This window comes from Helianthus annuus, chromosome 8 (genome assembly GCF_002127325.2).
Source record: "Helianthus annuus cultivar XRQ/B chromosome 8, HanXRQr2.0-SUNRISE, whole genome shotgun sequence".
NCBI classification, from domain to species: Eukaryota; Viridiplantae; Streptophyta; class Magnoliopsida; order Asterales; family Asteraceae; genus Helianthus; species Helianthus annuus.
In genome coordinates, this window is record NC_035440.2 from 13,673,331 (window position 1) to 13,745,419 (window position 72,089).

Below are 72,089 nucleotides of genomic sequence, written 5' to 3' on the forward strand. Positions count from 1 at the left end.
CTGTAATTATAACTTTGAAAATAATTTGGAGTTTTGTAAAATAGTTGATAAAAAGAGAATGACTCACATTGTAGATTTACGAGCAGAGTATAAGCCTACTGATTAGCCCTGATTAACCTAATTTGATTCACAATACACACAAACGGGGTTAGTAACTAATACAACAGTTACGTCAATTCACGAGATTAAACCCTCACAACGATTAACAAAGTGCAATACTTAACAATTCAGCGGATTCACAACGAATGACAGAGTATAGTCCGAGTTCAGACAGCACTCAAACATTCAAGTCGAAATCACGATGAATAACAAAGTATAAACTCAAATTGAGCGGCACTCAAATAATCGTTGGATAGTTTCAATCAATCGGACGTTGAATCGTAATAGCGATCGAGTTATTACCCTGATTGCGGCAGCGTTTCGAGATTAGTGTGTGTTGTGTAGTAATTGAACTATAACTCAGCGTATATTGTGAGTTTTTCCGTCGAACTACCAGCAAAATTCAAGTGCCACTGCCCCCTATTTATAGCTGGAAAATGCTCCCCTTCGTGCCACGCGAAGGATTTCTTTGTGCCCGGCGCGTGGCGCGACGGGTCTATTTTCTAGCCTAGGGTGTTTCGTGTCCCAGATAGCCTAGATGAGTAATTTGCACGAACAAATTTCAATTCTACAGCAAATTTAGAAGATAAATGTCCACTAGGGTTTAAGCCCCCTGAGTTTTAGGGGTCCTGATCCTGATTCCGATTGTTTTGAAAATTTTAGGGTTTATGCGGAATTACTTGGGTTTCTCAATTAGGGTTTTCTTAATAGATAATTAATCTACTAAGTATTAATTTTAGTGAGAGTTGTTACATCAAGTCTCGATGAGGACTTTGATCAGATAGATCAAGACGAAATGGAAGAACTTGATCTACAACTCAATATGGCACTGTTAGTCCGTAGAGCGAAGAAGTTTCTGTTGAAGACGGGTAGGAAGTTCATAGGAGGTCAGAAAAAGACTCGAATGGGAGTCGACATGTCCAAAGTAAAATGTTACAACTGCGGTATCTACGGGCATTTCGCACGTGATTGTCGAAAGCCGAAAATGGAAAGATCTGATAGAGACAACAACTCTCGAGGAAATAATTCAAGACCTCACAACAATGCATCAGCTGTTACCTCTAATTCAAGTGCTCGTTAAAGTGGGTCTGAAAATCTTACATCTTCGACAAACAATGCTATGGTGGCTCAACCTCTACAGAGTGTGACTGAGCCGTATGACTGGGGTTGTGCTTTGGAAGACATCTCAGGAGCTATTGTGTCACAAGCATTTATAGCTGAAATTGTGAACGAAGAAGTGTATGAAGAGGTTGTCGAAGAGACTAGTATTGAGGAGCTTGCGGTTGTAGCTGAGGTTTTTGGGGAAGAGTTGGATTCGGGGAATGTTGCTGAGAATGAAGATTCCTCGATTGAAGAGACCGTTGAAAAGTCTAACAAGACAGAAGATGGACAACAGGGAGAACGTTTTGAATTCAACATCTCCACAGCTGAAATGCAGCAATTTGCGGATGCAGAAGCTAAAAGGTTGGAAGAAAACTCCGTTGAAAACAAGGCTTGTGCATTCATGGCTGGCATTGAGGTAAAATCATCTTCTGTAGATAAGCGATGTGCTAGATGTGTTGAGTTTGTGACTAAGATTGATAGATATGCACTTCATAACACAAACTTAATTGCAGATTTAGAAAAATCCAGAGCACTCATTGTTGTTTTGTCTAATTCGGATAAAGAACGCCGAATTAAGATAAAAACGCTGAAAAATGATATCTCTGAATTTGAGAGACTTGTGGCTCAGGGAAATCTTAAAAATCAGGAATTAAAATCTGAACTTGAAATGAATCAAAATTGTGTTTTGGAAAAGAACAAAATCATTTTGGAAAAAGATAATCTGATTTTAGATTTGCAACGAAAGATTGAAAAGTTCAAGGATTCATCCGAAGTGATGAATTTCTGTATTAACAGCCAACGTCTCAAAGAATCTGAGGAAGAAATGTTCGGCATTGGTTATAGTAAGGTGCCTCCACCGGTAAACCATAACTATACTTCAATGCCAAGCATTGATCCTGAATTGGCAAATTTTGTGCCAAAGACCCCTCTGACGGTTGAACCGCAAAGTGAGTCAGAATCTGAGCCAGATGAAGTTACTGACTCAGATCAGTCGAAGATGAGTGGAGTTTCAAAGAAAAATGAAGTAAATCTTGAAAACATTGAAAATTTGATAAGCAATAAGATTTTGGAAATGTTTAATCAAGTTCAAAATGTGAAGTCAAGACCAAAGTCACGTGGGAAATCTAAAAAGGCTTTGAAAAATATCCCTAAAACTGAGTTTGTTAAAGGGGAGGATTTTATCAAAGAAGAAGTAAAGATCGAAACTGGTTCCAACTCTCAGTTTGTGAACCAAATTTTGAAAAATTCCACCAACGCCTTATCATCTTCGACCGATCATGAGGAACGTCCAAAGAATGCTGCAAAAATTCGCAAATGCTATAATTGTCGTGGGAAAGGACACTTAGCAGCAGACTGTCCTGATGACAAGGGTAAATCTCTTGTTGATCCTGATCAAAAGAAACCTTTTGTTGAAAAACCACAAAATGAAACAGTTAATGTTGAAAAGAAAAATGGTAAAAATCAGAAGGTTGAGAAAAAGAAAGTGATTAAACAAGAAGTAAAACCAGTTGTCAAACCAAATGTTAAATCACAACGAAATCAGGATCAAGAGGAGAAACCCGTTGTTATTAACCGTGGGGACAGATCGGAAAATGCATCTCAAAGACATGATACTCGTGAGAAAACCCCTCACAGACGACAAAATCATGTTACTTTCCAAGTAGTTGAGAATGACCAACGCTCTGGAGGTCCGAACAACAACTATGTTAGACCTCATGCACAGAACAGATTCGTGAATGATCGAAATGCGTCACCCCCCCTGATTTCCAAATCAAAGACCGCATTCGGATAATCATCCACGATCATTCTCAAGACATGAAGATGCTCCTAGATTTGGTAGGAATTTTGAGCCACCCAGGAATCAAAATTACAGTTACCAAGACTATGGAAGCTGAGGGTATGGAAACTCTGGTTATACCAACAGATCGTCAACTCCGTATAATCCACGATTTGCGGGGACTCATTCCAACAATTTCCGAAATGGAAATGGTGGACACAGAGGCGATGATGGTTATTTCAAAGAGTTTTCTTATGTTGACGAATCAGGACGACCCAAGACCATCATGGCTTGGGTCCCACACTCTAACTAAATTTTTGTTGGGGAGTGTAGGAGCAGCTGAAGAGGGCTATCTATATTTGGTATATCGATAGTGGCTGTTCCAGACACATGACAGGAAATAAAGAGTTATTGAACAATTTTAAACAAATTCGTGGTGGTTACGTGAACTTTGCCGGTGAAAAGGGTGGATACATCACCGGTGAAGGCTCTGTGTCAAATGGAAAAATCACGCTGCATAAAGTGAACTACGTTGAAGAACTGAAGCATAACTTGATGTCGGTTTCTCAAATCTGTGATAACAAGTACACGATGCTTTTCACTGATAAAGCTTGCTTCGTTTTGCGTCCGGAATTTGTTGTTCCTGAAGATTGGATCGTTATGAGGGCTCCAAGGGTGAATAACACATATGTCATGGACATGCGCCCGTTGGTTAACTCGTCTGCTCCAGCGACTTGTCTACTTTCAAAGGCGACTGAAGATCAATCGTATTTCTGGCATAGGAGAATGGGCCACGTGCATCTGCGAAAGATGAACCACTTAGTGAAAAACAACTTAGTGTTGGGGGTTCCTTTACATAGTTTCAATATGCACAACAAATGTGAATCGTGTGAAAAAGGAAAAATCAAACGAAAGCCTCATAAACCGAAAACAGTTAACTCAATGTAAAAACCACTTGAATTGCTTCACATGGATCTTTTCGGCCCGATCCATGTTGCTAGCATTGGTGGGATGTCTTATTGCTTAGTTGTCACTGAAGACTTCTCACGTTACTCATGGGTATTTTTCTTAAAAACAAAGGATCAAACTGCTAGTATTTTAAGAGACTTATTCAAACAACTTGAGAAAAATTATTCACTTCCTATTAAGAAAATCCGAAGTGACAACGACACTGAGTTTAAAAATCATAATATGGATGAGTTATGTCGGGAAATGGGAATAGTTCATCAGTTCAGCGCTCCATATGTTCCTCAACAGAACGGAGTTGCAGAACGGAAGAATCGTACCCTGATTGAGGCGGCCCGCACTATGCTTTCTGAATCAAAATTGCCAATTTTCTTCTGGGCCGAGGCGGTAAACACTGCATGTTATGTGTTAAATCATGTGCTTACTGTCAAAAGAGAAGATAAAACTTGTTATGAATTGCTTGAAAACAGGAAACCGAACTTATCTGGTTTTCAACCTTTTGGGATTAAGTGTGTTATCAAACGCACCAAAGATACTCCGAAAATGGGGGAAGTTGGTGAAGTTGGGTTCTTTTTGGGATATGCCAATGGAACTCCAAATAAACACGTTTATAACATCAAGAAGCGAACAATGGAGATCGTGTTTGACATAACTCCTTTGAGTTTCGATCCTCCACCGTCCGAATTCGGTCCAAAAAGCGGTTATGATTATGATAAATTATTTGATTCATTTGATCTTCCTGATGTTTCAGAAGAAGATTCGGAGGTTGTATACACACATCTTGTGAATAAAGATGAAGTGGATGCGAGCTGGAGAGCAAGTATTCCTACTAATGTGTCTTCGAATGTTCCAGTCGCTGATTCTTCGACCGTAAATGATGTTGTTGCTGAGCAGATCCCCACTGCAGCTGCTCAAACTACAAGTGGAGATCTATACGATGACTTTTCAGCATATCCAAATGTTGATGCGTCTTCTGGTAATGATCAAGCTTCCAGTAGTAATGCAAATGCTGAGGGGGAGATTCAATCGAATTTGGGAAACAATCTTCAAGCTCCGGCAATCCCAGTTCCAAGAACAAATATTCATCATCCTGTTGATAATATTATTGGGAATCCAAATGCGGGAGTGCAAACGCGAAGGAGTATTTCAGAAATGCAATGTCTGTTCTCTGCTATCAAGAAAGAAGAAATCTACAATCTTAGCCTGCATGAATGTTTTATCTCTCAGATAGAGCCGAAGAACTATCAAATGGCTCTGAAGGATAATTCTTGGTGTGAGGCGATGCAAGAAGAGTTAGCTTAGTTCGACAAGTTAAAGGTGTGGAATTTGGTCGATCTTCCAAAGGGCCAACATGCAATCAACACGAAATGGGTTTTCAAGTGCAAGAAAGACGATAAGGGTGTTGTTGTCAGAAACAAAACACGGTTGGTTGTTCAAGGCTTCAATCAGGAGGAAGGGATTGATTATACCGAAGTTTATGCACCGGTGGCAAGACTGGAAGCTATTCGTTTGTTTCTAGCCTTTGCTGCACATATGCGTATCAAAGTCTATCAGTTGGATGTGAAAAGCGCCTTCCTTTACGGGAAATTGCATGAAACTGTGTATGTGTCCCAACCACCGGGTTTCGAAGCTCCAGGGTTAGACAACAAGGTCTATTTGTTGGACAAGGCTCTATACGGTCTCCATCAGGCCCCTCGAGCATGGTACGAGACGTTGTCAAAGCATCTATTGGAGCATGGGTTCTCGCGTGGTGCGATTGACTCCACACTGTTCATTTTGAAGAAAGGGGGAGATTTTCTGATCGTGAAAATTCACGTTGATGACATAATTTTTGGTTCTTCAAATGAAGAATTGTGTCGTGAGTTTGAGGCGGTGATGAAGTCAAAATTTGAAATGAGCGCGATGGGCGAGTTATCATTCTTTTTAGGTCTTCAAGTGAGTCAAGAAAATTGGGACGTACGTGCATCAGACTAAGTATGTCCACGAGATTCTCAAAAGATTTGGATTGGAAGATAGCTTACCCTATGACACGCCTCTCCCGACAAATCTCAAGCTTTCACCCGATAATGTGAAAGATCCTGAAGTGGATCCGACTCTATATTGAGCAATGATAGGTTCATTGATGTATCTTACTGCTTCACGACCAGATATTATGTTCTCGGTTTGTTTGTGTGCTAGGTACCAATCAACTCCGAAGGAGTCTCACTTGAAAGCAGTCAAGCGTATTTTCAGATATCTAAAAGGGACGCCTAAGCTTGGATTGTGGTATCCAGCTGAAGGTGGTCTGGATTTGATGGCGTATGCTGACGCAGATTTCGGAGGGTGCCGGATGAACAGAAAGTCAACCTCTGGCGGCGCACAACTTCTTGGAAATCGTCTTGTCTCTTGGCAATGCAAAAAGCAAGTTGCCGTTTCTCTATCCACGTGCGAGGCCGAGTACATTGCTGCTTCAAGCTGTTGTGCTCAGGTTTTGTGGATTCAGCAGCAAATGAGGGACTACGGTTTGAATTTTACTCGAACTCCTATCCTTGTCGATAACAACTCTGCCATTTCCATAACAAACAATCCAGTTAATCACTCACGCACTAAGCACATAGATGTTAGGCATCATTTTATTCGCGACTGTGCTGAGAAGGGTTTAATAGAAGTGGTTAGGGTAGACACCTTGGATAATCTTGCCGACCTGTTTACGAAAACATTTGATCGGGCTAGATTTGAAAATCTGGTCCGAATGATTGGCATGATCAACCCAGAGTAAAATGCTTTCTAAAATCGCATAGAAACTTTATTTTATCTTTTCTGTACAGTTCTTACCGCTTTCGAAAAATTGAAAAACTCCAAAAATATTTTACTTAGTTGTAGGATAAATTTTAGAAAAATACAAAAACATTTGAAAAATTTAAAATGAAGTCGTGTTGAGATATAAGGGAAATGATAGTACATCGGTTAGTCGTATCTGGTGCAGGACTATGGTTATACGCATAAAATTAACCGTTAACTACGACAGCTTCATTATACGTTGCTTCGGTAGGTTTTACGCGTAAATAAGAACCTGTCTTTGGTATATAAACATAATGAACTGCGTAACTTGTGTGGCACATCTCTCGGATATATTGTCTTGGTACCGTAATTACGTTTGATAGATTGCCGAGGTTCTGAGATACGTGGTCTTTATGCTGTTTATCATCTGGGTATCATGGTTGCTTCTTTTACCGAAAAATAACGGGGACGCAAGTCTAGATCTTCCATGATACCATACATACGTGTAAATATCCTTAATTCATGATGCATTCGACCCAAATAAGTGATAAACAATCACATGTCCCACAACATTATGCGGGAGTCAAGTTCGTCTCTTTGTCTGTACGATGGTACTAACCTGTTCACGGACTTGCTCCTGTGCCATTTGCATCTGAAATTCAAGTTCCTCTTCAATAAGTGATTCTATCACAAAGGACTTGTTTTCAATTCCAAATAAGTGAGTATCTCACATTAGCTTATACGTCAAAAACAGATGATAAACGGTATACTCACCAGTAAGATGATCTCTCGTGCATACCTTGATACGGGAGTATATTCTGAGGTGGGTAAACATAGTTACTGTCAGCTATTAATACACTTAATTCCATATCTCGAAAACAGTGTTCGAAAGCGTGCTAAAACTTAAGTGGACCACAATATCGTTGAACGTCTTGAACTGTCAATATCATTCTAAAAGATTAAAGCTAAAATGCTATGGTTCTTGTGTTGGGTACTGACAGTAAAACCGATATGATTCCTTTGCTCCGATTTCACAAAAAGATAATTAGTGTAAATACGATCTAGGTTTAATTTCCATTTCAGTCAAAAATAGAAAAACCACAAAAAGATTTTGCTTTCTTGTTTCTATGTGCGAGTTATCTTATTAAAAATACTCTAAGGGTTGTGAACATTTTTTTAATAAGGTGTTAAACATCAATTTCGGTAACTTAAAATAAGTCTTTCACATGAAAATCAGTCGAGCAAGATACATCTAAGTGTGTGTAGGTATTTTCGTCATTTTAAGGTGGTTCGATAAAATTTGGTTCCAAGGTGTGATATTTTTCCAAAAGTATAAGTTTTGAAGTAACTTGTTCTAAATGATTGTGTTTTGAAATACAAATTATTAAATGTTGGCTGTTTAAAATTTAAATTGTTGATTCTGGGGTATTGGAATTTATTTTTGGGATCCAGGTTTGGGCCGATGTCTCCGGGGTTAAGATTCTTAATCCGGTGTTAAGTGTTTCAGGTCTGGATCGTTCATCACAAGATGGAAGATTTGAAGAAGCTGTGTGCATCTGTTTCGTTCATCTCAAGATGGAAGATTTGAAGAAGCTTCGTCGCCTACCTCTAAAATACCTTGAAGAAGATCGTGTGCTAGCTGATCAGTTCATCAAGGTAGTTCAATTCTGTGTGACGAGCAAGGTATGGGCAGGAAGCGAGTTCTCAATGAAAGGATGAAGATCTCAAGACCAATGAAGACCATGAACTGATCAAGGGGGAGTTTGTTAATGCACTTTAGGTGATAAGTGCATGTCTCCCATGTTACCAATGAAAGGATGAAGATCTCAAGACCAATGAAGACCATGCACTGATCAAGGGGGAGTTTGTTAATACACTTTAGGTGATAAGTGCATGTCTCCCATTTTGTAGGGTCTTTATTGTACATTCATTGAAAGATAGTCCCAACTTTATCCTTGGACATTTTGTCCAAGTTTTAGGCAAGCTTATTGTCTGAGTTTTGTATAGGACAATAGTCAGAGTTTTGTTTGTGTAGCCTTTTGTCTGAGTTTTGTTTAGGTCAAAAGGTCTGAGCTTTGTGTAGTATGTTTTGTCAGGGCTTTCTAGTTTGTCTTGAAAGTCCGGGTTTTGCCTTGTATTTATACCTTTATGTGGAATAGACAAGGCGGCAATTCTGTGTGAAATTATGTGCACCTAACCCTAATCATTGTGTGTGTTTTGTCTGGCGGCTGTTTTGTGTGAGTGACGTCATTCATCTTCATCATCAAGAATACTCAGTGTATTCTTGATTTCTCTCACAAATCTTTGCATACCAGTCTTTCATCTGCAGTGGTTAATCATCAGGTGGATTCCGCACACCTGTTGGTGGCTTTAGCTGAGTGAGATCTTGGATTAGGAGGCCTTACATGAATATGACCGTTTTTGACTAACCACTTAAGTCCATTTAATTAGAGATTAAAGTCATATTCATTATCTTGTTTATTACAAGATTAATATTATAGTTATGACAAGATTAATGTCTATTTATATTACTAGTTTTAATGAGGTTATAACTATGGGTGTATACATATGAACTTGGTGGTACATACTAGGGACACCAATAAAAATAGACATTCTCTTTACTCTCGTTTTTCCTTTGAGAGGAGGACTCTCAAATTTACACAACTCCATCTTTTCGTAATTTTATAAACACTAAATTGGTTGACTTATCAATCTGTTTTTTTAGCCAAAACATGTGGTTCATAACTTCAATCCACTAATCCGTTTACTTCCTGGGTCATCAGATCACAGCTCAATTAAAATCCACCTACTTATTTATGACTCGTCTACAGCTTCTATATAACACATCAACCGAGGGGTTATATGGTCTTAGAGTATTCACATCGTGGTGACTTTGAACGGGTCTGAAGTTCGGGATTTCAAACTTGGGGTGACATCCAGTTGTCCCAAGTCCAGGATTTCAAACTTGATCTGAACGTTGGATTGGGGCCCGCAATGCCGTTTGAAGTTAAAATAAAAATTATTATTCCCCTACCCAATGGCTGTGTGTAAAATAAAATTGTTTTAAATTTAAAAGAGAAAAACGTCCGGATAGTACTTGTGGTTTGCCCTTTTTATCTTTAGTCCATAACTTTCTAAAATTACAGCTATAGTCCCCAGCTTTTGCAATTTCATTCCCGGATAGTCCCTAGGCCTAATATCAGTTACTTTTCTCAGTTAAGAAGGTGTGAAATGACAAAAATACTCTTAATAATAAATAAATAACCTAAGTCTTTTACCCACCTACCCATCCCTCTCCCCTTTTCTTCTCTCTTTCTGGTTCTGCTCTACACAACAAAACCACCATCACCACCTTCACACCTCCACACCATCACCCCCAAATTCCAGCCGCCATAACACCCAACCCCTTTTCTTTCTCTATTTCGTTCTCGTTCTTCTCTGCCGGAAAAACGAACCACTGGTGGAGGACTGAAGGAGTACTTTTTTTTACATCACGGTTGACGATCCATTGTACATATGCGTCTTTTCTATGACATTTTATTAAATTTTGCAAGTTTTTTTACGGGGCGTGAACACAATTTTTGACGCTATACTAATTTTAGATCACTTTTCGAATTTTACAATCCCTACCAAACAATTCACAGACTTCTTGATTTTGATATCCATATGATGTTTGCATATTGATAAAGAGTGTGCCAGTGTTCTTGTTGGAACAAGAATGGGAGGTCTAACACTATTTTCCGATGGAGTTCAGTCTCTAATAGAAAAAGGTTACAGAAAAATCACACCTTTCTTTATCGCATACGCAATAACAAACATGGCGTCTGCACTATTAGCTATTGATTTGGGCTTTATGGGCCCCAACTACTCAATTTCAACCGCTTGTGCTACCTCAAACTATTGCCTTCATGCTGCTGCAAATCACATCCGTAGAGGTGAAGTTGATATGATGATTGTTGGCGGTACGAAAGCTGCCATTATTCCATCCTCCGCCAGTGGTTCGTTTTCCCGCAGACAAGAACGAGAACAAAATAGAGAAAGAAAAGGGGTTGGGTGTTATAGCGGTTGGGATTTGGGGGTGATGGTGTGGAGGTGTGAAGGTGGTGATGGTGGTTTGGTTGTGTAGAGCAGAACCAGAAAGAGAGAAGAAAAGAGGAGAGGGGTGGGTAGGTGGGTAAAAGACTTCGGTTATTATTTATTATTAAGGGCATTTTAGTAAGGGTATTTTTGTCATGTCACACTCTCTTAACTGAGAAAAATAACTGATGTTAGGCCTAGGGACTATCCGAGAACAAAATTGCAAAAGTTGGAGACTATAGCTTTAATTTTAGAAAGTTAGGGACTAAAAGTGAAAAAAAAATGGCAAACCACAGGGACTATCTATGCATTTTCTCAATTTAAAACTATATAAACTACATACTCTCAACTCAAACCATATCACTCTCATCTCAACTCAGCCAATTTATCTCTCTTTTTTTATATATAAAAACCATGGTTATAAAACAAGGTTTCCAAGGCCGAGTACTCCCCGAGTAGTCGCTACAAGGTAGACTGCCGAGGCGACTTCCTCTAAATCCGCCTAATTACTCGGAATCGATCAAATGTGGTCAACCTCGGCCAAAATCGGATCTAGTATGTCAATTTGGGCCGAGTTTGACTTAAAAAATAATAAAACATAATTTATATGACTATCATATTAAATAATATCATTTTCACGGATTTTGTTATAAATATATTTAATTTCCGACAACTAATTTCTTTATAATTTAACATGTCCGAGTACTCCCCGAGTACTCTCCGCCTATGCCGAGTACTCTCAATTCCCCGATCGACCGACTAGGGAGCGCCTAGCGACTTTTACAACCATGATAAAAACCATCTCTATCTTCCAACTCTTTTAGATTTTTTTTTTTTTAAATATGGACTAAAATTGTAATTAATGATATTTTCCCAACTCCGAAACCGCGTCAAGAAGATGTATTTGAAACCGGCAGCGGTGTCGAAGAGGAAAGACACCGGTGGTCACTGAGGAAAAACGCACCGATGGTCCAACCGGACAACAGTCCAGTGGTCGAACCGGACAACTCACCGTATGATGTGATCAAGTCTATGAGGACGAGATGCCAAATATTGAGCTACCTGATTCGGATTGGTCAAATGATATTAGCCGTTGGACGTAATCAGCTCGTTTTTATTTTGTATTATTTCATGTCTTTTTTTTTTAAATTTAGTAGATATATGTTTTTTATATTTATTTTATAAATACTATAAAAGTAAGGAGGGCGAGGTGGAGTTTGTGGATTTGGCGTTGTGGGAAAATTGGGGTTTGTAAGAGAGGTTTGAAACCGATGTGACATAATGAGGTAGACGATTGTGGAGGTTTATAATAACTAGCGCTGTGGATGCTCTTAAGGTATGTCCAGGTTAGGATTAATATGCCTAACACAAATACATTTATGCATTGTGTCTGCTTAATCAATTTCAACCTAAACCCTCCGCCAGTTACTGTAGCTTATCCCTAGGATCCCGTCAATCGCTCTGTCCGACTAAATTCGGGACTTTACCTTCGGTCATGTGTGGACCACTGTAGTCCAAACTTCATTTTGTCTTGTATTGCTGGACTTGGTTGTTTTGTGATGTTAAATCTTCGATCAACAACTCATCCTTTATTTTATTCATTAATATCTAGCCATATATATATATATAAACTATGAAGTCTTCAATTAAAATTGTACGTATTTCATTAGAGACAATCAGACAAAACGTACCTAATACGTGTATGTAAGTAACTGTATTGCAAGTCAGTGTAGCCAAGAATAACTTATATGTATGCATATCAGCATAGGGGACCGTTAAAATGAAAACCATCTCTAGTTGTAAGAACCATGAGAACTACACCGTACGGGGCGAGTTGGACCAAAATTTTTTTTCATAAACGTAGATGCGTGTGTTATAAGCACATTTGTAAAAAAAAATTCAAAAAAAAATGTCGTGTGGTTTTGAGCACCACAAGTTTGTGTTTACGGGCACCGTAAATTTAAATTTTTTTAAAATTTACGGTGCCCGTAAACACAAACTTGTGGTGCTCAAAACTACACACACGACATTTTTTTTTATTACGGTGCCCGTAAACACAAACTTGTGGTGCTCAAAACCACACACACGACATTTTTTTTTTGAATTTTTTTAAAAATGTGTTTATAATACACGCATCTACGTTTATGAAAAAAATTTTGGTCCAACTCGCCCCGGATCAAAAAGTTCTCATAGTTCTTACAACTGGAGGTGGTTTTCATTTTAGCGGTCCCCTATCAGCATATGGCATCATATGCTCTACAGGAATAAATACACGACCCTCCAGGTACTTTTATATACGTCTAGGTTAGAGTTGATATATATTACATAAATAAAAATACGAGTTGTGTTTAGGTTCATTAGTTTCAACCATTGGCGCAGCATAGTGGGGGCGGGAAGGGGCGGCCGACCCCTCGAACTTTTCGCTCAGAAGTGGAGAGTATGCAGTTTTTGTATAGAAACTTTTTGGGTATATACGTTTTCGACCCCCCAGTTTTATAGAAACTTTTGGGTATATACATTTTCGATCCTCCGATCAGAAATCTCAAGTTTCGCCATTAGTTTCAATGCGAACTCACCAACACGGTTTTAAACGAGTCCAGGTTATTATACTTTTAAGGAAACTCATCGACTATTTAGGATCTAAAGGCTTAATTTTGTCACACATATCATCAATTACATGATTTGTAATATTAATTTATCGTTGTTCACTTTGAGAATTTAAATAACAAAATAGCATACTGAAAGTAGTTTTTTGTTGGCTTCTTCTTTAACTTGCGCCCTACTTGTTACGTCACGACTTGACTGACTACAAGTATTATGCAAAGACTCATAAATAAATTGAAAAAAAAAGAATAAAATCTGGTAGGGTATCATTTACTCGAAGAGGTTTCATAACTATATATATATTGCTAATCGAGTAATTTGAGGTGAAAGAAAGATCTCGACATGGGAAACAAGGTTGTTCTTATGTTGATTTTGTTCCTCTTAATCATCTCATTCTCAAGTAAGTACAAATATCCATAAATACATACATACATACATTCTCTTACTAGTCTTTATTTCATTCACGCATATATACATACATTATGTTACTAATCTTTATTTCATTCATGCATGTAAAATAATGGTCTTAGACAGCGATGCATCGCCATTTTTTCGAGGAGCATTTGGAACCCAATCGAAACTTCCACCGAAGAACACGGGTTCACACGCACCAGTAACACCTGACGGCCCGTCTACTGGAAAAACGTCTGCCACCAATAATACATGGTCTAAAAATTTTCAAGCAAAGATGAACAGGTTCCGAGAAAAAATGAAAAGGATGCGAGCAAATATGAGAGGGGTACCAGCTGAACAACCACCGCCATATCCAGCTCCTAGTACACCCGAAGATGAGAATGTACCAGACTACGAGACTGGCGGTTACGCAACTGAACAACCACCACCACCACCACCTGGGATATACCGTTAAGCGATAAGCATAGACCGTGTTTAATTACCTTTAAGTATAGGGACTGATATATCAGTCTCATATGTTTCTCAATTTATATTTTCACATGTATCTGTATCTATATGCAGACCAAATATGTTTCTCCATTTATATTTCCACATGTATCTGTATGTATATACAGACCAAATTAACATGTTTCTCAATCTAATATATAATTATGTCGCGTTAGATAATGCGACAAGATAAAATCATATCTATGTAGATTGTGACGTTTACAAGATTGATTGATTAAAATGGCTGATTTTTCCAGACAATTTTTAACATGAAATCTGATGCAAGGTGACGTCTTGGAGATGCTCTTGCTCCTCTGCTATAAGATCAGACTAGTGGGTATGGTTCGGCTCATCCCCACGGGGATGAGCCTCCACGTAGGCGCCACGTAGACGGCCCGTGGAGGATGAGCCAAATGAGGGATGGAGGGGGATGGAGGATGGGGCCCCACCTCATTATTTTATAATTTTCTATTGTTTAATTTAATTACCAAGATAATAAAAACTTTATAAAATTTAAAAAACACCACATCAAACAACATAAATAATTTCATTCCATAAAAAAAAAAATTACATTCCCTAAAAAAAAAGAAACCGAAAATAAAAAAAAAATTACATTTCCTAAAAAATAAAAAGAAACCGAAAATAAAAAATAAAAAAAATTACGTTTCCTAAAACCTACGACGTCCATTTTTTTTTCACCTCTTCCTTCATCCTCCGATAAACCTCACGTTCATCCTCCGGAACCGATTCGAGATCCAACCGCATAATCCTAAAATCTTCCGCTCGAGCATAGTCGGACGACACGGTTTTCTTGTGACTATACTTTTCGGTCGCGAACTCTTTGAACGAACGGAATTCGTTTATCAAGTCGTCCATTTTTGACGACGCCTTCTCGCCTCTACCTCCACTCGAGCCGCCACCTCCACTCGAGCCGGACACTTTACGCTTTCCGGCCGCTTCTTTTTTTGCTTTGTCCCTCCCGGTGGGACGTTCCGACTCGTGAATGGGCAACGCATCCTCGTCATCTTCCGGGTCGTCGTTTATGTCAATTTGACATCGAGCGGTGGAGCCTCCCGCACTATAGCTTCCGGACTCGGAAGTTTTAGTGCGTTTGGCCGTTGCGACCTCATTTGGAACCGGCTTCCATTTTTGTTCTTTCCTTACAACCCTCCATGCTCGGAAGTGCGGAAAAGGCGTTGGATTTTGGGAGTCCCACTTGGCGATAGCAAGGTTAAGAATATCTTCCTCGTTACTCCCGCTTGGAGGATTAAGGTAAATTTGGTTATAAATCGCGTTAAAGTTGTTGATGACCTTGCTCATTTTACGCCACTTGCCCGAGACGGATTCGACATCACGAGCCTCCCCATGCTCCATAATCGCGTTAAACCTATCCGTTGCCTTCTTCCAAAAACTACCACCCGTTTGGTTGTTTCCTAAAATTTTAAAAATAGTGCATTAGTAAAAAAAAATTAAATTTTATAAAAAAAATAGAAACCGAAAATAAAAAAAAAAATATACCGACTATCGGGCAATTAGAGGCCTTAGTATACGCCATAGCTAGCGCCTCCTCTTCTACTTTCGTCCATTGCCTCCCCTTTGCTCTCGGTTTTTGCGCGGTTTCGGGTTCAACCATCTTTCCCTTCCCTTTCTTTTTTTTGCGCGTGAGCTCTTGCGGTGGTGATTCGGGGACGACTTCTTCATCATCATCTTCAAGTTGAACCGGGGGTTGCGATTGGGATTGTAGTTGTTCAAACGTGTTGCGTTGCATGATTTGTTGGAGCGCTTGATATTGTTGAACTTGTTGTAGTTGAGACATTTGTGAGAAGGCGTTGGGTGTTTGTTGGAAACCCGAAAACGGAAATTGCGAAGCCCCCCACGAAGGATCCATAGTCGGAGTGTAAGCGGGACTAGAAAAAAAATTAGGTTGGTTCGGATTGGGATTATTCGGGTTGGGGTTGTTCGGGTTGGGGTTGTTTGGGTTGAATGGATTCATGTTTGGGAGAGAATGGTATAAAAAATATAGAGTTTTTTTATAAAAAAGGATGAGAAATGGAGAAGAATGGGAGTAGAATGAGAGAAATTGGTTTAAAAAAGGATTGGGATTGTGGTATTTATTTAAAAGGAAATTGATTTTTTTTTTTAATAAACTAGCCGTTTTTTAACGGTCGGATTTTTGAATGAGGCTCGGCCCACCCGGCTGTGGGTGGCCGATGTTGATGGAAGCCGGGCCAGGGGGCGGTGTGGGGGTCCGGCGCCGGGCCAAGCCGGGCCAAGCCGGCCCCCATACCCACTAGTCTAAGATCATATTGTAAATTGTTCTTTTCGAAAGGGTTTAAAAAAAGAATGAGTAAATCAATCATTGTGTCTTTAGAAAAGGTTTAAAAAAAGAATGGGTAATGGTGGTAACCCTTCATCTAAACCATTGTATCTTTATCCAAACCATTGTGTCCTAAGAAGTGTGTATATGTATTATTTAAGGGGTGTGTATATTGGGACATGTTGGTTTGGGAGGTATTATTTAAGGGGTGTGTATATTGAGACATGTTGGTTTGCGTTGGCACTTGGCATAACATGTGTTTAATATATGGTATGTGTTTATTAAGGCAATGGTATTATTTAAAGGTGTGATGTGAAGAGACACAACTATTGAGTTAGTCTAAGGTACCCTAAGTTACTTTTTGTAGGGTTATATAATATTTGCTCAGTGGTATCCTAATATTTGTTTAGTGGCTGTTTGGCGATATTTGAATCAATAAGTGTTGAATGAATAAGATGTCTGAATGGGTAAGAGGCTCTCAACCAGTAAGTGTTGAATCACTAAAGTGCTGTTTGGTTGCACCTATGAATGACCGTGTAAAATGACATTTTTACCCCTAATTACACACAACATAATCTGTACATCAAACTTTTACAACATCACAACATTATATCACTAAACAATTACAAACAAAAAATCTGCCACAAACCATATTTCTGATTATGCTCATTCCATTTGACTGCTAATCACAAATGGCTTGCAATTTCACAACAAGATACATAATGAACAATTGCAATAAAATCAACATACCAATATAACCAAACAATTTACAATCTGCTTGTAATCATATATATATATATATAGTGGAGGGTTCAAAGGAGAAGAAATTTTTTGTAAGAAGAAAAAAGAAAAAATTTCAACCAATAGAAATGCTTCATTAGACTTCATTTAATATTTGTACTTAATGTAACTATAAGGGTATATTAGTAAACTTACATACATCATTAATTGGTAGTTTCATCTTTAATAATTAACTATATTAAATTTGTAACTTATTTTTAAGATATATATTTTTCACAAAAAATAAAAATAAAATTTCATTTATAGTGTAGGATAAATACGAGGCGTGTAGGATAAATTACGAGTTGTGTATGATAAATTTCAATGTGTGTAGGATAAATTTCGAAATGTGTAAGATAACTTTTGATGTGTGTAGGCAAAAATATTTAGTGTGGAGGATTATAGTCTTAATGACTAATTAATTAGTCAAACATAATAATAAATGAGATGAGAAAAAAAACTATTTAATGTTTTACAATTATACCCTTTTATTCTTTTTCTTCTCAATAAAATTTTCTTCTCAAATGAACCTTCCCCTATATATATATATATATATATATATATATATATATATATATATATATATATATTTCATATTACCATATCACCAACTTGAAATTGAATAATTGCACATTATATGCGTCCATCTTTATCGTCCAGAATGGCAATTTCCTTTGCTTTGACTTCCAACAGATCATAACACCGCTCATTGTAGATCTCATAGTATGAAACTTCCACACTTTTCCCACCCATCTTCTCCCACATGGACAAAATCCTTGCTGTCGCCATTGGCATAACACCTGCCACCTCATCATTTCCCTACATCACCCATAGCTCTTCTTAAAAACAATTGATGACCAAGCTGATCATTTTATGATTTTATCTATTTGTTTTTTTACAACAACACCGGCTGCGGAGGAGAGACAACGAGAACGGCGACGGCTGTGGAGGAGACACGAGGTAGAACACGGTTGTGGAGGAGAGACAAGGCAGAACGGCGGCGCTTAGGAGGAAGGCCGATGGATGAAGGAGGCTGTGGAGATGGAGCTCAATGTTGAAGGTGATGGGAGCGCAAATTATCTTTTAGGGCAAAGGGTATGTGTGTCAATATTTCCATTCAGATGTCAAAAGTAGCTCAACCATTCAGATCTGAATGGTTTCATTAAGAGGTGGTGTTTTGATGAACCAAACGCCCATACTTCTGACCAATTCAGAGGCTTGACTCTTAATGGAGCCAATAAGAGGTAAACAAACAAACCATAAGAGTATCATTTACATAAAACGTTGAAAAAAAATTATTTTCCACTTCGCATACAAAGTTGAGGGATAGCCCGGGCACACTCTGGCTTGGGTATAAATCCACCCCTTCACTGAAGTTTGGTACCGTTGTTGATCTGGTTGCCGAAGGTATAAATCTGACTCGATTCTCCCTTTTCCACCATGAAACCACAGTCTACTGTCGCATAAACAGTTGGATCTGTGGGGTTTCCCCACTGGTTTTCTAAAAAACCCCTTGCAACAACCGTTTTTTATAGAATTTCAAGAGATTTTTTGGAGTGGATTTTTTTTTTCGTATTAATTTGTTACCCATACTGTATTGCTACTCCTTCCGATTTTACCTATTTGATACCCGTACTGTATATTGATTCCAGTACCGATTTTATTCTATATTGTACCCATTTCATAGCTCAAAAGTTGAAAAAAACAAAATCGTGCCAAAGTGGGTACCGTACCGAAATAGCGGTACTGATCCATATGGCACAACTATAATTGTTTAAAGTACAACATATAATTCATATGTTAAAACTTTGGGAAATATGTCCTTTTTACAATTTTCAAACTTTTGGGTTTATTTGCAAATAAGAGGAAAAGTACACCAAAAATATGTAAAAACAAGTTTTAATTTGAATCAAACACCAAAATACATGATTTTCATCCACTTTATGATGAAGATCATCAAGAACATGAAGAACATTCAAACTTTTTTTTGACTAATTTTTATTAAAAGAACCCGAAATTAATGGTTTTAGTGATATTTAAAAAGGTTTTAATCATATCTAACAACCCAAAAACATAAGAATGAACATTAGATCCGATAATTATATAAAAGTTCTATGAAAACCGAAAAGTTTATAGAAGTTCATAAAGATATTTTTTTAAGTGGTTTTTCATCAAAACTTTTTGTTTCTTAATAAAAACGAATTGATTAGTCAACATATGCGCTCTGATATCACATGTTGATCAATTCTTTAGATTAAATGTAATTTAAACAAAATTTTAGAACTTATATACCGAATTAGGCTAGTGAACCATATATATGAAGATTGGGATGTTTCTCCATAGATTGGGTTCCCCTTTTAGTGTATGATTATGATCGTGGTTAGTGATCTTGAAGATCATGATATTTAGAGAGAGAGGGAGGTGAATAATGGGGGTGTTGTAAAAGGTGGAGACTAACCTAAACCCTCTCTAATAAGCTCTATATATACACACAAGGGGAAATCCTATTCTCAAGTAAGGGTAGATACGTCCATAAATATTTACCATTTAATGAATAATTAAATTGGATCGTTGCAGAACTATCCTATCTGTTACTAAATCGATAGAAAACATTACAAAAAAAGAGTAAAAAAATACAGATGGGAGTGGCAGGTTGTATAGTTGGTATGTAGACGGGTTGTGTGTTTAGATTGTGAAATGTAGTATAAAGCAAACGTGATAACCACTACACCACAGCAGCCTTTTGTTGATCTATGACTTTTTAAATCTAGAGTTAAGCTCGCGTACAAATACATTTAATGTACAAAACGTACGGAAGGCATGAAAAAGTAAAAAAATGCGGTGACATTTTCTTAATTAATTTATTCGTAGGGTAATTATCAAAATTATTCTACAAGTGTATCAAAATTACTCTACAAATTTATCAAACAACATATACACAATTCAAAATTACCTTACAAGATCATTTGTAGAGTAATTATGATACTCTACAAAATTACCTACAAGATTATTTGTAGAGTAATTTTGATAATTACTCTACGAGTAAAATAATTACGAAAATGTCACCGCGTTTTTCAGGAAACCTTTGGTTCGAACGTTTTGTACGTGAAAGGTGTTTGTATTTGATCTTTTGTCTTTAAATCTAATGTCTTTATTTCATGTGTTATTTACTAAATAAACTCGTTTTATTTTATTTTATTTTTTGAACGATAATTTTTTTAATCTATGTCGTCTGTGAGACTTGAACCCAAGACCCCCCTCCTCCTAAACCCAGGTGTTTAACGTTTTGAATCACTTAAATCAGTTACAAAATGTCCAAAATTATTTTTAAAAACATTCTACAATCATTATTTGAGATCAAATACAACTAGATTGATTTCCTACTTCCCGCGTGAGTTTTGCCACTTTTTTTGCACAAAGGTAGAGGAAAATGTTACAAAGACACCTATAAAAAAAAGAAAAAAAATTTGTCGACCCGGTAGTTATACCTAATATAATTTTTTTTTCGGAACGATGACATCACCAATAAATTTTTTTTACATTGATGTAAATTTTATGCAACCTACATTTTTTTGTTGGAACAGGTGGTTTTTTTAAAGATCATTGAGAAATTTGTTTTTTGTAAGACCTAGTATTAAGCCCCTGCGTTGCAGCGGTTGTCATAAAACTGTGTTAAGTAGTAGCAATACTATACCATTATGATAGAAATTGCATACTTAATAGTATATTGTAATTGTGAATGGGGGGTTAGTGTAATTACTACTTCTATAAATAAGGCATTAGTCATTATAGAAAGAGAGGAGAGAATTTGGTTAGTTTGTTAGGCTCAAGCTTATGCATTGAGAAGGGCATAGCCCTGGGACCACTAGGTGGTTATTTTTCTTTTCTTGTAGATCCTTTTGGATCATCATCATCATTTCCACTATAATATTCAGATTTCCACCATTGTTATATGCTTTAAGCTTCGATTGGTATCATTTCCTATCATTGGTCCGACCTGCCTTCCTTCTGCTCTCCCTTCGTTTCAATTTCGTGATTTTCCGGTTCGATTCCGCCTTAGCATTCGATTAGATTTCAGGTCTGGACATAATTGTAATTTTCGTTTGACTCTCAGATTCAATTTCCAATTCTGTCATCTTCACTACGTCGCTGTTTTCAATTTCACTTTTCGGTTTCTGATCCAATTTCATTTGCGTTTCCTGCTTCCGTTTTCCGATTCAATTTCTGCTCTATTTTCTGATTCAACTGTCGCTTCAATTTTCGATTCAATTATGGTGAATCATAATGCTCGTCTGGATGCTCATGATCAACATATTCAGCAATTACAAGCCGACGTTACCGAAATTAAGGCCTCCTTGAAGGTTTTGGAAGAGGAACATTTGAAATCAACGGAATTCCATAAGGCTGTGCTCGGATGGATGAACCAACACCAGAAACAACCGGTGGACGAGTCTTCGGGTTCTGGTATGGCTACGAGCGGAGTGTTTACCTCTTTCGGTATCGGCTTGGGATCATCGGGGTCTTCCTCTGCTCTTCCGTGGGTTATGAAGAAGGTCATGCTGCCTGAATTCAGCGGTTTTGACCCGCACGGATGGATTCAAAAGGCCAATATCTATTTTAGCTTCACCAACACAGCCGAAGTGGATCGATTACGCTTGGCTCAGTTGAGCATGATTGGTGCTGCTCAACATTGGTTCACAATCATCACTCGGGTTCATCTGTCCTTGACTTGGCTACTATTAAGCAATCGGATTCCATCTTTGATTATATTAATGATTTCGAGTATGTGTTATCCTTGATCCCTCATTTACCGGAGTCTCAAACTCTTGGCTATTTCATTGCGGGTTTGAAAGAGGATGTCAAACAACAGGTCCGTTTACATCGCCCCACTACTTGTATGGATGCTATGTATTTAGCTAAAGATGTGGAGTTGATGCTTCGGCCATCGAAATCCAGTTCGTTGGTATCTCGTTTTCGTTATTTTTCACATACCGGTCTGCCTTCTATGGATTCTGGGATCGACCATCGTGTGTGGGGTACCACGGGCTCTAAAATTGTTGGCAATTATGGGGCGGCAAATGCGCAAGTGGGTATCCATGATCGAGGCATTCGTTCCTTATCTCGTGCTGAGTGGGAGGATCGGAAGAAGAAGGGATTGTGTTTTAAGTGTGGACAAGTTTACAGTCCTAGCCACAAGTGTCCGGCGGGTAGTCTTCATGTCTTATTACTTGGGGATGATGAATGGGATGAAAGGGACGAGCTGACTATACATTCGGATGAGGGTGTTCAAACAGTTGTGAGATCTATTCACAAGCCTTGAGGACAAGTCTTGACTTATGGAAGGAGTATTGATAGAAATTGCATACTTAATAGTATATTGTAATTGTGAAAGGGGGTTAGTGTAATTACTACTTCTATAAATAAGGCATTAGTCATTATAGAAAGAGAGGAGAGGATTTGGTTAGTTTGTTAGGCTCATGCTTATGCATTGAGAAGGGCATAGCCCTGGGACCACTAGGTGGTTATTTTTCTTTTCTTGTAGATCCTTAGGGATCATCATCATCATTTCCACTATAATATTCAGATTTCCACCATTGTTATATGTTTTAAGCTTCGATTAGTATCGTTTCCTATCACATTATCAGCGACCACCAACACCGGAAAAGCTCGTAAAAACAAAATAAATAAAAACGGGAAAAAATAACGTCGAGCGAAAAGCAGACGTAAAATCTTTGAATCACGCACGCTCGTTGCTGAGAAATTAAAACGAAACGTAAAACATAGAAAAAAATAACTAAGTCCATCCAAGACCCGCGTGTTGGACGAACTTGTCAAACACAGAAAAATAGATGTGATGCGACGGGCCAGTCAAACGGGAAAAAATATACGAAAAAATGTTGAACCCCACACGCACGTTGCGGTACGTTAACTCACAAAATTTAGAACGAAACGAAAAACTTGGGAAATATGAAAAGTATGGTGGACCAAAATTGAAAATAAAAAAAAAAGAGTTGGGATTAAATTGCAAAAAATAAAAACTTTGGGTTAAAAATAAAAAAACAAAGGGTCTAAATTATAAATTTGAAGTTACTTATTAATTTTAGATAAAGATAAGAATAAAAATAAGTGATATCTATATATTGGTTAGTAATTAATATTAATATTAAAAGAAATTTATTAAATAAATATAAATAAAATTTATGAGATTGAAGGAGAGAATGTCATGTGGCATTATTTGTAGTCTTTTATTATAAGTTAGATTCAAATTATCTGTGTCAGTTAAAGAGTACCGGGGTTTTCTTAAATTTGAATAGATTGTTAGCCTATGTTGTCGAGTCCTAGTCATGTGGTAATTTGTTACGCTATTTTTGTTTCGCTTTTTGAGTATTTATACCCCGGTCATTCACTTGGTTATGTACGCTTTTCTTTTCGGTTGGTTATTGAAAAGTTGATCCTTTCGTTCCTTTGAGCCTATCTTGATTACATCTTTTGATTGTTTGCATGCTCTTTTATCAACATAAATTAATTATTTGGGTGATGATATCTAGACATCACCAAAAATTTGTGTACATCCCTTAATATAAAGTGTATAGCTTAATACGCTTCTTATAGGGTTTAAACGCATTAAATGCGACTCCAATAGGAATCGTATAGGACAATATGTTTCCTATTGGTACGATGTATCTACTCACTGACATGCAGATAGCTCAGAACTGAAAATGTCTGAAAAGTGACCCCAATAGGAAGCGTATGAGGCAATATGATTCCCATAGGTCTGAGAGTCGTATAGGAAGCGTATATGGCAATACGGTTCCTATGGTCCCAAAATCTGTTACCGAACTTATCCCTATATACATATACACCTATCCACAAGGATACATAGACACAAATGTAAGAATATATACATCTGATGTGCACAAAGTGGTCTAATTAAACTAACTAATTTTAACGCTAAACTAAATACTCTAAGTTTTAAATTTATAACTAAGACTTTTATAAAACCTAGACCACACAACCGGCAAGTCTACTGATCAATATAGTACAGCCTAAAAAGTTCGAGTATCGAACCCGCGAGACTCCTAAGAAGCCTTTGGTACATCACCCGCTTTTAGAGGCTGAGGAGGTTTAGATGCCAGATAGCTGAGCAGGAAGGCGGACATGATGATGTTGAGGTTCCACCTCAGCATGAACAGGGGGATCATCAGCATCCACTAGGCGTGGCCCGTACTTTACAGAGGAGGAGCTCGCTGAGTCTGACGATGATTGATGACGATAGTGGTTTATGTTATTTTTATATGATGCAGTACTGTACGAACAATTGAATTTAATTTTCAGTTTTTGTAATATTTGTTTAATTTAGATATGTTTGTTTTGATAAGTTAGAAAGTATGGATATGTGTAGTTTGTTTGGATCGCTTAATTTCACTACGTCTTTTATAAAATCTATAACAAAAAAACCAACATCATTTTATAACATAAAAAACCAACTTAATTACTTAAAAAAAATAAAGTTAAAAAAGATACTAAGAACAATATGTTGCTCTTGAAAAAAAAAATTCTCCATGGGAACGTATGTCCCTTTATGATTCCCCTGGTCTCTTGAAAAAAATTCTCCAGGGAGCGTATGACCCTATATGATTCCTCTGATCCCCTAATCATTGGCTGACCACCGTGTGAAAAGTTTGTACTTATAGGAAGCGTATAGCTAAACACGCTTGGACCCAGAGGAACCATATTGCCCTATGCGATTCCTATAGGGTTCTAGGAATGTGCAAATAAAATGAGGGGATGTGTGAATAACCAAAGCCAATATAAAACTTGACCATCGAATGTCTTCTTCTTCGTAGCAAATTACTGTATTTTGTTTGGGTCAAACTATCTGCACACCTTGGTTGGCTATCTACACACTTAGGGTTTACCTACGCTACGTATATGTCTATACGTAACGTAGGTAAGGGGTAGGTACATGACCAGACAGTCAAAACTAGTACCATGTCAAATCAGTCTGACATACGTTGCGTATAGGTCTATACGTAGCGTATGTATATAAAGTAAGACGTTGCGTATAGACCTATACGCAACGTATGTCAGACTGATTTAACACTGATACGATGTTGTCTAGGCACGTGAATAAAGCTATACGCAGAGTATAGAGCTATACGAGGCGTATGATTGTAAGTTTGTTCAATTGTTATTGTTCTGTATATCTTCATTTCCTCTGTATCAAACACAATATTGTTAAAATGTCATCATTTTGGGACGAGAATTACTTCTGTAATCGCTATTCTAACGATGCATGGGGAGTAAATGATGCTAATAAGGAGGAGGAGGAGGTTGTGTCTGGAGTCCCTGTTGATCAAAAAACACAGTTGCCAGACTTGAACGAGACTCCGACTCCACCTGTTGATGAACCAAATTACCTGGCGCATCAAGTGTATCCGGATTACGGATACGGGTATGAATCTCCGTACGTGCAACAAAGTGGATACGGTGCTGAGAATGCACCTGTTGATGAACCATATTACCCGACGCAGCAATCGTATCCGGGTTACGGGTACGGGGGTGAAGGTGGATACGGAGGATACGGTGGATACGGGGGTGAAGGTGGATACGGTGGATACGGGGGTGAAGGTGGATACAGTGGATACGGGGAGAAGGTGGATACGGTGGATATGGAGGCTACGGTAGATACGGTTATGAGCCTCGTAACACACCACTGTATGATGATTATGAACCATCCACCCCGGGCAATCCGTTTCAAATACAGGAGGTATCACGTTAATATTTGTATTATTCTTATAATAATTATCATTATTGTTAAAATTATATTGTTATTGTTACTATTAATATTATTGTTAAAATTATATTTTTATGGTTGTTATTAATATTCGTATTTTTGTTATAATTCTTAATATTATAATAATTATTATTGTTGTTAAAATTATTATAATTATTATTATTGTTAAAATTATATAACTATTGTCAACATTATAATTATTATTATTGTTAAAATTATAATAATAATAATTATTATTATTATTGTTATTATTATTATTGTTGTTGTTGTTGTTATTGTTGTTATTATTATTATTAGTATTATTATTGTTATTATTATTATTATTATACTATTATTATTGTTACATATATTATAATTATTATTGTTAAAATTATTATAATTTTTATTATTATTATCATTATTGTTAAAATATTTATAATTATTATTATTGTTAAAATTATATAACTATTGTCAACATTATTATTATTAGTATTGTTATTATTGTTGTTATTATTATTATTATTATAATTGTTATTTTTATTGTTATTATTATTAACGTAACTTTTTTTAGCGTTTCATGTCTCTAATTGATTTGAAGAATTGGGTACAAGCAACGGGAAAGAAGAATGGTTACGTAATTGTTACCCGCCGATCGAAAAATATTGGTGGTACTACGGGGATGGTATGGCTTGTGTGCGACCGTAGGGGTGAGCACCGTAGTAAAGCAACAGTTAGGAAAACTGGTAGTAAAAAAATTGGTTGCCCATTTTCTTTACTTGCTATCCGGGACGTGACGAATGACACGTGGGAGTTAAAAGTGGACAACGCGAACCATAACCACGAACCTATGACGAGTCTGTTGGGCCATGCTTTTGTGCGAAGATTTACTGAAGCCGAATACAAGCTAGTGGAGCAGCTAACTGCTCAAAACATGGAGCCACGTAACATATTTCAAACCCTGAGAAAGTAGTTTCCCGACAGCCTGCATGTTCAGAAAGACGTGCAAAATGCGGTACAAAAAATTAGAGCTTCACTGATGGATGGAAAGACTCCTATGCAGGCACTGGAATGCGTGTTGCATGACAACCGATTCATTTACAACACCCGACAGGAACCCAAAACAGATGTCGTACAAAGCTTTTCTTTGTTTATCCTCTTTCAATCACTATGTGGCGTGCATTCCCGCACGTGATGTTGTTCGACGCGACCTACAAAACAAACATCTACAACATGCCAGTTTTCCAAGTTGTGGGTTTGACGTCGACCAACAAGTCTTTTTGTGTCGCACATGCCGTTATTTGCAAAGAACGAAGGGATAACTTCGTGTGGGTGCTTGAGCGGATCAAGTCAATGTTGCAAGAATGTATGATGTTGTGTATGATAGTCACAGATAGAGAGCTAGCCCTAATTAACGTGTGTGCTAAAGTATTCCCGAACACGTCTAGGTTTCTATGCCGGTTGCACATCAAACAAAATATATGCAAACATTGCAAGCAAGGGTTCAATAAATTAGATTGGGAGAAATTTAAGTCGTACTAGCGGAGAGTGTGCGAGTCTGCTTTAGAGCCCATGTACAAGTACAACTTGGAGAAACTGTATAACCGACTCATGGTTGCCAACCGAGAAAGTAAGTGTTCCTTCAACAAACGACTCACCCAATCTATTATATTTTACACACGCTTTTACATTTCATTATTTTATTTTTGCAGGGGTCTTTAATTATGTCTACAACTTTGGTCAGCACACCACCAACAGAGTTGAGAGCCAGCACGCAAATTTAAAATAATGTGTTACGCGCGGGAGTTCATTGGAGCGAATAGCAAGATGCGTCATTGATATCGTTGAAACTCAGTATGGGGAAATACAAAAAAGTTTCACCGACAGCATCGAAAAAACGATGAACCACCACAGAAACCCACTGTTGGACAATCTACGTGGAAAGGTTTCCCATACAGCACTTGATTTGCTGGAAGGAGAGCTAACGAGGAAGCTGGAGGTGTTGCGGAAACTTAACGCATCATGTGGTTGCCATATGTGGCTTAGTTGTGGGTTGTCGTGTGCTTGTAGGCTGGAAAACTACAAACGTACAGGTAAAAAATATTAAACCTACAAACCTTTTGTTATTTAATAGAATTTAGCTGTTTCTCACACCGTATTGACTTAACTGTGCAGAGCGTAAGATACAACTCGACGACGTAGATGTATTCTGGTGTAAGCTTGACTTACTACCGTGTAAACTGGTAGACGAGGAAGTCGATATTGTAGCAGAGCTCAGTAATGTGCGGCAACAATTAGAATCACACTCCCCTGATTAGAAAAAAAGTTTGCTTTCAAAGATAAAAGCGGTCTTAACCCCGAAATCGTCAACTAAGAAACCACCGATCGTGCAGCAAAATACTCGCGGTCGGCCTCAAAGAAAGTACAACAAAGGCTAGATGAAGCTGCGAGGTTAGACGAAGCTGCGAGAAACAGCTCCTATGGCGAGGACAGCAACGTATATACCGCTTCCCCAAAACATAGGTACGATTTACCCCGACACAGCTCATACGTACCGTCAGAGGGCTCTCGTGGAGCTGGTTCGGTTGTAAAGTATGAAAAACCTAAAATGCAACGAAACCGTTCAACAAGTTCTAAAAAGAAGGAGACGCGGGATGATCATGGTTTTCCATTAATGAATAATGAAGGGGGCGATGACTTGTTAACCATTATGAGGTTTAAGGATCAAATTCCATTAGAGTTTCACTGTTACATATCGCGTATACAAAAAAAATATAATTTAACGACGATCTTAGTTTCAACGCTCGTTAGGGCCGTACGCACCTTACGGATGACGTCGACTAAATTACAAAAAAAAATTAATTTAACGACGAACTTAGTTTCGACGCTCGTTAGGGACCTACGCGCCTTACGGTTCGACTTCGACTAAATAATAAAAAAATTATATTTTAACGATGATGTTAGTTTCGACGCTCGCTAGGCACCTACACGCCTCACGGATGATGTCGACTAAATAACAAAACTTATATATTTTAACGACAAACTTAGTCTCGACGCTCGTTAGGGACCTACGCGCCTTACGATTCGACTTCGACTAAATAATAAAAAAATATATTTTAACAACGTTCTTAGTTTCGACACTCTTTAGGGACGTACGCGCTCGAAATCCGTAACGAGTCAAAAATATATAATCTTTTTATTGTTTAGTCGACGTCGTCCGTTACGAGCGTAGGTATGTTACGCGCATCGAAATCCGTAACGAGTCAAAATAATATTGTATTTTTATTATTTAGTCGACGTCTTCCGTTACGAGCGTAGGTCCATTAGGCGTGTCGAATCGTAACGAGTCAGAAATATATTGTTTTTTATCCTCATTTAGTCGATGTCGTCTGATTATTATTTACTGACCGGTTTCCTTTTGTGCAGGTATTTTCACAAGATGGTGTCCACTTCCATCACCGCTCGAAACAAGAGCCGGGAGTGGTGTACCAGCGGTGACCTGTTTTTCTTGTATTGCCTCTTGTACAAGAGGCCGTGCGCTCTCGCCCATGGGTTGGCGCAGTACTTCGCATCCGCGTATCATCGACAGGAGCACGGAAAGTTATATGGCGGCGCCTACGTGACTAGGATAGCCTTTTCGTTGGACTATCACCCGGAGAACGACCACCCGAGTGTAGGCCCGGCGATACAACCGAAGCGGATGGGGATGAACACAATATCGAGAATGCACGTTACCAAAAAATTCCCATGCGGGAAGCGGTTTAAAAATGCGGACGGCGAGCCTTACGCGCTTACACAGCTACAGGCACAGTTATAATATTTTAAATTATTTAACGTTATAATATTTTAACGTTATATTCGAACAGTACCCGGGGATTTCAAATTATTTAACGCTATAATATTTTAACGTTATAGTATTCGAACCGCACACTTAAAAATAATTAACGGTATAATATTTAAATGTTTATAGTATTCGAACGACACCAGACTTGGTATAATAATTTATTTCAAAACCTCGATAACGATATTATATATTTGAACCGTATATATGCTTTTCAAAATTCTAACGTTATACGCTTTTCGACGACATCGACTAAATAATAAAAGACATTATATATTTTTAACTCGTTATATATTTTAAGCGAGTTAACGTGTAACCGGGTGAGAATTTATACCACAAATATGCCGAATGACCAAACAAAATTATGAAAGGTTATATACGCTGCGTATAGCTCTATACGCAGCGTATATAAACCTTGTGAAAAACTGATGTTTCAAACCCACCAAAATGACCCCAAAAGTTCAGATGGTTTATATACGCTGTGTATAGAGCTATACGCAGCGTATATAAACCCTTGTTTTCTGTGCAATGATTGCTGATCAGGCACTGAGATCCATGCTTTACCTACGCTGCGTATAGGTCTATACGCAGCGTATAGGTGTAACCCTATACGCTGCGTATAGACCTATACGTAGCGTAGGTAAACCCTGATTCAACTAGAGTTTGGTGTGCCAATATGCACATTGATGTGCCAATAGGTACACGCTTTTGTTTTTGTTACATCCATCCAAAGGCCTAGATTGGTCAAAGAGGACCCACCACTTTCAAACATTCCCCCATTCACGCCGTGACCCGCCCTCTTGTCCCTCTCCCGTGCCGTCAACCACGCCATTGTGTAGCGGTGTGCTAGGCGGTGTTCGTCTGACGTGGCCCGGAAGGACGCCCCAGCGCGTGATGACAACACATAGTCTAATAGGGCGTGGAATACGTTGAAAGGATGAGGCCGTTGGTGGTCATTGTGGAGGTTTGGTGGGGAGCACATATCAACGGTCTCACACAATTTAGTATTTTAAGAAAAATAAATTATTTTTTATGTATAAATAAATGATCACACAACACATATATGCACACAATACCATTTCCTACACATTACTTCCACCTCTCTCGTTATCCCTAAAATATTTTATACTACTTTAAACATGAATTTTGTTATTGAGTAATCTGATTCTGACCTCACGATAAAGTCATAACTACATCTATCTGGTTGAATCCACAACTTTTACGTCAACAAGCCGCAAGTTCACAACCGTGTATAAGAGAATAGACTTCTAAGGGACCGTGAAGGTTCTCATAATCGTTTGGTAAACGATTATTTTTCGGAGAATCATGTATGTCCTCCTATGTATTTCGGAGTCATTTACGTATGAGCCAGCAACTATTCGTACGAATTAGAGGGTCAATTTGAATTTTTTTTTCAACAAAGGGAACACACAAGACGTTTACTATGTTCAATGCTTTACAAAAATGCACATTGGCAATTCGCCAACTCACGTAGGACAGTTCATCAGATGTGTGGGATGACTATCTACAAATGTTGGATAAATATTCATGAGATAGTCTCCACCATTTTTGTCAAGATATAATTAATAGTATTAATAATGTTATTGTTTATAATTAATATTATTAAATTTTTAAGGGTGTGATTGTTGTATATGGCAAAAGATTGAAGTTTATAATCAAGAACATCCGGATCCGGTTTCGAACCGGTAGTTTATTTTCGTTTATTAGTTAATGGGTCAAAAGCAGAGTCACTGTTATGTTTTATTATTTGTATTGGGCCAGAGGCCATGTAATTAATGGGTCAAACACTAAAGTCTAGAGTCTAGTAGGTATGTTATGTTTGGGCCTGATTTGAAGCAACGTGAGTATGAAGGGATATAATCGTGAACAGTTATTATGGGGAACGACATACCCCTTGGCTGCAATCGACACATCCCTTCCATCACAACGCTTCAATACATATATATAGGGCTGCAAACTTCCAGTTTCAAAGCGTCTGTACATGCAGAATTTCTGATTAATTCAAGTCCAGTTTGTTCAAGTTCGATTCCGTGTTTTCGGTTAGTTATTATTCGTTTCTGTTATTACGATTCAGTATGAAGTGGTGTGAGCATGGCCGGCCCTGGGGGTGGGCGGGGAGGACCACCGGCCAGGGCCCGATATTTCGAGGGGCACGTTTTTTTAAGAAAAACCCCGATATGTATATGTAAAATATTTTTTTAATAGGGCACACCCATACAAACATCAAGATAGGCCCCCTTACAAAACTATTCTTATGGTTTAGATTAGTTATTAACCCCTTTGGCATTTGGTTTAGACATTTAGTGAGCTAAATACCCAATTTTGTTAAGGCAGGACACATTTTTTTTAGCTCGAACAGGGTACACGAATTTTCAGGGCCGGCCCTGGGTGTGAGAGTTGTAACAATTATTCGTTCAAGTGTAATCATCGTCCTTCTCGAACCGAATGGTCCTGGGAACCGGTTGCCTATGATACCAACATTGGTATCAGAGCCAAAGGTTCTTCGGTAAAAATCGAGAGGGGTCATGGTGGTTTTGGAGATCATCTGAGGGAGAAGGGTTAAACGGCTGGTGCCGGGTTTGGTGATGTTTGGGTAAACGGTGGAAAGAGCGGCCGGGGCTGCAACAAGGGGAAGAATGTTGCGTAGGGGAAGCCATCCACGCGTTCGTGGAAATCACCGGTTAAGAGTTTTCCCAAGAAGATGGTTCCGAAAGGATTCAAGAAAAGTTTCGGCCAAAGAAGGAGCGCACCGGTGGGAAGACCGAGAAAGGCCGGAAATCGTTGTGTTTTATGTAAGCAATTTGGTCACATCGCTTCGATCTGTCCAAGTAAGTATATCAACTTAAGCCCGTTACCCATTGAAAATGATTATTTAGTTGATGGTACTTGCGGTGGAAGTTTCGATTCGATTTGGGTGGTAGACCCAAATTTCAAAACACACATGACTGGGAATAGGAGTGTGTTTAAGCGATTTAAGAGGCACTTTGGGGTGATGACGGATGATGTGAGAAGGGAATTCTCATTTGTTCACGGTATTGGCGAAGTAAAAATACCGGTGGACGGTAAAGATAAGATAATACTGTGTGTCAGTTATGTGCCAGGACTCAAAAGAAACGTGTTAAGCCTAGAACGACTGATGTTTCAAGGAATTGAAACAATTACTACCGGTGATTCGTGCATTCTAAAGAAGATGTTCGGTGGTCAAGCGAAAGGCTTTGATGTGTTTGAGAACAAGTCCGAAATCGAACTAGAGGAGGAGTACCTAGACAAGTTTTATGATGGTCTAAATGTTGATAACGGACACCGAAATGATAAAGAAAAGTTCAAAGAGTATGTTGAGGATTTTTACGAAAAGGAGTTTGAGTTAGAAAGAGAGAAAAACAAGAAACTAAATGGAGAAGGCACGTCGAGTGTGAAGAAGACAGAGATTGTCTACTCGAAAAGGCAAAAGGCTGGTTTCGTGTTTTATTATGAAAGCTTGAAAATTAATCCGCAACAATCTAAAGAAGAACTACGTCGAAAGGCGGTTGCCCGTTCTCAACAAGAAGAAGATGTCATTGAACATGACATGATTATCGAAAGTTGCCTAGAGGCCTTGGATTTAATTTTGCTACATGAAGAACTAGTCGGGTATGAAAAGCTTTATAGTGGCCCCTTCGAGGAAGTCTTAATGTGGTTTATACCGTTCTTTCTTGGAATCTTCAAAGAAAACGTTATGCCTCCTACGCTCATCGACGGAAGGGATGTTAGTTTGATTTTACTACACCGAATTGTGGCTGTTAAAGGTGGTACAAAGAAAGTGATCGAGGATGATCTTTGGGCCGAGGTAGCGGTCGAGTATGGTTTCGAAGCGGACGATGCATATGTGATAAAGGTCGCTTACGTGTACTACATCGAGTTGATTGAGTGGTATTTCGAGTTTATGAAAAAGAAAGGAGATAAAAACGCAGCGATTGCGGGTGAAGGAAGTAAGAAGGATGAACAAGCGGGAGCGGTAGAAAACGAGGATGAGGCGGACTTGATGATTACCATCGAGGTCGCCGATAGCGATGACGATTAAAGAAGGTTGCGGATCAAGGATGTTCATGCTTAGGAGGGAGAATGAAGTTTATAATCAAGAACATCCGGATCCGGTTTGGAGCCGGTTTCGAACCGGTGGTTTATTTTCGTTTATTAATTAATGGGTCAAAAACAGAGTCACTGTTATGTTTTATTATTTGTGTTGGGCCAGAGGCCATGTAATTAATGGGTCAAACACTAAAGTCTAGAGTCTAGTAGGTATGTTATGTTTGGGCCTGATTTGAAGCAACGTGAGTGTGAAGGGATATAACCGTGAACGGTTATTATGGGGAACGACATACCCCTTGGCTGCAATCGACACATCCGTTCCATCACAACGCTTCAATACATATATATAGGGCTGCAAACTTCCAGTTTCAAAGCGTCTGTACATGCAGAATTTCTGATTAATTCAAGTCCAGTTTGTTCAAGTTCGATTCCGTGTTTTCGGTTAGTTATTATTCGTTTCTGTTATTATGATTCAGTATGAAGTGGCGTGAGAGTTGTAACAATTATTCGTTCAAGTGTAATCATCGTCCTTCTCGAACCGAATGGTCTTGGGAACCGGTTGCCTATGATACCAACAAAGATATTTGAGAAAGCCGGTGTTTAGTGATATGCAACAAATATGTGAGGTACATGAAAGTGTACACCGCTTCGCGTGAATGCTTAGTAGTATTAATTGCATGGATTGGAAGTGGCTGAACTTTCCAATTGGTGATCGTGATGGCCGGACCAAAATACCCGAGGCCGTGGCATCATACAATCTTTGGATATGGCATGGAATATTGGAATGTGCGGCGCGAACAAATATATTAATGTTATGGAGCAATCACATGTATTTGACGATGTGATTAACGAAGTTTCACCAGGCTCTTCAGTCTATGCTAATGGTACTGATGCGTGTCAGTGTATATATGTTTTAGATGTATATTTTAAGCCCTTTTTACACTTTTTAGCCAAGTTTTAAATTTATAAACACGATATTCATTAACACTAAACACACATATGGGCAAGTGCAGCCATCGTGGACGTAGTATAGTGTTGGTAAGATACCGAGGTCGTCCAAGGGCACAAGAGCTTTTAGTACCGGTTTATCCTCAACGTCTAATCAAATCAAAATGTTAGAAAAAGATTTTTAAACTAGAAAAATAAAACTAACTAAAATGCTGAAAAAGAAAATAAAAATAAAAACAGATAGACAAGATGAATCACTTGGATCCGACTCGTGTGTAGTATAACCTTTGATTATTTTTGCACTTTTGCACTTGTTTAAGAGATTATCTTAGTTATTGTAGTAGGCCCCTCTTTTGAAGTTGACGTTACCCTCAACCCAGTAGTTTGAGTCAGCAAGGATACAATCCTAAAGGGTCGGATTATTGAAATATAATTAATTATGTTATTAATGCATAATGTGGTAGGCCCCTCTTTTGAAGGCGACGTTACCCTCGGCTAAGTAGTCTGAGTCAGTAGGGATACAGTCCTAAGTAGCCGGGTTAAAGTTTTAATAGTAGTTTAACTTATGAGGGGATCAAAGAGTTTGGACCCCCGCCATCCAATATCGTTGGGTATTGAAGGAGGTCCTACTAAATTTGACCCAGATCCTTTGCAGGATCTATACACTGAACAATGGCAAGACTCTTACCAAACCGTTCTCTTAACCCCCGACCAGGTAGCCAACATACCTCCATATAGACCGTGGAGTTATGAATGGTGAAAATCTTTTATTTTATATAGACAGTAAAATAATGCCAAGACACCACGGACAAACGATAAGGAAGAATCATCTTCAACATAAGAAACTAGTAATTAAATTCATTAATACAAAACCAATTAAAAAGTGCAAAAGATTAAAAATAAAAAGTATTATACTAAACACTTGTCTTCACCAAGTGATGTAAGAGACTTAGGCAAACATAGCCTTTGATTGTCAAGAACTTTTACGATCAATCTTGGATCCCGAGACGACTCACACACTCTATGATGGACAATGGATTATGGTGGTGGATGATGGTGTTGTGATGGTGGTGGGTGGTGGGTGAAGTGTGAGAGAGGTGGTGTGCCAAGGGATGAGTTGCAAGAGCTCCAGGCACTCCTATTTATAGGCTGAACAGAAGCCTGGGCACGGCCCCGTGTCCACTGGGCACGACCCCGTGTCCATCCGAGTCTCTCTCTTCATTAATTGCAATTCGCAATTTCATTAAATGCGTCTGCAACAGTTGACCACGCCCCCGTTTCCCCTGAGCACGGCCCCGTGGTGGGAAGTAGAAGCTTCTATCACTTTGTCTTTTCTGCTGTCACTTTGGCACGCCCCTGTGCTCACTGAGCACGGGGCGTGTTCAACCTTCTGTCTTCTTGTTTTTCTTTGGGAAGATGCTGTCGAGAGGTCGGGCATGCCACGTTTGTTCCTTTTCTTGTATTTATGTTAGATTTAGCTGTGTTTTTGCTTCTTTTGTTCATTTGAGCTCATTTAATCCTGAAAATACAAAAGGAAGACAAAAGCACACTTTCTCCAACATTAGTACTAAAAAAGGGTTAATTTTATGCCACAATTGATGTAATTTATATGTTGCATTTTGTGCACATCAGTACTCACTACTACGAGTATAGGTACAATCTTACCGGTTTCATTTATACTGGATATACAATTTTAGTAAGGCATTTTGATATTCCAATGATGAAGAAAAATTCACAAAAAAATAAGAATCGGCTAGGAAGGATATTTACTAGGCCTTTGGAGTGTTGAGTAAAAGATGGGATATCATTGCACGTTCAGCACAATTGTGAGAAGAGGTTTATTAACGTTGTGTTCCCGAGTTTAATATAGGGAATGAAAAAAAGATAAAATGAATTAAAGAGAGAAAAGAAAAGAAAAGAAGTGGAAAAGAAAGATAACTATGGTTTCCTTGAGTTTAAGATTTTATGTATTAAAAATTCTTTCTTTCAAATTTTCAATTCAATAGGATTTGGAATGAAGGAATAAACATAAAATTTCTTCCATTTCTCCCATTTTCTTTCTTAAAATAAACTCTGTAACACGATTTTTTTACATCCTTTCAAATCTCTTCTTCTCCTTCGGTAAATGAGAATCGGAAGGATAACGTAAGGGACATCATGTACACTCGTATCAAACCGACTTACATGTATTCATTAAATATTTGCCATTACAAGTCAGTGTAGCTTCTAAGCATAACTTATATGCATTCTATGGCATCTTCAACCCTAAAGGGAATTTAACGAAAAGTGTTCAAGCTTAAATCGAATAACTTAAGAGCTTTCATGTTCAAGCTTAAATCAAATAACCTAAGAGCTTTCATGTTCAAGGAATCTATGAAGATCGAGAAGCCTATTAAGGAAGCTGCTAAACCATCAGCCGTCAAACTTCCCCCCTATCAAACTGCCCTTAAAAAAGCCTGCACAACCTCATGAACCTAGGAATAAATATATGATACGGATTGTGTTTGGGTTCATGAGTTTCAATGCAAATTCATCAACATGGTTTCGTACTTTCAAACGAGTTTGGGTTAAGAAATTCTGAATTATATTTTTAGAGAAACGCATCTACTATTTAGGATCTAAAGGTTTAATGGTATCACACATATTAACAGTTCTACATGATTTGTAATATTAACTTTTTGTTGTTCATTTAGGATCTAAAGTCAGTGGCGGATCAGGGGTGTTTTGGAGGTTCCCGGGAATCTTCTTAGTTTGGAAAAAAAATAAAAAAAAAATAGTAGAAATTTTGTATGATTTAAAAAAAAATAGTGAGAATTAGTGAAAATCTATTAAAAGAAATTTGGTGGGAAAAATTCATGGATCCGCCAACGGTATCACACGTATTAACAGTTCTACATGATTTGTAATATTAACTTTTTATTGTTCATTTTTTAGAAAATAACAAAAAAGCAAACTGAAATCAAAAGTTTATAATTTTATATATCACCAAACTACAAAATTATTTATCTTTTTGTTGGTTTTATCATCTAACATATCGTGCGTACAAAACTTATTTAGCTTTTTGTTGGTCTAACATCGTGCGTAGTTTGTACATATTAACCCAGTCTCGTCAATTCCCTTGCACCTATGCCACGACTTGGGTCCGGTGGTCTTGAGTGACTGACTACAATTATTTTGCAAAGACTCACAAACAATTTAAAAATAAATAAAATAAAAAATTTGAGTATCACTTACTGCGGAGACCATTCACAACAACTATATATTCATTAATATATCCTCATTCTATCCAAGTAAGTTGAGGTGGAAGATCTTGATATGGGAAAGAAGGTTGTTCTGATCTTGATTTCATTCCTCTTAATCATCTCATCCTCAAGTAAGTACAAATATCCATATATAATAAATACATACATTCTCTTTATAATCTTTATTTAATTTATGCATTGCAGACGGGGGCGAGGCGCCAGAGTTTCGAGAAGCACTTGGAACTCAATCATCTCTTCCACCAAAGAACAAGGGTTCTAACTCACAAGTAACACCTAGCGGCCCATCTACTCAAACAACAATTGTGCATAAAACATGGTCTTCAACTACGACTGTAACAGGTCATGGCCCATCTACTCAAACAACAGTTGTGCGTAAAACATGGTCTTCAACTACGACTGTAACAGGCCATAACAGGCCACCAAACAATATGGATCCACCAGGACCACCATCACCTAGCAGGATACCAGAAAATGCAACCCTTGTTACAACTCAACAACCACCACCACCACCACCGCCTCCTAGGATTGCGGAAAATGAGACACTGCTTACAACTGAACAATCACCTCCACCACAGCCACCAGGCCCGCCACCATCTTACATGATTCAAGAAAATGCCACTGCGGTTACAACTGAACAACCATCACCATCACCATCCGTAAAATGAGACGGCGGTTACAACTGAACAACTATCGCCACCGCTTAAGATAAATTGCTAAGCAATAAGCATAGACATGTTTAACTAACTACAAGTGTAGAGACTGATACATCAGTTGATCAGTGACCGAACTATTGGAATATATTATTGTTTGGGGTTTATTAGTACACGAGTACACAGGGTTTCTGTCATCTCTTACAATATATAGTCATTTAAAAACATATAAAAAAATTGAACATTTAAAAAAAATATTTGAATATGAAAAAAAGCGACACATATAAAAGCTTTACGAGTTGCATAGTGTTGTATATTAAAAACGACAATCAATGATTGGCTAGTGATTATTGAGCCATATACGACATATATAAAGTTATATGTGTTGTATAGTGTCCAATGATTACCAGCCGATGATTGGCTGGTGTTCATTAAACTCTATATGAGACTTATAAAGCTATACGCCTTGTATAGAGCTCCGGAAGTTTCCAAATAAATAAGGGGGTGTCCAAATAATGATCAATCCTTTTACTAACCTATTCAAACTAGGATTGCGACCCGCCGCAATGCGGCGGGGATTCTTTAGTTATAACTAAGTCAATTCACTACTAAAAAAAACACCTTTCTTGACATGCATTGCGTGTCATAAAAGGGTCTTTATGACACGCAAATGCGAGTCGTTGATTGAGGAGTCATAAAATTAACATGACATGCATTTGTGTGTCATGTTTTTATGACACACATTTAATGACATGCTTTCATGACACACATTTCTTGACAAACATTTAATGACACGCATTCATGACACTCATTTTATGACACATTTTAATGACACACATTCATGACACTCATTTTATGACACTTTTTAACGACACACGTTCATGACAAGCATTTATGACACATATATATGACATTCATTTACGCGTGTCATGCTTTTAATTGTTTAATTTTTTTATATAATTACTAATTTGCCTTGGATACATATATAATAACTATTTTTTTGCAAAGATAATTTAATTATGATACAAATTAAACCAAAAACTTATATGAAATACATAAGAATTTAATATACAATAGAAGTCCGCTTCTATTCTAATGAATATCCATAATCAAACATCTATCAAACCAAAACTAAAGATACATTGCATAGTATGCCAACTCCCCATACATGGCTCCGGGTTATGATCTACAACTCCATATCGCTACTAAACTGTAGTTCCAGCAGTTCAGAATGAATTAACTCATACCACTTGGTTACAGATAACATTGACGATCTTCTGAGGTGAGCAAAGTTAGAAGCTGCTTCTATGTTATAGTCCATGATGTTTGAATGAGAATTAACTTCAATACAACGTTGTTCAATAAAAGCTAATATTGTAGGTTTAGCTTCTTCAACTCCATTAAAGGACAGATTCCAAATAATCTCCCAGGCAACCAAACCTTGTGTGATTTGTATTTTTCTTCATCATATTCGCTTTTGGCATTTTCTTTCGGATAGCATAAAACATTTGAATCCACTTGAGATATTTGGCTTCTTAAATTCATCATTTGAAACTAAAGTTCTTTCTTCTGCTAGGGTCACAAAGAAAGGTTGCATGTTCCTCCAATGTAGACACTTGCATCAGGAATCTAGAGCACCAACAAAAAAATATGTATGATAATAATATGCAGAAAAAAAAACTATTAGAGATCTCATGCCAGCTAACACGATAACATAGATACATAATTTGTCATCTTATTTGCAAGGGTCAACCTGTTCTCTGTACATCAATAATTAAATTTCAATCTTTACTTCTTGTAATGTTTTTAGTGACTTATATGATTCTCGTATAAGCATGAAAAGCATGTAACCATAACACAAATATAAAGTTTAATAATTAAAATGGAAATCCTTACACACACCTAAAAGTCCACACGATATAATGTAGTATTGTGTAGTTGTGGTGCCTGCTAGTTTTTGAAACTTGATAGCAAACTTGCATAACATATATTAAAAATAAAAGACCCAGAGTACAATTTACACGAGGTAATTATAAGCATCAATAATCATAATAATTAAAACTGCAGCAAAAATTTCATAGATTTTACAAGATAGATCAGGTTAGATAACATATATTCCAAGCTTGAATCAATATTTTTTAGAGTTAAATGTTATCTTAGTCCCTATGGTTTGGGCCATTTTGCCAGTCTAGTCCAAATGTTTCATTTTTTGCCTGTGGGTCAAAAAATGTTTCACCGTTGTCATTTTACTCCATTGGGTTAACTTCATTTATTTTTTCTGTTAACGATAATGGAAATTCGGTCATATTATATGTAGTTATGTTTACTAGAAGGGCAATTCGGCCATATAAAATGACCGTATTGCCCTTCTCGTTAACAGAAATAACAGATAAAATTAACCCAGTAAACTAAAATGGCAAATGTGAAACCTTTTTGGACCCACAGGCGAAAAATGAAACCTTTAGACTAAACTAGCAAAATGACCCAAACCACAGAGACTAAAATGACATTTAACTCTATATTGTTTAAGTTTTACTCTTTACACTAACATGTAGGTCAAATTTAATTTAGAGTATGATATAAATGCAGCATCCACACAATTTTTAATCAAATAGATCAAAATATAAATTCTACATTAGATATTTATTAGCAAAAGAATCCAATTACACATTTTAATCATATATGTATTACTCCACATTTAAAAAATCAAACTCATGTAAGACTCCAAAGTATAATAGTCATGTATATGAACAATTAGAAATTTAACATCTTATCAGTTTGTCACATACCAAAATTCGAAACATAAGATCGAAAAGAGGGAAAATGTAAAAAATGAGAAAAGTACCATCATAGGAGGAGAATGCATAGTGAAACGTAGTAGCTATTTGAAGAACCAAAATCATTGTTTTAATAACTGCAGAAAGAAAAACGTTTAGGTTATCCGATGCAAATAATTGTTAGCTTTGATTTACAAGGTTAGAAAAGGTACAATATTTGATTATTGCATATAGAATGATTGTTGAGGTTGTTATCTCTTTGGAGCGAGTGGTGAGGAGGTCCCTTTACAAATTGTTTTTTCAAGAATCGACGTGACTCCGCAAGCAGCTCTACAAATTGGGGTCCAAAACGAAGTAAAAAATCTGGCGCCTTGCTAACTTATAACCCTTATAGAACGTAACTTAAACCAAACATCACGATAGAAACTTATTTTCTTTCAATGATAGCAAATTTAAATGGAACTTAAGAAAAATCTAAACAAAGCTCTAAGTTTTGAGAGCGGTTTCCACCTTTTTTATCTTGTGCATTATAGTCACCTCACCATGATTTTATAAAATATTAATTAAAACCCATTTCTTGAAAACTCTTATCTTTTTAAGCATACAAATCACCTTGTAGAAGCCCTATTCGATTAAAATGACAAGCTCTATTCATATAAATAAAACCAAATTGAAGAACTTCTATTATTCAAGCTATAAAAAGCATCTAATTGAGCCATTTTCTACTACAAAAGCATCTAAGTGAACCCTTTCTATTGATTATAAGCTAAGAGTTCTATTCAATTAAACTAAACTAGATTAACTCTCATGTAAAATCTCAGTCTCCACTAATTAACACTTTCATTTGATAGGTCTCATTCATGACACTGCTTTAGTTAAGAAAGAATTGGTTTAATTGAAGTCATACCATAGGTAATGAGACCTCCGTAACAAGTTTTAATAATACTCCAGCAAGAAAAGCATATTGAGCATCTATTGTGTCCACAAGATCCACCTTTAAACCTTCCACCTAGATAATTAACAAATATCACAAAAAGATTATCCATACTCAAAAGATTATGTTGGCATATATAAAACTAAAAGCTTACATACTAATAAATTTCAAAGAATGTCTCTTTGGCATACCATCGAACACCTGGCGTGCTTTTATCAGATGCACAGAATCCACCATACATATCAATCAAAGTGTTACCAATATAGAAATCCATTCCTCTAATCTCACACCAGATAAAAGCAAGAAAAAATGGTATGTTAAGCACATAAGACCCACTCAAATTTTGAGCTCCAATAATCAAAATACATTGGCATTTCAAACATGTACCTTTAAATGAATGGTTGGCCGAGACTTCAAATCAGTTATATTTACTATCTTCAGTCTACCGTCAAATTTCCAATGAACTTTGTTTCTCCAATTCGGCATCATCCTTCTTTCATCGAGGGCCCGAGAAATTAGAGAGTGTAAGCCGCCCTGAGCATCACATATTTTGCTATGCTCCTTTTTTTTGTGTGGTGGTTGCAACTTCTAAATGTTCCAGAAAGGCAATTCAAGGGATATGGGATGGGGAAGAAGCGGGAGATCGATAAATTTTGGATGAAGAGGGAAAAGATGAAATTTTGAGGGGGAATGAAAATTCAGATAAGATAAGAGGGAAAAGAGAAATTGAATTATAAATTTATTTCTTTTAATTTAACTTCAAAACTTATATACATTTGATAATATTAGGTGTAAACATTATATCTTTTTAAAATATAAAAAATCTAACATAAATTAGAAGTGTTGTTAATAATGCTTAGAATTCAAAATATGTATAAATATTATAGAAATAGATATATACAATAATAAATTATTATTTTATATAAAAATGAAACAATTACATTAATTATAAATGTTCGTAAATTTTGATTTTCTTTGACTATACAGTCAATTATAGCTACATTAATCAAATGTGTTTTTAATCGTAAAAAAAACACATTTGATATGGAATATCTAGTTGACTAGTTTTAATTATGTTTGACCATGATTGATGATTAGTGACGAATCGCAAGAAAGTTTCTTATGGCAAGGCAAATTTTACTTGAATCATTTATCAAATTTGATTAAATGAGGTTATTTTTAAGCAAACGTGGCCATGATAAATATTATTGTGATGGATACATAAAAACGTTATAATGGGTTATATGTGCACTAATGGATGGTGTTAGGTTTTTTATAGTCATGATAGTTTTTCATGTGTCGTCATGAACCTTAATGTTTAATTTAAAGTCCTTTATATGAGATCGAGTGGACTGATGGGCTATATTATGTTGCAATTCGTCGTAAGGGGACATAGCCTTGATAAACAACATTAACGTACTATTTGACTTATGATTAACCATGTACAACAGTGATTCACTATGATTGGTGATGATTGGTGTAATAGGTCATGCTGGAGATTGGCTTGATAAAAAGCAAGCTTGAACGAGCCGATAGGGACGCAAACGAGCCGAGCAGCTCGCGAGCTACGTGAGATCGGCTCGATAAAAATCTTGAACGAGCCGAGCCTTATCGAACTCGAGCCCAAGCTTGAAATTAGGATCGATTAGATATCGAGCCCAAGCTCAAGCCTTGTATGTGTAGCCCGATTAGGCTCGACGAGCCTTATCGAGCTTAGTACTTTAGGGTTTAAACTATGTATTACTTTTTGAATGATCTAGATGTTCTTTTTTAACTGAGTTCTCAAACTATCGAGTCGAGCTCGATCCGAGCCTTGGCTCATTAACAGCCAAAAACGAGCTCGAGTCGAGCCTTAGCTTGTTTTAACTCACGCCTTAGTTGCTTAGATCGAGCTTTCAAGCCGAGCTCGAGTTTTAAGTTTTACTAACGAGCCTCCAAGGCTTGAATCGAGCCAAGCTCGAGCTCAAGCTTCAGAAAGTTGTAACGAGCCTAGCTCGATTAAGGTGAGGCTTGGGCTCGGCTCGTTTGCACCCCTAGTCGTCAACAAGAAATATCATGTTTGTCTCCTCTAACACGACCGTTAGTGCTGCAGGGATAGAGACGTTGGTGCACGGTGATTGGAGCCATGTGGCCTAATGGTTGTCCTTGTTGTCGAGTTTGTTACCAGTTGTGGGTGGAGATCACAGATCAGTGATCGGCATAACCTGATTGGTTCCACGTCACTATCATTTAATACTTCTTGTCTCCGACATGATTGTCCATCGTGGGAGTTGTCTGGTCAGGTCTTGGCGCATACTTATTGGGCACAACCCTTGTCATTTTTACTATTGTACTTGTCTTAGTTGTCACTTGCTGCATGCGCCGGTCTGGGCCTACGTATATGCTCTTGTCAATGCTAATGCTAATTGTAATTTTGTTAAGCCTGGTTATGATCCTTTGCATGCATGTCTTAGAATGCCTTACACACGATTTGAGACCATACCCCTTCATAATCTTATTAATATTATTTGTTATAATTCGATTCGTCTCATTTATTCTTAATATTCTAAATTTTGAGCTCAAACTTGATTTGTAAAAAGCATACAAAAGATATCAAATAAAATATGAGTGTTATGTTTATAAAAAAAGTATATTTATACAACATTATGATATATAAATGTTACGAAATAATATAATGTATAATGTATAAAGGTATATAAATTGTAAGTGTTAAATAAACTTACAAGTTTAATTATGAATAGCCACATTTTAATAGGATTTTCTAATCAATTACTAACAAAAAATCGATGGGTAAATATCGATCCTTATTGACCATCGTTGATCAATATTGATAATGGTTGACATAGTGGAACATAATAATAAGCCAGGGAATCATAGTGTCGTGTGTGGGAAAGTTTAAACGGGTGGAAGTAGGGATAAGCATTTGGTACTGGGTACCAGTATCGTAACGGTACCGAACCGTACCGGGTATATTCGGTACCGGTACCTACTTTCTTCTTTTTTCGGTACCGGTATTTACGGGTAAAACACCGGTAAGTACCGGTACCGAACCAGTGTATTCAGTACTGGTACTGGTACCCACTTTTTCTGTTTTTCGGTACCGGTACGGTACCGGTATTTACGGGTAAAACACCGGTAAGTACAGGTATCGAACCGGTGTATTCGGTACCGGTACTGGTACCCACTTTTTTCGCTTTTCGATACCGGTACCGGTTAGGTACTGAACGGGTACCGTGCCCATCCCTAGGTGGGAGTTAGGCTTTTTTAGCGTATCTATGTGGGGGCTTAGCGCGAGAATATGAGAGATCAGGTTAAATTAACTGAGATTAGGTTTATAGATTAGATTAATTGAGGAAATTTAAAAATTTTGAAAATATAACTTGACATTGCTAAAAATATGACACAAAAAAGAGTGTCATAATGTTTTATTTTATGAAGCTAAAAAGATGACACACCAAAACGAGTGTCATAAATTTATTAAATTCTGTAAATCTATGACATTTTTTTTCTTGACACACGCTTTCGAATGTCATAAAATGTGTGTATGTCATTGTTTGCGTGTCAAGATAGATCTTGTTTTTTTAATGACGCTAAAAAGATGACACACAAAAAAGAATGTCATAAATTTATTGAATTTTGTAAACCATGACATTTTTTCCTTGACGCACGCTTTCGAATGTCATAAAATGGGTGTGTGTCATTGTTCGCGTGTCAAGATTGGTGTCTTTTCTAGTAGTGTAGAACCCGTATGTTATGTTAAACCTGTCAAATGAGAAAAAATAGACGATGTAAAAACGTTCACCCACACACGCACGTTGCTTCGTGTTAACTCGCAAAATTTAGAACGAAACATAAAAACGTTGAACCAAAGACGCACGTTGCGATGTGTTGAGTCACAAAATTTAGAACCAAGCATAAAGCGAAAAATTTGCGGAACATGAAAACTATAAAGGATCAAAGTTGAAAGTAAAAAAAAGTTATGAGGATAGATTGCAAAAGATAAAAAGTTTTGGGTTAAAAGTAAAAAAAAACAAATAGTTTTGAGTTAAAAATAATTTATGAAATACTTTTGGATGAAAAGTAAAAAAAAATAAAAAATCAATTTTTTTAGAAAACCCTCAAAGCCAACGTTACAACAATCATATGCATAACCATTTTTTCTTTGAAAACTCCACAAAGCACACTCCGCGTTGTGTCGGGACGTAAAATGGTGTCAAATAGTACTAATGTCACACAACCGTAATCGAACACCAACACTGACTCGACCTAGGATATGCGTGTTGCGACGAACCTGTCAAACATGGAAAAATAGAGGTAAAAACATTGAACCACACATGCACGTTGCGTCGTATTAACTCAAAAAATTTAAAACTCTACGTAAAACGAAAATTTGCAAAAGATGAAAAGTATAAGTGAGAAAAGTTGTGAAGTTAAATTGCAAATAAGGAAAAGTTTTGGGTTAAAGTTAAAACAACAAATTATGTAGGGTTGGGTTAAAGTTAAAACAACAAATTATGTAGGGTTAAAATTGTAAAAAGTAAAACCTTTGGATTGAAAATAAAAAATAAACTTTATTTTTTTGGAAAACACCCAAAGCATGGTGTACAAGTGATAATGCATAAAAAACTTGCAAAGTTATATATGGAATAATAATAAGAAACCAACAAATATGGGAAGAAGCTGATGACTTGATCTTTACGCCGAGACTTGGTGCTGTGGCCCCTGAGAGACTGACTACAATTATTATACCAAGACTGATCATAAATAAAATAAAATCTGAGTACCATATATTCAAAGATGTTTTATAACTATATAACCATTATATTCTTATTATCTCCAAGTCATTCGAGGTGAAAGTTCTCAGAGGTGGGAAAGAAGGTTGTTCTTATCTTGATTTCGTTCTATATATATATATATGTATGCATGCATGCTTCTCAATCCAATAATAGTTTGATTAAAAGGGGCTGATTTTTCCAGCCAATTTTAACATGAATTCAGGTACAAGGCGACGTCTTACTTGTCTAGCAGGAGCTTTTTTATCTCCACCATGTACGCCTCAAAACATGACAAAATGTCTAATCTCAAAAGAAAAAAAAAAACGTATCAAATCTATATAGTTAAATCGGTGATATATCGTTTAAACATTTATAAACGTTACCATCAAATTATTAATATAAAAATCTATACAGTTAAATCGGTGATATATCACAGATATATCAGTTATCGGTCCTCATGTAAAGTATCGGTACCGATATTTTCGGTGATATTTGACTGATATCACCAATTTTCCCGATATCGGTACCTTTGTTCTTAGTTCTGCCATTGTTCAAAAAGGTACATTTCTTCTTAGTTCTACCATTCGTGTTTCTTCTTGTTGTTGCTATTAGTGTTTTAAGTTGTAGTTGTGGTGCTAAATGTTAGTGTTTTAAATCTTAATCAGTTGTTACTTGCTACAATTTTTAGTTAAATTGCTATATATATAAAAATTCCACATGATATTAAAATTATCGATATTCCACCGCGATAACATATATCTTAAATATCAGTCCTTGACCAATATCCGATTATTTACCGAATTAACTGCTTAGATAAAAATAGTAAGTGCATTCATTTTATTAGAAAAACATAATGGTTTATTCAGGCCTTACCCCAAAATTAAACAAAACCAAATTACTCCTCAGAATTGGTGAAACCCTTCGAACAAATTCACTCTAACGAGATACAAGTAGACGGCTAGAATATTAGATTCGCTACTTAATTAACCAGTCGTTACGATTGAAACTCTAAGTTTCAATTTCTTATTTCACCATTTATACAATAAAAAATATATGTTTTTAACTCATTTAATGTTCATTAGATTTTTAATTTTCTCGAAGACTGGTGAATATGAGCTAGTGCCCCCTCCACCTCAGCCAAAAAGCAGCCAATAACCCCCCCCCCCCCCCCAACCCCCCATTGCCTAGGCACTATTGATGGTCCGCCAAGGCAATAGCGAGCATTAACGAGTTGTTGGTGGGGCCAGATGAATATTTAAATCAGTAATGGGGCCGACATTGACCTTTTGGTGGCTTTATCCCAATTCTTGGTTGTTAAAGGGGGCGGGGGGTAATGGTTGATGAGGCATAATGTGGCGAGGTGTCGCAATAAACCCTTTAGGGGCTCCATTTCATACCAACCAGCCTAATAACTTGCATTCAAAAGTTGGATGCGCAACCATATTCCCGTATAAATTGTATAGAAAACCAAGTTGTATTATACCAAGTATCAGTATCGTAATGAACCGACCCGATACCGACTAGTACTGAATTCTCCGCATCACGTTGAAGAATCGGACTAGTATATATTTTTATCTCATCATAGCGTCACTAGCCTAGAGCCAACAAGTGCAACTCTAGCTTGTACATATTAATTATTAATCCAGTCGGGTCTACAACTCCCTTGCCCAATACCTACGCAAAAGACTACATGGGTTTGAGTTTGACGTTGACAAAGATTTATAAATATATAAATAAATGAAAATATAAGTATAATCTGAGCATTACTTAGAAGCTTCATAACTATATATATAATATATATAATATATATATCACCTTGGAGCAATTAGAGCTGAAAGATCGAGAGATGGGAAAGAAGATGGGTGTGGTTGTTCTGATCCTGATTTCGTTCGTCTTAATCATCTCGTTGTCAAGTAAGTATAAATATTCATGAATATTGAATGCAATCTTAATTTCAGTTATGAAAATGGAGTTATCTGCATAACAATATTCTCTTCTCTTTCAAACAGATGCTCTATCTAATTATAAGACCGGAAATCGTGCAAATGGGACGAGATCACATCTTCCACCAAAGATGCTTAAGCACGGTTAAAGCAGCTACATGTTTGATGTTTCAAATGGATGTTGTTGTGTTGTTTACCTAGGACAGGACTGTTTGTATCATTATCAGATACTTACATCATCATCTATCTATATGTATGCATGCATGCTTCTTAATTCAATAATGATCTAATGCTATATATTAACTGTGCACATAGGCGCATGCGATATAACATGAATTCAGGTAAGAGGCGCCGCCTCGGAGGTGCTTTGATTGATTTAAAACGCCTTGCTGCCATCCAGGCGCTCTGGCCACCTTCAACCACTTAACCGGACAAACAAACCCCCATCCACGCTAGGGACTATCCGAGAACGAATTTGCAAACTTGGGGACTATAGCTGTAATTTCAAAAATGTAGAGGCTATAGGTGAAACTAGACAAACCACAGGGACTAAACGAGCACTTTTCTCAAGAATTTATATATAAATTAACAAGCATACCCTATTTCAAGACCCAAAACGTAATTTTATCAGGCAGTCGTCATCGATGTTGGTGTGCTCAGACCACCATTCTAACACACCAACCTGAACTCGCTAGTTATTTAGAAACAGTATTGTTAATATCATACTCAAATTACAGACAGAAAAATACTCACTGTATTTGTGTAATATATATACATACATATACACACATTTAACTTTCATTTACGCATGAATATGGAATCTGTTTCAAACAGATGGGAGTCTGCCACCACAGCTTCGACAAGCACATGTCACTCCAACTAAGTTACCACCAACGTATACAAGTTCAGCCCCACCACCCGCACAACCTAGTTACAACGTTAAGCATAGACAGTGTTTAACTGCCTATGAACAGCTTCATGTTTATGTGATCATTTGATCAAAATACCATGTTTGCCAGCCGGGACTATTTGTACAATTATCACACATGCTTCTCAACCGAACAAGAAGATTAAATGCGTATCTATATAGACTGTGAGGCATACGTACAAAGAATGTCACATCTATAATTAATTGATTAAAAGGGGCTGATTTTTCCAGCCAATTTTAACATGAATTCAGGTACAAGGCGACGTCTTCGAGATGCTCTTGCTTGTCTAGCAGGAGCTTCTTCATCTCCACCATGTATTATAGCCACTAAATCGTCAAACAGTTTGTCATCCCCTCTCATCGGATCCTGATTTCATACACAAATTGTGAAAATAAATAAAAAATAGAGTTAATTACTGTTTTCGTCCCTGTGGTTTGTCAAAAATCACTATTTCAGTCCATTAGTTTAAAAATTGCGATTTCAGTCCATGTGGTTTCACTTTCGTAACCATTTCAGTCCCTGTGGTTTCACTTTCGTAACCATTTCAATCCATTTATTCTGTTAGTACAGGGACTGAAATGGTTACGAGGTGGACTGAAATGGTTACGAAAGTGAAACCACAAGGACTGAAATCGCAATTTTTAAACTAATGGACTGAAATAGTGATTTTTGACAAACCACAAGGACGAAAAAAGTAATTAACTCTAAATAAAAACAAAATTATAGAAACAAAATATAAAATATGGGGCACGGAAAGTTAAAATTTGTCCTAATACGCATATAATATATGATAAAGCAAGAATGGATAACAGTATATACCTGAACAAACACATCAGTGTGAGTTTTCCCCTCGTATAACTTCAATTCTGCTTTCGCTCCTACTCTTTGGAGACTTTCCGCAAATGTTTTACTGTAAATAACAACATTTCTTTCTTTTCATTTTTTTTAAAACAGAGTAACTGTATCAACAATACAAGAAACTGGTAATTTGGATGGGTAATTACGTAAATAATATAACAGAGTATATGCCTGAGGCTTACACAATTTCTGCCACTTTTGGTTGTTTTTACATCTTAAGATGTATTTTAGAGGGAAAAGATACCTGCAATCTGCTGGAATTGAATAATCTGCTGTCCCGTGAAATAGGATAACTGGAGGTAGAAGAGAAACTGCGCTATTATTGTTCGGGTCTTGAATAACAATTTCTGGAGAATATTTACGTAAAGATTCATCCCCTCCCATTATTCTGTAAAAATTATGAAACTTTCGTTAGTTTTATGCTACTAGAAGGGTGCCCGCGCGATGCGGCAGGAAACACCGACACTGTCAAGGTGCGTACGGTTCGGTTGGTTCGGCTATTACCTCATTCCCTCAACCGAAGCCAAAATATAAGATATCGGTTAGTCTATTTTATTCACCAATCGGTTTTCGGTTAATCTGTTCGGTTTATTCAGTTAGATTAACGATTTTTTGTTCGGTTCGTTTAAATTCGGATAATTGCCAAAACCGAACTTGGACTAAAACTTTTGCTTAGAAATACATGAAATTGAGGTTTAAATACATGAAATAGATGTATAAATACTTAAATTGGAAGTATAAATACATGAAATGGAGGTATAAAATAAGAAATACATGAACTTGAGGTATCAAAGCTAAAAATATATGAAAATATGAATAGTTCTGTTACAGTTCACGATTCAGTTATTGCTCACCCCCTAGACACTGTTAATCACGTAAGATACCAAATTTTTTTAATTAAAAAACTATAGCAATACTATACTCAAATCAGAGAAAATAAAATGCTCGTTTTTATATAGTGTAATTTAAAAAATATATAAATTAATGTCTGGAAAAGTTATGGCAGTTTAAAATCGTGAGGGTAATTAGTTTTCCATAAGGGGATAAAGTGTAACTAATAATTAATTAATCAGAATTTGGTTAAAGATGAAGGGTTAAAGTGTAATAAAGATGAAAGAATGTAATTAGTGGTTGAAAGGCTAATTTACCCTGAATTTTATGGTTGTACTTTATGCATTATTAGACTAAAAAAGTTCTTAACTTTTGGGTATCTTAAAATACCTTTCCCGTATGCATTATATATAGTAGGCGAATTGGAAATAAATAATTAATAATCCCAAGTCAGTTATTGGCCGATGATAATCCAAACTGGTTTTTTTTTTTTTTGTGTAAAATAGTCCGCTGTTAAAATAACTTAACGGAGTTAAGTTTTTTTCCGAATTACAAACCGATGTTTTAGGGATTTTGATCAGAACGAGGATACGAGTCGATTGATGTAAAACTTACCTCGAAATTGTGCTCGAAATGGCTTGATTTTTGTTAATTGGAAGTTTAAACACCCGAATTGAAGCACCGTTTTCGTGGGTTGGGGCAGTATTTCGAGGTAAGTTTTACATCGATCGACTCGTATCCTCGTTCTGATCAAAAGCCCTAAAACATCGGTTTGTAATTCGGAAAAAAACTCAACTCCGTTAAGCTATTTTAACGGCGGACTATTTTACAAAAAAAAAAATTGACCAGTTCGGATTATTATCGGCCAATAACTGACTTGGGATTATTATCGGCCAAATTGAGTTGGGTGGGATTATTTATTTCCAATTTGCCTATATAGTATAGATTAATAGTAGGAAAAGAAAGATGATAACGCAGATCTATGCAAGAATACCTCATAAAAAGTGATTTGTATGGACCTCTTGTGTTCAAATGGTCTGCCAGGTTAAACATATTATATCTGTAAAAAAAAGATTATAAAGAAAATCAATCAAGGAACGGCAATAGAGTGATGCACCAAGAATGTATATATAAAACCAATTGACAAACATACCCTCCTGATAATCCGAAATAAGCTTTAATTTGGGATACACTCCATGTAGTAGCTTGTTTTGCATCGGACTCTTTAATTGCCTGCTCCACAAGAGCACACGCAGCAATGTGGGCACCAGCTGATTGACCCATCAAATAAATCCTTCAAAGTCACAATAAAACTAACTTCAAGACCCAAATCGATGATTTTAACATACCATGTCAGAAATGTAAATATACATATAATAAACGTACCTGTTTGGATCACCACCGTATTCAGTGATATTATTGCACACATATGAGATGCCTCGTGAAGCATCCTCAACCATTTCACTGATGGTAGCCTTCGGATAATTTCTAAAAGGAAAGTAAATAACAGTATTACAATAATAAAGAAAAAGTCTACTACAGATTCTAAAAAAAGATAATATTTACAATTAGATATTAAACTACCTGTAGTCTATGCATGCCACTATGACGTCTGTACCCGATAAGTGAAGCCCTAAAAGAGAACCCCAAGCTTTATACCTGCAATTCGAAAATTTAGCACTCAAAACTAGTAATGATGGAAGTTCTGCATGTGTCAAAAGTTAAAAATTCTAAAATTTAAAATTTAAAATTTAAAACTTAAAATTTAATTCTTAACGATACGCACCCTATTACCCAGGCTCCTCCAGTGATGAAAGCAATGACGGGTTTTGGAACGTCATTTTTCCCATCACTTTTAGGTAAATATATATCAAGTCTGCAAGCGTTAACAATGCCGTCAATTACTAATTCACGTAAAACTCTGCTATGAACAAAATAGCAAGTCAACATTGTCGTAGAACATACTTATTCCTTGGTGGATCACCAAAAACAATATCCCGACGTATCTGACTTGAGAAATAATAGTAATAAGCGACTGCAACATTTAAACGGTCACGCGTCATTAAGGAAGTCGAATGACATTAGAGATCTAAGCAAAGTAACGTAAAAAGTGTGGGCAGCTTGTTATCAACATGGGAGGAATGACCTGAGGCACGAACCACCGACTTTACAAACCTTGAAGTACACCTGGCATGATTAGGAACGCGTAACATTGTAGAGAAAGAAATCCTGTTATCAATTTACAGCCTGACCTGAAAAAAATGAATAAAAAATTTGTTAACAAATAACAACAAATACTGGTTATCTTGTTATCGCGGGTGATCGGTATAATCATATACAACATTCAGAAAATTTCGAAAACATAGCAATTAACGCATAATCGTTATACCATGGATACAGACACAGTAAGCTAATACATTGTCATTAATCATTTAATGCATAATTAGCCCTAAATGATACATTGTCAATAATCATTCAATCCATAATCAGATCCTAAACAGTAAAATTTCATCTTCCAAACCCTAATTTCACCAATAAACAGTACCAAAATAGACAAATTAAACAAAATTATACCTAACATATCCAAAAACTTTAGCCCCAAATCGAGTAACAGAATACCGATCACCATCACTCCGAGCGCCACTACTCCAAAAAAACCGCTTTCTCCCTCCACGAAGATCCGTTAAATTCGAATCACTAGCCGCACGACGACGTCGTTGCTGATACGAAACAGAACTAGCCGCAATAACATCAACAGTGCCGTTAACGTTATCGAGACTGGAAACCCTAGGAAGTAGGAAGGGTTTAGTCTCGAACTTTTTACCGTCTTCAATCGATGAATGAGGCAAATCGTCAGAGTCGTAGTGGATCGAATTGAAGAAGACTGCACCAGCAGAAGGTGGCATGATTGGAGATGATGATGTAGGGTTTGGGATGAAGGGGTTGGAGATTGAGATCGGGAGGATCTGTGACTGCATGTTGGAGATGTATAGGCGTGTGGATTTGTTTAAAAATTTGTGCATCGATGAATGATTGATCAAAAATGGTGTTGGTTTCAGAGTGTGAAATTGGGATTTTGCAGAGATGGGTGAAGGGTTTTTGTTGGTTTCTTGGAGATGGACACGTGGCGATGTGTTATTGGAAGTTGAAGAAATGGGCCCAGTTATAGTTGGTTCCGTATTCTAACTTTATTCCTCTTTGGTTCCAAACTAGAAGCGCACCCCTCCGCGATGCAGCGGGGGCTTGAAGATGTGTTACGAAACCGAGTCAATGTAGCGGTGTTAAAATATATTAACAGATTCTTTTTTCTGGCAAGTTATATTAGGGTGATCTATAAAGTATATTTACTAAGCACAATCATTAAGATAGTAAATCCGCTTTGAGTACAGATTATTGCACCATAAACCATCATTGTCCATTTACCCTTGACCATACCCATACGTTCGAGAATCAAGGTTTGTATACGTTTTGTTTCTAAACATGTGTATGTGGTTGTCGGCTCCCATGCAACTTCACAGATTTTAGATATATGTAACTATGTTAAATGTTTTTTCGATGGTAGACCACAACCACCAAAATCATCACAACAATAGCCACCATAACATCGCATTCGTCAACACCACAACCGTAAAAAATAAAACCACCACCAACCATATAAAAAGATTTTTTGTTACTCATATTGGCACACCTAGAGCAGTATTTAAAAGCCCAAATCCAACGGCCAGTCTTTGACTACGGCCACACAAAGCATCTACTTTTGAATGATCAAATTACGTGATTTCTTCCATCTTTCTTTTCCTTAAGGATGGTTCTTATCAGCAATAAGAAATGCATGAATGCTCCCCTTCACTTCCACCCAACCACACCCAAGATCAACTATAAACCCTTTTTCTCTCATTGTCATTTTCAACTTTGCAACTTCATCCCATTTACCATTATCAGCATAAAAATTACACAAAAGTGTATAATACCCGGCATTTATCCATTCATATTGATCAATCTGATTTTATAGGCATTTCTCTAATAAACATGTAAGCTTCTTCCCATGCACGCAAAAGTAAATCAACTACACAAGCATAATGTTTGAGGTCAAGGACAATACCATAATCTTCTGTTATACCCTTTACCCAAAAAAAAAATCTTCTGTCATAATCTTGTTATAGTCATTAAAATAGTAAATTATATAAACGTCAAAGTAAAAATTGCACATTTGTCCCAACGGGTATTTTTAAGAAATTAACGGGTATACCCGATACCCGTGGGTATGCCCGATAACCGACGGGTAATTACCCGACAGGTAACGGGCCGGGTATGGGACAAAGAATTACAACCGGGTACGGACTTTGGATTACCAATACCCGGCCCAAGCCCCGCCCATTGTCATTCCTAAAAAGCATGAAGCCCTTCTAAAGTGGTACAACAAATGAAACACATGGTACAAGTGGCCCATTGTCATTCCTAAAAAGCATGAAGCCGTTCTAAAGTGGTACAACAAATGAAACACATGGTACAACTTCTATTGCATAAAAATGTTGCAAATTAGAGTATATATAAATTGGAAAATAGTAAATTAAGACCATGAGGTGTGGGTCCCCCGCGCCGCTCGTCCCCTCCGTCGCACACCGCCCCCCCTTCCTTTGTCGCGTCGCAATCGTCCAAGAACAGCCGTTTGGGACAAGGTGTTTGATTGGCTGGATGTTTATCTAGTGGGCCACCATAGAGAGAGAGATTTAACTATTGTGGACTTGTGGGCCAGCATTTTCAGATTTGGGACTATCCTTCACACCCTTGGGTAGTCCCCAAGGGGATGGTCCTCCACCCATTGTGATGTGGCGTCTACGTGACGGGTAGTCCTCAAAGAGACTAAGCAAACTACATCCCATGGTCTAACATGCATTATGTCCATAGGCCAAGGGTTAGATAAGCCTTTTGAACCAATAGGTTTTGGGTTCGATTCTTACAAAAAGACATACCTATATTTTTGGTTTACCTATTTTTTCTTCGCTTGAAAATCGTATCGATTTGGTTCAAAGATGACAAAACTGAGTTACAACTTTTTTTGTTTTGGTTTTAGATCGAAAACAAAATGACCCCGAATTTTAACATGACGTTTATTTATCGGTTCATATTTTGAGTTTCTTGGTTATGTAAGTGTTTGATGTTTAAGTGTTCGCATGGGTGACCAAAAATTGTATGTATGGAAAATCGGAGTACTCCACTTGTCTAGCATTAGACAAAAGAGTGAGGTTACATAAAGAGTGTGATATATGTAATCTAGGTGAAAATACACTATTGTGTTATCTCGTTTTAGGTTTTGGTTTACTTGTTTTTTTCTTTGGTTGAAATCGTATCAAACCCAGTTCAAAGATGACAAACCCAAATTACAACTTTGTTCATTTCGGTTTCAAGTCGAAAACAAAATGACCCCGAATTTTAACAAGACATTTGTTTATCGGTTCATATTTTGAGTTTCTCGATTATGTAATGTTCTAAGTGTTTTGATGTCCAAGTGTTTGCGTGGGTGACAAAAAATATATATATATACATACATATATATATTGTTTGTAAGGAAGGTTGGAGGAATACTCCACTTGTCTACTGGTAGACTCAAGTAAGAGTGAGGTTACATAGAAGTAAGAACAGAGATGATCCAAATATGTTGAGAGATACGAGATTCATGTGCATATGCTTAACTAAAATAGCTACAAAAATTAATAAACAAGCATTTTATTGATTAGTTAGATGTAACCCTTAATAATTTTAATAGCTGTTGATTTAAGTATATATACTCTTTAACCCTCAACAATTCTACAAGATTTTCTCCTTTTTCAGGAGCTTTCACAACCCTGTTAATCCGATTTAGACAAAGATTCTTTCATTGGCTCTAACTACGGTTATAGAATATGAGAGACCAAATCGGTCAGGTTTGTTGGGTCGCCATCACAAATGAAATAGTATGGTGCTTAAACTGTGTTTTTTTTTCAATGGATAGCTTGAATTATTTTTGTGAAGTTGTAAAGATGGTTTGTGACTTTAATAAATGTATACATATGTTGTGTCCTAAATTATATATATTTTTCATACACATCCTCAATCATTTTAAACAGGTTTTTATTACATTAACTGGTTTTAGTTTTTTTTTTTTTTTTTTTTTTTTTTTTTTTTTTTTTTTTTTTTTTCGTATATGATGATTGTTTGGAATAGAATTCGCAGGCTAAAACAAAGTCAAATCATATAGTTTGGACTTCGGAGTTTTACAAGGAAAATAACTTTGGGCTTCAAGCTTAATTGGGTTGAAATAATTGTTCTTGAACATGGAGCAAATGAAATGAACCAAAAGCGTGAGAAATCAAGATGGTAAAATGGGCTTGGCTTGCGATTAGGCTGCCTACAAAGTACCGCCCACACAGTAAAGAATCAAAAAGAAAATATGTGAGGATCGTGTTGAACACGGATCCCCTAAAATAATTTTTGAGCCTCCCAAACAAACCGGTTTTGTTTCCAATGGACAACAGCCAGTAGTACAGTCAGGATTGACTCAAGGACTTGAATTGTACCTTGGAACAAGAAGTAGGATGTAGAAAAGATTACTGGGATTTTTCATTTGTTTTGATGATTTTTGGTGTATCTTGCAACTAAGTCTCCTCTTGGTTTTTATAGTGAAATCTTGAGGGAGAACTCCATCAAAGTGCGTCATTAAAGCGCCCATCACACACGCGTGTTGGGGTGCAAGTTAAGAGTGTTTCGCACTCTTTGCGACTCCACTAGTGTGTGCTTTCCTGGAACAATAAGCAAGGAGAGCTCCCACTTATATATTACCTTAAGCTTTGGAACAATAAGCAAGGAGAGCTCCCACTTATATATTACCTTAAGCTTTGTCCCTCCTACGTGAGACAAGTTCTAGTTTACCGTTTTCTGTAATATGTAAAATTTTTGCAATTTTGCCAGTTTCAAACATCAACTTTCGAGCGTCAATATCTCATTCATCTTAGCTCCGTTTTGAACTCAATTTGGTTAGTTGCGAAACTCCCACGTGGTAGAACACAAAACCATATATATACATATAAACTCTCAGTTAGATATACATATTGTTGTCCAAATTTTAGAGAAAAAGAATCCGACTATTGTGAAAAAAAAATAGTTTTCACAAAAATTTCCAACTACATATACGAAAGTCATATGCAATGATCATGTGTGTCATGCTTAACTAACACAACTACAAAAAACAAACAAACAAATATTTTCTCAATTAGTTGTAACCATAATAATCTGAATAAACATTGATTTAGGTATATAAATTCTTCAGTCCTTAACAAATCTAGAAATTTTTTCTCCTATTTAAGGAGTTTTCACACTCCTGTTAATCGGGGTTTTGACAAAGTTTCTTGCCTTAACCTCTAACTACAGTTTTAGAAAGTGAAAAACCAAATCGCAGTCACAAATGTTTGGTTTGGTGTTATAAATGTCATCTTTTTTTCAAATGGATAGTTTGAATTATTGTTGTTGAGTTATAAAGATTGATTGTGACTATACTACATGTATATAGAAAATTTAGTAAAGAACATACTACTGAAATGTTGTGTAAACATAGAAGATCAGAGGCACAATAATGTAAATGTGAAGGAACACATACACGCATGATAAACAAATAAATGCTAGTTGATAAAACACACCAATATTATTATGATGCTTAACTAAGAAAGGGATAACTCAAATGAAATGTATAGCCTGTGTAAACTAAATAATACATTAATACCACAACTTGCATGCAACTATGTGAAAGTCAAATGTGCTTAAGAGTTTCATTCATAAAAGTCTACATATATTTGATAACCATTAACAACTAATGGTTTGGTTTTCAAACAAGTCGAGAGTGGTGTGCTCTAACTTTCCTTATAAATAGGCAATTCTTGATATTAGCATTGTATCAGTCCCTTGATTGTAAGCACACTTGCTCTTTTACATCAATGGCAATGAAATCGATCATCTTAATCACCACGTTGGTTGTTTTAGCGGCAACACAAGCTCAAGCTCAGGGAATTCTTTCCCCGTTTCTTCCCCCGATTCCCGGAGTTGGAATTGTGCGCACGTTAAACGTCAGCGGAATTCTATCTTGTTCAGTGAATGTTACTGTTAATGCCACAAACCCACCCCCTCCTTTCGCAAGTAAGATCACCATTCCTATAAAAAAAAAAATTAATGTTTGCCAAACTTTGAAAAGAAGAATATGTAAAACTATAATGATTGATGTCACTTAACTCGTTATATTGCGTAGTGATTAAAGTATTCAAAATGAATTGTTTTTCCAAGTGATAACACAAAAGATTAGATCGATCCTACTGCTTCTTTATCTATTTTTTTGCTTTTGTTGACCAAGTTATTAGTTAATTAGCATGTTAAACATATAACTCTAAAATAACTATTAATCAAACTTTTCGGGTAACAGGTTTATTAAAACATAGACGATTACAGACTAATGGCAGGTTGACGGGTAACAAGCCATTAAAAACAAATCCAAAATGGATGCACACATGTAATATCTACATATTTCCTTGTTCACAGATGCTACGGTCCAACTAGTATGTGGTGGAATTGTGGTAGCTTCAAACACAACAAATGCCTCAGGAGCATTCAACATGGTAGTGAACCAAGCTATAGTTTCTTTAACCAACATTTTATCATCTTGTATCCTACGTGTTCCTACGCCACTCTCGACTTGTAACGCAACTCTGCCATCAAGCGGAACTCTACAAGCGCCGCTAGTATTTCTGAGGAACATCGCTGGTGGTATTGTGGATATCCTTTCGGGGATATTCACATTGACCTGAGTTTGATCATTTGATCAGTTAGCTTCACTATGATATAATGTATGAATAAATGAGGATTGTGTTTAGCAACATAATATATACCTCTATATAATGCATGAATAAATGAAGCTGTTGACTTATATTAAGTGTGTGTGTGCTCAAGATTTTTGTTGATTTACATGTTTTTTTTTTTTCTCAACTTGATTAAAAACACTGATTTTATTCGACCATATGAATGATTCTTAATGCAAAAGCTACACTTCACATATTATACAAACGTATAAAAGTACAAATACCGGGTATAGCCTAATAGGATACAACCGTACCCGGGTTTTTGTAGGAACCGGACCAGGCATAGAATATTAGGAGAATACCCACTTAAACCGGTTCGGTATGGTCGGCTACAGGTATACGCGGAACCGGGTAAGAATCAGATATGGATTGAAAATTTAAATACTACCATTGGAAACGGATTCCTACCGGTAATATAGCCGTTTGGAACCGCTTATGTTTTTTGTATCAACAACAATGGCAAGTAACGAAGATGTTGTTTTGGTGCTTGAAACCAAAAGAAACCCCGAGGTTTGGTCCCACTACGACTTATCTCTAGTGTCAGACAACAGCGAGATGGTTCGGTGTAATATTGTGCAGGTATTGTGAGAAGTTTTTGAAGCATACCCTTAAACATTGTCTGGCGAAAAAAGCTAAAAAAAAAAGAAGGGGAATCATCCGGATCGACTAGCCAAAACTTTAAGTGTTTTATGTATAAGTGCTTAAGTTACACTTTATATGTTACTTGTTTTAATTTATTGTTAACTTTTAATGTTTAAACTTAGGTTGTAATGTTTGATGTGTAATGTTTAATGTATAATTTTAATAAAAAACATATATATTAAAGATAGTTAACATTAAATATAGGGTTATTGGATTTTAATACTGTTAAGTTTCACCTGTTGCCCGATAATAATCTCAACTTTAAAAATTCCTTCCAACAATCCCAACTTATAAAAGATTAGCATCCATTGATCTTTTTCTAACATATAAGAATTTGGTATTCTCAATAGATTCAAGTGCACATACAGACTACGTAATTGATTTAGTGCACCTATATTAGAAAATGATAAATAGGGGCCAAATTTTTACAAGTTGTGATCGTTAGATAGAATTTTTATAGTTGGGATTATTATCAGCTTTAGGGTTCCACTATAGGGTTCCAAATTCCAAGCTTGGTAAATGATCTTCTATTAACTCGCTCATACGCGGCTATTGATTCTTAAACAACATGTTCATCGTCATTTACGTCTTCCAACTCGTCCATCCGTTAGCGGTAAATTTCATGAAATTTTCGTATCGGTTGGGCTATGTTTATGATGTTTGCTTTGAGATCATTACTTGTGACAACGGGCCAGTGGGGAGGCCCACTTCACCCGCTTTGGACTATTTCTTTGGAAGCCCAATTACACAAAGGCCCACAAAATGGAGTTATCTTGCCCACTAAGGTTTCTCCTCCCTTTGTAACGGGCGGGAAACAGCTAAGAGGGGCAGAGCTCATTAAATGCTCGATAAGAAAAGGATCATGTCTGAATCATCGTACTTCTCCGGCTGGTCATTAATGAAGGAGATTATCCCACCGTTGGGGGTCAGACACGTGTCTGCACCTCCCGAGAACTTCCAAAAACCGTCGGATCATGTGTGGGAAACCCTTAACAAGATAAGAACCTGCTGTTATATAAGAAAGGATATCAAGGAGCCAAGGCAGGTATGATCTCCGGCATTCTCTCATTTACTACACTCTCATTTATTCTCTTCTCATTAAACTCCGACAAACATTCTCCACATTTAATACACACACGTATTAATTAGATTCACACCAAAGAAGGAACCTTCTGGCGAATATACTCACCGGAAGAAACTCCTCTCATTTCCTGGCAAGTTTACTTATTCTCACGCCGGAGCTTGGTCACGGATCCCCCTCCCGGGGTCCCCCGTGGCGAGGCTAACAGTTTGTTCTTTTGTAGCAAGCAAGGATAAAAGCTCTTGACGTCAACGAAGATCCAGCTAACGTCAGCCAGAAGTTGGGTATTCGACATTGGCGCCATCCGTGGGACATCAGCTTGCCCGGTGTTCCCACACCAACACTCGACGTCCAAAGAGCGGCTTATCCCATCTAGAACAACATGGCAACCCCACATAACTCACGTGTCACTCAAACGGCACAAAACGATCTAGACAAAGTCACCGTAGAAGATATTACCCATGAAGAGGGTAACGAGAACCAGGTAGAGAACCCGGAAGGAACGGAACATATTACTCCTGACTTTGTGGCCATGCACAGAGAGAAGTTAACAAAGTATCTCGAAGATTTAAAGAGACAAGAGAAGCTCGACAGCCTCAGGGCTAGACTTTCTTTTGACACACCCTCCAACCAGGAAGGAACGAACCTCCAAAACAAGAACAGCAATGGTGACCAGCTGGAGACGTTTATGACTGCCCTGAGGCAGATGTCCTCTGAGGAAAGGGAGGATCTTATCACAGGCCAGAAGTCCAAAGAAAAAGGCAATTTTGGTGATAGTGGCTTGGATCAGCCATACCTACCACGGGACTTAGCCGAGGTCTCAAAGTTCACACGAAGAATCGCAGAGGCACCTATGCCCCCCAAGACGAAGTTACCCCCAGGCTTTGACCGTTACGATGGAACAAGGGACCTCGAGGATCACCTGCATGCCTTCCGGGGAGCGGGACAACTAGGAAGATGGCCCATGCCAGTATGGTGCCACATGTTCGTGCAAACCCTGACGGAGGGGGCCCGGCTTTGGTTTGACAGCCTTCCCCCGGGGAGTATAGATAGCTATGAAGAGCTAAGCGAGAAATTCCTCGGGAACTTTGGCCAACAGAGAAAAGTGGTTAAAAATCCAAACGAGATCCTTCACATCAGGCAAAGGGATAACGAGCGAATAGATCAATACATGGAGAGGTTTGTTAAGGAAAGCATGAACATCAAAGACGTCCCAGAGGTCATGAAGATCAGTAGTTTCATAAACGGGTTGAAACATGCACAGCTGTGTGAGAAACTGTGAGAAGAGTTCCCCCACTCTTTCGACAATCTGATGGACAGAGTCAGGGCTTTCGTCCGGGGAAAGGATACGGTCAGCAAAGCGAAGGAGACAGATGTCACGCCTCGGAGGGTCACTCCGGCTTCGAGGCCCCCTGATAAAGGTACACCTTATTCCCGGAAGCCAACCTTTGATAGAATGTTGCATGACAGGGCAAGGCCCTCATACTCCCCGTATAGACCCCGAGGGAGAGGTCCCCCCTCTTACCCTGATGGCTTCACTCCTCTCACCAAGACCCCAAGTGAGATACTGGCCACAGAAAGGGTAAAGAACTCCTTCCCGAGGCCACCACCCATAAAACCAGGACCGAAGGCACAACCAAACGAATATTGTGATTTTCACAAGGGCTTCGGGCATAAAACCGACGACTGCATGTACCTGAAAAGGGAAATAGAAATCGCGGTGAAAACAGGGAGGTTGGCCCACTTGATCAAAGAAATCAAGGAGGGGGGGGATCGCAAGGGAAGAGATGCAAGGGAGCCGGGGAGGGCAGATGTTGATATGATTAGAAGGAGGAACGAATTCGATACCACCAGAAGTGTAAAAGCCAGGATCCTAGGCTCCCCGAACTGCATGAAAGCTCCCACCCTTATGCCATACCTAGAAGAAAATGAGGTACAACGACTCCCCCTGAACATCTCAGCCATAATAGCCGGTCACAAGGTGTCTCGAATACACGTGGACGGAGGGTCAGGCGTCGAGGTAATATACGAGCATTGTTTCCTCAGATTCGACAGTGATGTAAGAGACAGATTGGAAGAAGATTCCATCCCCTTGGTGGGATTCAACAACAGTGTGTCACATCCCCTGGGAAAGATCAGGCTCCCATTCACAGTTGGGGTAGGGGATCGGGTCCGAACGATAAATCTAACCTTCACAGTGGTCAGGGCACCCTCAAAGTACAATGCGATCTTAGGAAGACCCGGAATTGGAGATTTGCAGGCACAAGCATCCACCCCCCACGGGGCTTTAGTGTTTCAAACACCAAAGGGTCTTGCATGGGTTAAATCTGCTTATGAAGTAGTCTCCTCCGTATCCAAAGGAGAAGCACCAGGAAAACCCCAGGAAAATGGGGTGGAAGAGTGGGTCCTCTGTGACAGATTTCCAGAGCAAACGATCAAGGTGGGAAGCCATTTAAGTGATAAATGCAAGAGTGCCCTGAAGGAGTTGCTCCTACATAACATAGATGTGTTTGCATTTCAACATGGGGACATGACGGGAATCCCCAGGAGCCTAACTGAGCACCGGCTCAACACCTTCATATGGGCGAAACCAGTGAAGCAGAACAAGCGGAGCATGGGACCTAATAAAAGGAGGGTTGCTTGTGAAGAAACCCGAAAGTTGCTCAAGGCTGGGATAGTCAGAGAAGTTAAATACCCATCCTGGATCGCCAACCCGGTCATGGTTCAGAAGAAGGACGGGGGGTGGAGGATGTGCATCGATTTTCAAGACCTAAATAAAGCATGTCCCAAGGACTGTTATCCTCTCCCGGAGATAGACACCCAGGTGGACTCTTTGTCTCAGTACCCCCTGAAATGCTTCCTGGCCGCCTACAAGGGATACCACCAAATCCAGATGTCAATAGAGGACGAGAAAAAGACCGCCTTCATCACAGATGAGGGGATGTTCTGTTATACCAAGATGCCCTTCGGCCTCAAGAATGCTGGGGCCACATATCAGAGGTTCATGAACACCTTGTTTAGGGAGCAACGGGGAAGGAACTTAGAGGTGTACGTTGACGACATTGTTATCAAGAGCTTGACAGAAACGGCCATGATAAATGACATAGCCGAGACCCTCAACACCATGCAGGATGTAAACATGAAGCTAAACCCCGGGAAATGATGTTTCGGAGTAGAGGAAGGGAGCTTCCTGGGAGTAGTGGTCACCAAAGGAGGAATCAAAGCAAACCCGGAGAAGACCCAGGCTGTAGCCGAAATGCGATCTCTCAGGTCCCTGAAAGATATCCAGCAGCTAAACGGGAGACTGATAGCGTTAAACCGTTTTTTATCAAAGGTAGCCGACAAGACCCTTCCCTTCATGAAAGTGTTGAAGGACTGCCTCCAGACCAACAAGTTTAACTGGACCGCGGAGGCCGAGATGGCCTTTCAGCAGATGAAAGCCTACATCTGTAAGCTCCCGACATTGGCCACCCCGATACCCGGGGACCCGTTGCTTCTGTACCTATCCGCCTCGAATACGACCATAAGTGCGGTCATGATGGTAGAACGGGAGGGGAAACAGATCCCCATATATTTCATTAGCAGAACGCTTAAGGGACCTGAGGAGCGATACATGCCTTTGGAGAAGCTCGCGTTGGCTCTAGTCTTCGCATCCCGAAGACTCAGGAGGTATTTCCAAGGGCACAAGATCACCTTGATGACCGATCAACCCCTACAGAAAGTGCTTAGGAAGCCGGAGCTATCAGGATGACTGGCTAAATGGGCTGTGGAGTTAGGAGAACACTCTCTAGAATTTAAGCCCAGAACGGCCATGAAAGGACAAATACTGGCCGATTTCTTGGCAGAAGTCCCTGAAGACGAAGAGAAGGAGCTATTAAAATGGGAAGCTTTAGAGAAAGAAGAAAGAGAAAGGGAAGACGAGGCTGTGTGGAAATTACTCACCGACGGAGCATCCAGTGAAGAAGGAAGTGGGGCAGGCATCACACTGGTAAGCCCCGAGGGGGTCGAGCTGACATATGCCATAAGACTGGATTTCGAGAACACCAACAATACTGCAGAGTATGAGGCCCTCCTGGCAGGGATGAGGCTCGCACAAAAAATGAAAGCAAGACACGTAGAGGCCAGCACTGACTCACAGCTGGTAGTGAAACAATACCAGGGAGAATATGAAGCCAAAGACGGCACCATGGCCCAATACGTGGCAAAGGTTAAAGAGATGGCTAAGGCATTCAAAACTTTCAAACTGGAATATATCCCTCGTGGGAGGAACAGGAAATCTGATGCACTCAGCAAGCTGGCCTCGGTGGCATTCGACCACCTCGCGAAGGAAATCAAGGTGGAGGTCCTGACATCCCCTTCCCTTAACGGAACAGAAGTTGCTACGGTTGAGAGTCCTCAAGAAACATGGATGACCCCGATTATTAAATTCCTCCGAGACGGAATTGTGCCCGAGGGGGAATGGGCAGCTAGAAAGATAAGGGTCAGAGCCCTGCAATATGAGCTAATCGAAGGGGAGCTATATCGGAGGTCATATCTGGGCCCGTCCTTGAAGTGCGTTGACATGGAAGAGGCTGAATATGTGGTTAGGGAGATGCACGAGGGGATTTGCGTGATGCACTCAGGACCAAGAACAATAGTGAGAAAGGCAATGAATGCGGGGTTTTACTGGCCACGAATGTACGAAACAGCATCTGAGGAAATCAAGAAGTGTGACAACTGTCAAGTGCATGCACCGATGACCCACCGGCACAAACACCCCATGGTACCAGTATCAACATCCTGGCCGTTCCAGAAATGGGCCATCGATATAATCGGGCCTTTCCCGGAGGGCCCGTGAGGAATCAAATACGTGGTGGTAGCCATTGATTATTTCACCAAGTGGATCGAAGCGAAGCCCTTGGCAAAGATTACTGGAGAACAGATGAGAAGGTTCGTGCTGGATAACATCGTATGCAGGTACGGGGTCCCGAGGGAGTTGGTGAGTGACAACGGGGTCCAATTTGCCGGAAGACCCTTCAAACCATGGTGCGAGCAGATGCGGATTCAACAAGTGTTAACTTCCGTCACCCATGTCCAGAGCAACGGGTTGGTGGAGAGAGCCAACCAAAGCGTCATCAAAGGAATGAAGGGAAGGCTCGGAAGGAAACAAAAAGATTGGCTGGAAGAACTTCCATTTGTGCTATGGGCATACAGGACCACCCCCAAGAGTTGCAATGGGGAAACCCCGTTCAGCCTTACCTACGGGACGGAGGCTGTCATTCCTGCTGAGATCGGATCCCCGACCGCCCGGATGAAGCTTCGGGATGAAGAAAACGAGCAGGACCTCAGAATGAACCTGAACTTGTTGGAAGAAAGAAGGGAAATAGCAGCAGTCAAGGAGGCCCAATACAAAAGCTCCTGGGGAGTTATTACAACACTAGGATGAAGAAGCTCAACCTCGTCCCAGGGGATCTAGTCCTTAGGGCCAACGAAGCCAGTTTGCAAGAAAACACTGGGAAGTTAGGCCCCAACTGGGAGGGACCCTACCGAGTCACATGGGCAAATGGTAAAGGGACCTGCAAGTTAGAGACGCTTGAAGGCAAGGAGGTCCCCAGGACCTGGAACCTCATGCAAGTTAGGAAGTATTATGTGTAAGGGATTCATCCCCAAAGAAAACGGCCAAGAGCCACTTTTGTAATAGCTAACTGTTAGTACGGGGATCCCCCAAAAAACAGACCTTTTGTGAACAATCTATGATGGGAAGTGTAAACCCCTAAAGATTAAATGAAGAACGGACAGAACATGTCCCATTTTGAAAAAGCAATGGACACTGTACCTAGGCAGACGTGCCCAGGAACACCATTAAATCTAAAACTAGAACAAACGAACACACGTGTACAAGGCATCCAAAACATGTCAAAAGCCCGGCCGTGGGGCTGATAAGGGTCTAGCTAACCCTAAACGGACAAAACAAGTTAAAAACATAACGCCACATTATAAACTTGTCCACCGATTGGCCTCGAACAGACAATCATAGTTTAACAAAACAAACAGAAAATACAAATACACTCGTACATACAAAACTACGAAAGGGGAATCTGCTTTATTAAACACAAAATATATGCACAAAGAAAGGCCTCAATAGCTTTGGCAAAAATCAGTAGGATGCAAAAATTGCAAGTACAACAAGATGAAACAAAAACACAGCTCCTCGCTAAACGGTCTGAAAGTGTCCAGGGAAGCACCAAGCTGACCTCCGGTAAGAACCCCTGCAAAACAAACGAACAAGAAACAGGCAACAAAGCAAAGAAGCAGTACACAACCATAGCCCATATGATCAAAAGTTGAGGTGATCCCCGACATAAAGGACCCCTCCTAGACAGTCAAACAAAACACACAAGTATCCTAAGGTAAGTAAAAGTTATTACAACCATATCGAAATGTATCAAGTGTTTGGAATTCATTGGGGATCACCCCCGGAAAGAGATGGTGGAGACGAAGGACCGGCAAAGGAGAACAGGGCTTTCAATTCATCAATAGAGATCAGGGGATGCTCCAGGATTTTCCCAAGGACGGCCGGGGTCTTACGCCCAAACTCCTCATTCAGCTTGGACAACCTCTTTTTTGCCTTAGAGTTATAAAGAGGAGTCTCCTTTCTGCCCAGGCCTTGAGCAGAATAGGCATAGCCGTCCTTTAATCCCGCCTGGTAGCCAACATCCCTATATGCCCTGTACACCTCCTCCAGGCCACTTTTGAAGTCCTCCGATTGAGCGACAGCAGCGAGAAAAGCCCCAAAACCCTCAGTAATCAGCCAATGCGTCTCCCCTGCCAATCGTTGGTTGTCATCGGAGGTTATCCCATAATCTGCATACATGGTATTGAGCTGCTCCTGCGAAACGGAGCCAACTTCCTTCAAATGCTTCAGCTCAGCAGCAAGCTCCTCCTTCTCCTCAACCAACGATGCCATCTCCCGCTCCCAAGCTCATTCCTTCCTCTCAAGCATAGCTCCAGCCCCCTAAACAAAGGATCAGTAAGTAAATATAAAAAAAAGGAAGGGGGGAGAAGGCTATGTACCTTCTCCTCCTGCAATCTCCTATCGGCATCAACCACCTGGCACCTAAGCCCAGCAGCAATCGACTGAGAAGCCTTAAGCTCAGCCTTAAGCCCTTCGTTTGCCCTCCTCAGATCGTCGATCCTCTGCAACATCCCAGCACCCCTAAAAAAGCTTTCACACAGGGACATGCTGTACTGATCTTCAAAAAGGTCATCCCTCAGAGCAGAGTTTACAAATTTGTGTGAGGGAGGAACAACATGGTTTAGAAAGTCCCTAGCAGCTTCAGGAGTCCCTATCACGGAAGAACTAGTCACCTTCCATTTAAGGACATAAGTAGGGGGGATGGCATTGGCAAACAAAGGAGCAAGAGGGGATCGATATGCAGGACCTTCGAGGAGAGTGGGTTTGCTAGTCCCAGTAGCATGAGAAGGAGAAAGCTCGAAAGCTGAGGAAAAGCGAGCCACCCCCACCTCAGAAGCCTTATCCCGGACACGAGAAGGAGAGGGACCAGTGGGAATTTATATAGGCTCCCTAGAACTCCCCTAAGAAGTAAGAAAAAGAACAACCAGAAACGAGGCAGAAAGACAAAGAAAAAATGAGATCAAGGAAAGAGAAAGCTTACCAACAAAGGAGCACTCACTAAGCTTGAGGACCTCAAGTGTTAAGACAGGGAACCTTTGACCCCAGCGGGAGGAAGATCAGAAGCAGCTTTAGATGAAGGGGGAAGTTTCTGACCACTGGCACTCCGAAGCCTCTGACGGATGTTACGGGGTGCAGGAGCTGGCTGAGGACTGGCCGATCTCCTCTTACGAACTAACTGGATTTCCACGTCTTCGTAGTCACTTTGACAGGAGGGATGAACAGGAGGAAAGTCAGGAGAACTCTCCTCCTCATCAGAAGGATTCTCCTCATCACCACCCAAGGCAGTATAGCCTCCGGCCTGGGCGGATCCCCCCGTAACCTGCACCTCTGCATTCAACCTAGGATCAACCTCATTGTCAACCACATACTTCACATCTTTGGAATCACCCTAAAGAAGCCTCCACAAAGTTATCTCTACATAAAAAGAAGACACTAAAGATGACTACATAATCTTCAAAGACATAAAAAAGAGGATGACTATAAGCAACAAATCAAGAACAAAGAAGTACCTTTCTTGCCGAAAAAAGCCCTCGGACGAACCGGATAAGAGGGGCTCAACCCCCCCATGGCAAGCATCCCCTCAGAGAAAGTGAATGCCCTCGTCGGGTTATCGCACATCCGTTTCCACTGAATGGTCTCGGTTGCAGAAAGAGTAGGGACAATGTCTTTGATCGCGGCATCAAGATCCTTTGGCAAAGGGGATTCCGGCAACATAGCGGCAGAAACGAAGATGAATCTGCTCTTCCAGTCCTTTGGATAAGTGGAAGTGGGCATAAAACTGTAACAAGGCCTCGAGACATTGTTTTGTCGTTTCGCGAAAGTAAACCAATCTCCGTCTGAAATAAGCCTATAGAACATGCAAAACAGAGGAATAGAGGGCTCCCCTGAGATAGCTGCACAGGATAATTCAAAATGAACCACCCTCATAAACCCTAGAGGATGAATCTGAGAAAAATGGACACCGAAATGACGAAGCAAAGAGATTTTGAAAGCAGAGAGCGGATAATGAACCCCACAGGAAGAGAAAGCTAGTATATAAATGGGTATCCGGTCTGCCGTGCACTCTGCCGACTCACTGGGGCCAGGCAAGGAAGGAGAGAATCGATCTGGAATGTTGTATGCCTCAACGAAGGACTTCAAGTCCTTCGCCGTCAGTATGGACCTTATCGAGGACCGGCCACTGCGACTCATGATCGGAGAAAACTGTAATTCAGGGAAATGGCCACAAAGAGGAAAAAGGAGTTGAAGTGTTTGAGTAAGAAATCGGAAGGGACAAACAGGGTATTTAAAGAGGTATCGCTGACATGCAGGTAACTGTCACATCAATGGTCCCTTCAAAATTCAAATAAAGGGCACGTGTTACTAGGGGATTAACTCCCGCTATAGGCATCCGGCGATGTTATGATTAGTGGGAACGATAGACCGTAACTGACTCGGAGTGGGCCCACCAAAAGAAAAACCACCCCTTTTAAGCGGTTGTAACTCAGCCCCGGATCATGAGCCTCGGGTCTCAGAACCAGGGACTAAAGATGACTTGACGACGGGCCAGTGGGGAGGCCCACTTCACCCGCTTTGGACTATTTCTTTGGAAGCCCAATTACACAAAGGCCCACAAAATGGAGTTATCTTGCCCACTAAGGTTTCTCCTCCCTTTGTAACGGGCGGGAAACTGCTAAGAGGGGCAGAGCTCATTAAATGCTCGATAAGAAAAGGATCATGTCTGAATCATCGTACTTCTCCGGCTGGTCATTAATGAAGGAGATTATCCCACCGTTGGGGGTCAGACACGTGTCTGCGCCTCCCGAGAACTTCCAAAA

At 38.5% G+C, this 72,089-nt stretch overlaps 6 protein-coding genes and 1 long non-coding RNA gene across 7 annotated transcripts; 5 read left to right on the plus strand and 2 right to left on the minus strand.

Annotated features, from left to right (window-relative positions):
* Nucleotides 1-1,084: 1,084 nt before the first annotated feature.
* LOC110869586 (3-oxoacyl-[acyl-carrier-protein] synthase I, chloroplastic-like) lies at nt 1,085-10,832 on the plus strand. Its single transcript, XM_022118829.1, has 4 exons — nt 1,085-1,169; nt 1,317-1,502; nt 8,214-8,362; nt 10,398-10,832. Exons 1-4 carry the CDS (start codon nt 1,085-1,087, stop codon nt 10,830-10,832), a joined length of 855 nt encoding a protein of 284 aa, XP_021974521.1.
* Nucleotides 10,833-13,661: 2,829 nt separating this feature from the next.
* Nucleotides 13,662-14,528, plus strand: LOC110870847. The gene is made up of 2 exons (XM_022119954.2): nt 13,662-13,787; nt 13,918-14,528. The coding sequence occupies exons 1-2, from the start codon at nt 13,730-13,732 to the stop codon at nt 14,253-14,255; spliced, it is 396 nt and encodes a 131-aa protein (XP_021975646.1). The 5' UTR covers nt 13,662-13,729; the 3' UTR covers nt 14,256-14,528.
* Nucleotides 14,529-14,962: 434 nt separating this feature from the next.
* Nucleotides 14,963-16,572, minus strand: LOC110869587. Its single transcript, XM_022118830.2, has 2 exons — nt 15,806-16,572; nt 14,963-15,720 (listed from the first exon to the last, which is right to left on the minus strand). Exons 1-2 carry the CDS (start codon nt 16,278-16,280, stop codon nt 14,963-14,965), a joined length of 1,233 nt encoding a protein of 410 aa, XP_021974522.1. The 5' UTR covers nt 16,281-16,572.
* Nucleotides 16,573-38,350: 21,778 nt separating this feature from the next.
* LOC110869588 (formin-like protein 14) lies at nt 38,351-38,963 on the plus strand. Its single transcript, XM_022118831.1, has 2 exons — nt 38,351-38,408; nt 38,482-38,963. The coding sequence occupies exons 1-2, from the start codon at nt 38,351-38,353 to the stop codon at nt 38,961-38,963; spliced, it is 540 nt and encodes a 179-aa protein (XP_021974523.1).
* Nucleotides 38,964-49,205: 10,242 nt separating this feature from the next.
* LOC110872129 lies at nt 49,206-49,674 on the plus strand. The gene is made up of 2 exons (XR_002554190.2): nt 49,206-49,347; nt 49,444-49,674. It is a non-coding gene; the product is annotated as an uncharacterized LOC110872129 (long non-coding RNA).
* Nucleotides 49,675-50,308: 634 nt separating this feature from the next.
* LOC110872128 (probable isoprenylcysteine alpha-carbonyl methylesterase ICMEL2) lies at nt 50,309-55,105 on the minus strand. The gene is made up of 11 exons (XM_022120906.2): nt 54,570-55,105; nt 54,171-54,247; nt 53,961-54,030; nt 53,782-53,871; nt 53,580-53,654; nt 53,382-53,483; nt 53,149-53,289; nt 52,990-53,055; nt 51,409-51,552; nt 51,126-51,216; nt 50,309-50,672 (listed from the first exon to the last, which is right to left on the minus strand). Exons 1-11 carry the CDS (start codon nt 55,016-55,018, stop codon nt 50,514-50,516), a joined length of 1,464 nt encoding a protein of 487 aa, XP_021976598.1. The 5' UTR covers nt 55,019-55,105; the 3' UTR covers nt 50,309-50,513.
* Nucleotides 55,106-59,910: 4,805 nt separating this feature from the next.
* On the plus strand, nt 59,911-60,948 carry LOC110872131 (phylloplanin). The gene is made up of 2 exons (XM_022120907.2): nt 59,911-60,161; nt 60,558-60,948. The coding sequence occupies exons 1-2, from the start codon at nt 59,963-59,965 to the stop codon at nt 60,821-60,823; spliced, it is 465 nt and encodes a 154-aa protein (XP_021976599.1). The 5' UTR covers nt 59,911-59,962; the 3' UTR covers nt 60,824-60,948.
* Nucleotides 60,949-72,089: the final 11,141 nt, after the last annotated feature.

Coding starts and splice junctions, on each gene's coding strand:
- LOC110869587 (XM_022118830.2), bottom strand. CDS start 16,280: ATGAATCCATTCAACCCAAACAACCCCAACCCGAACAACCCCAACCCG. Junction 15,721..15,805: donor CTCTAATTGCCCGATAGTCG/GTATATTTTTTT, acceptor TTAAAATTTTAG/GAAACAACCAAACGGGTGGT.
- LOC110872128 (XM_022120906.2), bottom strand. CDS start 55,018: ATGCACAAATTTTTAAACAAATCCACACGCCTATACATCTCCAACATG. Junction 53,290..53,381: donor TACGGTGGTGATCCAAACAG/GTACGTTTATTA, acceptor GTGACTTTGAAG/GATTTATTTGATGGGTCAAT. Junction 50,673..51,125: donor ACACTGATGTGTTTGTTCAG/GTATATACTGTT, acceptor GTATGAAATCAG/GATCCGATGAGAGGGGATGA.
- LOC110870847 (XM_022119954.2), top strand. CDS start 13,730: ATGGGAAACAAGGTTGTTCTTATGTTGATTTTGTTCCTCTTAATCATC. Junction 13,788..13,917: donor CTTAATCATCTCATTCTCAA/GTAAGTACAAAT, acceptor TAATGGTCTTAG/ACAGCGATGCATCGCCATTT.
- LOC110869586 (XM_022118829.1), top strand. CDS start 1,085: ATGGAAAGATCTGATAGAGACAACAACTCTCGAGGAAATAATTCAAGA. Junction 1,170..1,316: donor AGCTGTTACCTCTAATTCAA/GTGCTCGTTAAA, acceptor AAGCATTTATAG/CTGAAATTGTGAACGAAGAA. Junction 8,363..10,397: donor TAGCTGATCAGTTCATCAAG/GTAGTTCAATTC, acceptor ATTGATAAAGAG/TGTGCCAGTGTTCTTGTTGG.
- LOC110872131 (XM_022120907.2), top strand. CDS start 59,963: ATGGCAATGAAATCGATCATCTTAATCACCACGTTGGTTGTTTTAGCG. Junction 60,162..60,557: donor CCCACCCCCTCCTTTCGCAA/GTAAGATCACCA, acceptor CCTTGTTCACAG/ATGCTACGGTCCAACTAGTA.
- LOC110869588 (XM_022118831.1), top strand. CDS start 38,351: ATGGGAAAGAAGGTTGTTCTGATCTTGATTTCATTCCTCTTAATCATC. Junction 38,409..38,481: donor CTTAATCATCTCATCCTCAA/GTAAGTACAAAT, acceptor TATGCATTGCAG/ACGGGGGCGAGGCGCCAGAG.